Raw genomic sequence first — 72,089 nt, 5'->3', positions numbered from 1 at the left:
CAACACACTTTCAACGACTTTACCTACCACCTCTGAATCATGAGAATCATCAGATTTGGAATAGGTTATGTCAATGTTGTCTGACAATTGGTCTACCATGTTGAAAGCTTTTTCGACCTTTTCCTCATCATAAAATGCAAACTTTTCCGGTGGTGGAACTTGATGAAACTCTGAGCCAATGCCTTTCTTGTTCTGCTCAGACTCACCATCACCCGGTTTTATATTGAAAATTCGTTCAAGCACATATAATGACACGTGGTAACTTTTTAACTTGTTGTTATCCTGTTTTAAATCAGCAATTTGTCGCTTTAACTTAGCAACATCTTCAATATAGGAATTAACAACATCTTGTTTTATAGCATACATTCGTTTAAGCTCTTTGGTTGTTTCAGATAGATAATTCATAATTGATTGAGCATATTTCATTTCATCTTTTACTTTATCATATGACTCTTTCATAACATGATATGATAATTTCATTGAGTCATATTCCTTTTTCATTTCTTGACAAGCAATTTCTTTTTGTTTGCATTCATTTTTCATTTTCAAAACATCTTCTTTCAAAACTTCATTTTCTTTTTCTAACTTTGTACATTTTCCTGAAAGTTTTTCATCATTTTCATTAAAAACCTTTTCTTTTTCTAACATCTCTTTGCATTTTTCTTTGAAAATGTTTTCGATTTTTGTGAATTCAAGATCTCTTATTCTGAATTGCTCATCTTTTTCAGTACAAGCTCTGCACGGTTCCATGCATTTCTTGCACTGTTCAATTGGTTTTAAGACTTCGGAATCAGAATGTACCTCAGTGATTGGCACCTCAGTGTTTTCAGCAGCTTCTGTCTGCTTCATCTCATCAGCATCTAAATTCTCATTCTTTTCTTCTTTTTGCACCTCGTTTTCAATCTGCTGTTCTTCAGTAACAGCTTCTTTCACAACTTCAACCTCTTCAGCAACCTTCTTCAGATTGTTCACCATCTCTTCAACACTCTTCTTCATTCTCTCTTCATCCCTTTTTCTCAGACATGATAACATGGCATATCTGATCTCCTTTTCAAGCCTTTTAGCATATGTATCATCTTTCATCACATTTCGATAATATTCTGCTCTCAACGGAACAACGAGAAGAACATCATCAAAGATTATGTCTTTCTTTGGAACAACTGGTTCACCTTCTCTGTTGTAGTAACATTCTCTCTTCTTATCCCATCTTCTGTTGCTGACAGCACTCTCATATTCTTCCTGCATGTCATCCATTCTGTTGTGGACCACGTTCCATTCTTTGTAAGTCTTCTCACTCAAAATCTCTTCTCGAGTTCTTTCTTTGATCTCAACTTTCTCTTCACGGATTTCAGCAGTGTCTTTGTCTTTGTTTTCATCTTGAATTTCAGCAACAAAAACATAATGCTGGGACTTTGATGCTTTTCTGCCATGAGCTGTTACAGGAGGATCTTTAGGACGATCTTCATCTGGAAGAACTACTGTGCTCCAGTCAAAACCTTCATCCTCGTAAATTACAGCACAAGCTCTTGACTTTTCTTTCGGTTTATCTTCAATCAGCTTTGGCTCTTCTCTGCTTCGATGGTAAATCGCCTTTCGATAATAGTCATCGTTGAAAGGACGTTCATTTCCTTCAGCAACTTCAGAGTTTCTGCATTCTCTTTTGAAATGACCTTTTTGCTTGTGTAACAACCCGCACCTTCGTGCGTTGTTACTACTCGACACACTCGTTACGCCTAGCACCGGAGATTCGGATCATAATGAAATCATACCAGTTATATCGCTAAATCGAAGTATAATTGAATAACTACGCATATTCTATCGCTATTACAAACCTATTTTGCATAACACTCACGATGATGTCGAATATGGGCCTAAACTACCCTTCTCGATGAGCGTGAGGTGTCAAAATGTGAGTAATCAACGCTAACGAGGGTTATCGGGTGAGTACTATGACTCTAACCGTCATGACGATGATGGCAATACGAGTAAGTGGTGCCCCGATAATCATTGTGGCACATCACATCGAAGAACGCACTCGAAGGCACGCGTAACTCGATCACCGCACTGAGAATTGGATACATAAATACGTATATACGGCCCTTTTGTGATTAATTATAATAAATAAATTAATAATTATATAAATATATAAAAACATGGCTTAAACCGTCGAAATCGCACCAAAAACGGGATCAAAAGGCTTCCGAACGGATCAATTCGATCAGACTAGTCCAATTGGTCAGACCGGCCCAATCAGATAGGCCAGTCCGATCGGATGGACCAGTCCGATCGGATGGACCAGCCGATCGGATGGGCCAGCCGATCGACTGGGCCAGCCGATCGACTGGGCCAGCCGATCGACTGGGCCAGCCGATCGAACTGCTGTTTTGCCTCCCTTTCCCCTTCCTTGCCTATAAATACCCCTCCATTCACTCCCAAACACTTGTGTTGCTGCTCCTAACCGACCAAGACGCTCCAGCCCTCAAATCTCTCGATTTCTTCCGATTCTTGTAAGTTTTCAACCCGAATCTTGTACTTTCTTGATCCAAATGCAATCCTTCATCTTTCTATCTTTCAAATCCCAATTTTCAACCGTGAAATCAACGGATTTGGGCTGTTCTAAGGTGATGTCACCATAAAGTTCTTCAAAGGTGATGACATCCCATGAAGAACAACTCAGATTCGGATGATTTACATACGATTCTTCATGAATCTCAACCAAACCAAGGTTTTTCTAATCAAAAGGCCACGGATTTGGGATGTTCGGATAGATTTCATCACAAAGTTCTTATGAACTTCAAGTGTTGACCTCATATCATCAAGAACAACTCAGATCCAGGGCATTTCCTAAGTAAAATCAAGGTTTTTACATCAGATCTAGTGATAAAATGATCGATTTCGGGTTAAACACGGAAAAACCGACAAAAACGACTAGTTCTGACGAACGGGGTGATTCCCGGCCGTTAAAAACAGGTCGGAATTGACGGGATTTCAGTTGCTTAACACCTCATCGTAACGTCCTAACCCAAAACGCCGAAAAACGCTCGAAAAATCATCGAAAACAGCCGAACAGGATGGCCAATCGAGTGGCCCAATCGATCGAACAGCTAGTCGATCGAGCAGCTAGTCGATCGAGCAGCTAGTCGATCGAGCAGCTAGTCGATCGAACAGCTAGTCGATCGAACAGCTAGTCGATCGAACAGCTAGTCGATCGAACAGCTAGTCGATCGAACAGCTAGTCGATCGAACAGCCATTCGATCGATCAGACTGTCCGATCGATCAGGACCAAGTCCAACCGATCGACCAGGCCCACTCGATCGAGTGGCCTGTTCGACTGGGCCAACCCAATTTCACTATTTTGTCCGATTTTAACCCAATTTCGCCCGATTTCACGCAAATCGATACCGTTTAACGCATAGTAATCTATCACTCACATAAATTGTCTGAAATCAGGACATTCTCCGGCACCGATTCCGCAAACCTAACCGAATACGCGCTGTGAGTATACTTGACCCCTTTTATCGAATTTTGGGTGTAACATACGTTCCATAAAAACCAAACTTATCAAACGAATGATTTAATTGGACTATTTATCACTTGCGAATAACTGTTTGCATAGATATACGTAATGCTAGTACATGTATGCTAGGACTTATACTCGTGACGTCCCACCAAGACTAGTATAGTACTATTTCGCCCGACGGGGTCTAGTTATGCCATCAAGAGTCGAGCATCGAGGACTTAGCTGGTAGTATCAGTTTTGTGAGTATATATGTCGTGTATTACGTTTATGCATGTGGAAATTCGCAGCACTTTTAATCTATCACACTATCACATATCAAACCTGTATACTCGCCAATACTTTTGTATTGACAAAGTTTTAACGTATGTTGCAGGTTTAGCCGAAGTTTACATCAAATCAAGCTAGGAAGTCTAGAAACTCATCTAAAATCTAGGTTGTCGGATTTGAATTGTTCGAGAGGACAAGAAATCTGTGATGACTTACGTGATTGTATTGTTTGTTAGTATGGGATGACAAATGTAATAAATATTATCGCAATATAGTTGTTATGGATTCTCTTGAGCAATCTGATTCGCCTAGTGCCGCGCCCCGATGATTCCGCCATCGGTTGGGGTGTGACAGATTGGTATCAGAGCCATAACTATAGGGAATTAGGCAAAGTTTGAGACTCGACCTAGTCCGGGTCGATGTCTTAGAAAAATTGACCTAGTCTATAGTCTAAGTACCTACAGGCCGACTCTTACGAACTCGTTAGGGTTTGTTTGGGCCAACTTGCTACTCTCGATCGAATTTGTTGAAAAGTTACAACTATTGTGTGAACACCGCATACTACAGCTTCACACAAAGAGCCTTTCCTAAGGCTAGAAGGTTACTTAGCCTTTCCTAAGGCTGACACAATACACATGTTTTCAAAACTACTCGCATAACAAAACCGAGTGATCTAGTCGAGACCAGGTGTGAAAACCAATAACTCTCGATAGGATCACTCACTCAGCGTATTTTTCTAGCACGAGAACTCTTTGTTGAGCTAGGAGTGACATCCACATCTCGACAAAAGGTCTCCATTTCGAAATTCTGGTGGAACTCTCGGATTTATTCGATGAGCACAACCACAAATGGGAACGAAGTTGTTAAGCCAGGGGTGAAACCCATACCTTAATCAACTGTTCCACTCCATAAAAATGGTTTACAAAAGCTCTCACCAAGGTCACGACCATAACAACGACTCAGGCTACGCAAAGACTAGAGAGACGAATGTCAGGAGCTGCATCCCAGTGGAAGCATGAGTCCCCTAGGTCAACGCGTATGCCCGAACTTGTTGGGTATAGTCGGGTTACTTGGGTAGTCAACGCCTAAACACCCAAGGCATTCCATCTAAATTTTACGTGTATGGTTTACGTCTATGAGTTTTCAAATTTAAGCTTTACGATTTACCGATTTCTCGATTTATCGAATTTACGAACCTCGATTTACAAAGCGCACAACCTGCACAGCCATCGCAATCAAAAACAAAGACCGAATGACCGCAACAAAACCAACGTCTAAGTACTCGAATTCGCTTACGCCCTTTCTCTCACCGCGTCCTCGCGAATTCTGGATCAATATCTATGTATAACCTACAACTATATCTATATATGTATTAAATACAAAACGAATCAATTATGTGAGAGTTTAGGAATCTAGAATTTTCCTATGTGGCTCCTATGTGTTTAATTAAATTCTATACCAAGTTTTGATCGAATCAAATCGCATCAAAAGTTCAGAAATCATTATGATCGAATCTCATTCCGAATCCTTCTGTCTAGATGCCTTCCAACAACTCGATCTCGAGACGAGTAGCTAGGAGAAGAACCCAACGACGCGCCGATAAGAGGATTGCCTCAATTGTGACTAAGGAAGTGGTCAAGCTCATTCCTCAAATTGTCGCGCAAGTGCACTCTCAAAGCCACTCTCGAGCCCCGGAAGACGTCAAGACGGAATCTGCATTCCTCTACAAACACTTCAAAGCCTGTGATCCGATGCCTTTCACGGGTGAAGGAGATGTTTCTCAATTACTCCAGTGGTTCGATGCCATCGAGGTTACCCTTCGTCAGAGTGGGTGCCCCGAGGACCTTCAAACTACTTGCGCCACCGGAGTATTTCAATCACGAGCACTCGATTGGTGGACCGCCGAACGCAACAAACGTGGGATCTCCGCAGCTTACGCCCTCTCATGGGGTGAGCTGAAGGAACTCATGAAGGAAGAATATTGCCCCCCTCACGTAGTCCAGAAGCTAGAGAACGAATTTTGGAAACTCAAGCAAACCGAAGGTGACAATGCGAGCTATACAGCAAGGTTCAAACAGCTTAGCATAATCTGCCCAAGTCAAGTCGACACTCCAAAGAAAGCTATCGCGAAGTATATTCGTGGCTTACCAGAGGGTGTGGGTGATTTTGTCGAAGCTGCAAAACCTACTACCATCGAAGAAGCCTACCGACTAGCCGCAGAGATCAACAGCAAACGGGTCGTGGACGGATTCTCCTCCAAGAAGCCTGTCACACGAGCTCATCAAGCAATCATCATCAACTCATCCGACGATTCCTTTGGAGAATCGGTCGATGGTTCATCTGACCGCGCCTCGGAGGATTCTTCCAAGAATCGCTCCGACAATGTCTCCGTCGAATCATCAGGCAAATCCGAGGACGACACTGCATCAACTCAAGAAGCCCAACCGAGCCGCAAACGAAGGACCGTGAGCCCAGACTCTTCAACAACTGGACTGCCGCAACCCGAACCTCTCCGATCAGTTCCAGTTCAGTCTAAGCGCGCTTACAATGGATCTCATCCCCTGTGTTTCACATGCACGTATCATCACCCGCTAGAAGCAAAATGTCGCTATTGCGCAAATTGCAACTGGTATGGGCATTATACGTCGCAGTGCCGTACAAGACCGTGACCTGGAAGGAAGTCATCAGCAACCGCCGTCTCCGCAAGTATCCACAACAACGTTATTTTGATCCTAATGTTGTTGTAATAATCCGACTTATCGCTATCATTTCTGGAACTTATTTCATATATCATCGTGTGTGGATTCTATTTCTCTTACAATCGAGCACTATCTAGACGCTAGCACTATGTACTATATCATGTATTTTATCCCTATAACACTCTTAGAACGAGGTACGGTATACGTGCAAGGGACAACTAATCACGGGTGCACACGGGATTATCTTGGTCAGTGCACGGAGATCGTAGTGAAGTTCTAATGGTGCCATAACGTTTAAAAGCACGGTCAAGGCCGTGTCAACAAAGTGTGACACCAAAGCACGGGGCATAAGTAGTAGGGGTGACGCGGGGGTACGCTTTACCATACTACCGAAACTTCGTGAAGAAAGTGCCATGTGGAGTTGGACGTTATTAGACCTATTATACTATTATGGTTAATTTGACACTCTACCATCAATCACAAGGCGTAACAAAACTAAACCGCATCACTGCGAGGCTTCTCGTAAGTCCGCGTACACAAATTGCCACATCGATGAACTTAGGTAAGTTCACCCCGAAGAGCAATTGGAGCAACGCGAGACTGGTCGTAAAGTCTAGAACGCAACTTAATCGCAGTTTTGCCGGATCAATCTCGCAATCAAATCATTCGATAAGTGGCTCGAAATCGCAATCGCATCATGTGTTTGTCTAGAAATCTCTAACGCTAGTTGTTGTCAATTGTGTGAACTTCTATCAGCCGGTGTGGATCGTCTATTGTGGATTCGCTAGACGAGTATCGAGAATCACTCGCCGCCTTCCACTCTTAACGCGCCTCGCACCTAATCCACCAACTCGATACTCTTATCATGGTTCGCTATTACTTATCAATGCACGCATTCTACGTGTCATGTTAGCGCACAAGACCTCGCTTCACGAGACGAAACTAACAAGGTTGAAACATGGTGATGTTTTGACCATATTAGTTGACTTTGTGGAAAAAGGCCGTGTGGGCTAGCCTTAGTACTATTCGTGGTGTAATCAGTTCAATCAATCGTCTATCACTCGCAACGCAACAATCGCCTTTTATCAATCTGTTGAAATCTATTGCCTCTCGATATTCGAATGTTACTTGGAAGTCATCGCAGGACGTGTAATATTAGGAAACATGACACCGCTTCACAAGATGAAACTAATATGGGAAACATGGTGTTTGTCATATTAGCAAGTCTTGTGGAAACGTGCCATGCGAGCTTCGTGTGGAATCAAATCGAAATCTCATTTACTCGAATCAAAATCGTGTCGTTCGTTGCCCAACCAAGCATACCATATCAGCGTTGTGCGACCGGACTACTCGCACCCGCTGCCTACGCTTGGTTTGCATCCAACTTATCTCTATTCAAAAACTCGGTCTAGCACCTCATCGCTAGGATCAAGGGAATCGAAATTCTATCTGTGTCTTATCGGCACGCATGACACTGCCTCATGAAACAGAGTTAATATGGGTAAAGCATGGTGGATACGCCGCTGGTACTTCCTATATATAAGTGTTTTAACCATATTAACGAACTTTTGTGGGAAGGTGCCACGTGGGGCCCGATGTAAATTATTTTTCCATCATAATAAGGAAAACCTATTTTTATAAAATTTTTATTAAAACCGTTGGACAAGTGAAATTCCTTACGACATGGAGAAAACATTGAATCAGTTTGGCTTCGTGCCCAATGAAAATTTCATAAGTCCAATTCTTTTCTTAAAAAAAAAACCTTTGCAATGACCGACAGGAATCTTCCCGAGAACGAGGGTTCGGCAGTCGAGTTCCGCTCGAACCCACGTTGTAGGAAAGTTTTCTTAAAACTTATTTTACCACCTGATTCTTTTAAAATGTAAAACTCAAAACCTGTTATCAAATAACAAAACCCTCCACATAGCGCTGGTGTGGACATCAAAACGGTCGACACCGCGCCATGAGGAGATTTTTCTTAATTAACTTCGGAAATTAATCGAGTATTGGTAAGTTTAAAACGCTATAAAATTGCTTTTTGTATGTGTTATCACTTCTAAGTAATCGAATCGTATGCTCTCTCTATTTTCACTCGCCAAATCGTAATCGATCGCTCGTTATCTAGACGCTATTAATCCCTTCCATCAATCGCATCAACCCTTACGACCCTACTATTGGATTAATTTCGGGACGAAATTTCCTAAAGGAGGGGATACTGTAACAACCCGCACCTTCGTGCGTTGTTACTACTCGACACACTCGTTACGCCTAGCACCGGAGATTCGGATCATAATGAAATCATACCAGTTATATCGCTAAATCGAAGTATAATTGAATAACTACGCATATTCTATCGCTATTACAAACCTATTTTGCATAACACTCACGATGATGTCGAATATGGGCCTAAACTACCCTTCTCGATGAGCGTGAGGTGTCAAAATGTGAGTAATCAACGCTAACGAGGGTTATCGGGTGAGTACTATGACTCTAACCGTCATGACGATGATGGCAATACGAGTAAGTGGTGCCCCGATAATCATTGTGGCACATCACATCGAAGAACGCACTCGAAGGCACGCGTAACTCGATCACCGCACTGAGAATTGGATACATAAATACGTATATACGGCCCTTTTGTGATTAATTATAATAAATAAATTAATAATTATATAAATATATAAAAACATGGCTTAAACCGTCGAAATCGCACCAAAAACGGGATCAAAAGGCTTCCGAACGGATCAATTCGATCAGACTAGTCCAATTGGTCAGACCGGCCCAATCAGATAGGCCAGTCCGATCGGATGGACCAGTCCGATCGGATGGACCAGCCGATCGGATGGGCCAGCCGATCGACTGGGCCAGCCGATCGACTGGGCCAGCCGATCGACTGGGCCAGCCGATCGACTGGGCCAGCCGATCGACTGGGCCAGCCGATCCAACTGCTGTTTTGCCTCCCTTTCCCCTTCCTTGCCTATAAATACCCCTCCATTCACTCCCAAACACTTGTGTTGCTGCTCCTAACCGACCAAGACGCTCCAGCCCTCAAATCTCTCGATTTCTTCCGATTCTTGTAAGTTTTCAACCCGAATCTTGTACTTTCTTGATCCAAATGCAATCCTTCATCTTTCTATCTTTCAAATCCCAATTTTCAACCGTGAAATCAACGGATTTGGGCTGTTCTAAGGTGATGTCACCATAAAGTTCTTCAAAGGTGATGACATCCCATGAAGAACAACTCAGATTCGGATGATTTACATACGATTCTTCATGAATCTCAACCAAACCAAGGTTTTTCTAATCAAAAGGCCACGGATTTGGGATGTTCGGATAGATTTCATCACAAAGTTCTTATGAACTTCAAGTGTTGACCTCATATCATCAAGAACAACTCAGATCCAGGGCATTTCCTAAGTAAAATCAAGGTTTTTACATCAGATCTAGTGATAAAATGATCGATTTCGGGTTAAACACGGAAAAACCGACAAAAACGACCAGTTCTGACGAACGGGGTGATTCCCGGCCGTTAAAAACAGGTCGGAATTGACGGGATTTCAGTTGCTTAACACCTCATCGTAACGTCCTAACCCAAAACGCCGAAAAACGCTCGAAAAATCATCGAAAACAGCCGAACAGGATGGCCAATCGAGTGGCCCAATCGATCGAACAGCTAGTCGATCGAGCAGCTAGTCGATCGAGCAGCTAGTCGATCGAACAGCTAGTCGATCGAACAGCTAGTCGATCGAACAGCTAGTCGATCGAACAGCTAGTCGATCGAACAGCCATTCGATCGATCAGACTGTCCGATCGATCAGGACCAAGTCCAACCGATCGACCAGGCCCACTCGATCGAGTGGCCTGTTCGACTGGGCCAGCCCAATTTCACTATTTTGTCCGATTTTAACCCAATTTCGCCCGATTTCACGCAAATCGATACCGTTTAACGCATAGTAATCTATCACTCACATAAATTGTCTGAAATCAGGACATTCTCCGGCACCGATTCCGCAAACCTAACCGAATACGCGCTGTGAGTATACTTGACCCCTTTTATCGAATTTTGGGTGTAACATACGTTCCATAAAAACCAAACTTATCAAACGAATGATTTAATTGGACTATTTATCACTTGCGAATAACTGTTTGCATAGATATACGTAATGCTAGTACATGTATGCTAGGACTTATACTCGTGACGTCCCACCAAGACTAGTATAGTACTATTTCGCCCGACGGGGTCTAGTTATGCCATCAAGAGTCGAGCATCGAGGACTTAGCTGGTAGTATCAGTTTTGTGAGTATATATGTCGTGTATTACGTTTATGCATGTGGAAATTCGCAGCACTTTTAATCTATCACACTATCACATATCAAACCTGTATACTCGCCAATACTTTTGTATTGACAAAGTTTTAACGTATGTTGCAGGTTTAGCCGAAGTTTACATCAAATCAAGCTAGGAAGTCTAGAAACTCATCTAAAATCTAGGTTGTCGGATTTGAATTGTTCGAGAGGACAAGAAATCTGTGATGACTTACGTGATTGTATTGTTTGTTAGTATGGGATGACAAATGTAATAAATACTATCGCAATATAGTTGTTATGGATTCTCTTGAGCAATCTGATTCGCCTAGTGCCGCGCCCCGATGATTCCGCCATCGGTTGGGGTGTGACAGCTTGCATCTGAAGCAGGTCACTTTGGATTTGTCGAATCCAAGCTTTGTTGACGCACCCCCAAGCGATTGTTTTCCGGTAATCTCCATATACCTCTAAGCTCTCCGAATGCAACTAGCTAAACACCAACGGATGTCAATAAGCTCCATCTCTTCCGGATCAATCTGGTCATAGTCTTCTTTGGTCAACTCAGAGTTTCCAATTTTGCCAGCTACAAGACCTTCATACGACTCCAGAACCGATGCAAGAAAACTCATTTGCTGCTTCGCTGCATTGATGCTCATTACTGGAGAATTCTTCAGTTTAAGAGCAATGTTGCACAGAATTTCTTCAGTTTCATCAGAATTTGTCTTTGAAGATGAATGATATCCAGAATGATGACTTGTTGACGTTGTTGGTGGTTCTTTCATCTTTTCACCACTAAATGTTGTTTTTGGTGAACCAACGCCTTTATCAGAAGATACACTGCCTTTGTAGTACAAGCCCACATTCTGTTGATGTGAAGAACCAGTCATCTTGCTTTGCTTTTGTAACTCCAGATCATGACTTTCAATCTTTTCAAACAAAGAATCAAGAGAAATTTCATCATATGAAGCATCATTTTTTAAGATAAAAACAAACGTTTGCCACTGATCTGCTCGTGGTAACGCTTCAATGACTTTATCGATAAGTTCCTCTCTCGTTTTATCAATTTTAAAACGTTCAAGCTCTATTTTAAGATGACAGAATCTCTCAATCATTTGTCTCACTGTCTCTCCTTTTATATTATCAAACAGATCAAATTCTTTTTTGAGTAAAGCAATTTTATTTTTTCTAATCTGTTTTCCCCCTCCGCTTTAACTCTTAAAGCTTCCCAGACTGATTTTGAGGATCCATCATGAGTAAGCAAAGCAAATATATCATTTCTGATTGCTGTCTGGATCAAAGCAACCATTCTTTGTTCTGCAGCAAACTCAGATCTTTCTTCTCTGGAAAGTTTCTTGAACGGTAGATCTTCGTTTTTGTCATCTTTTGGCCTTTTGTATCCGAACTCTAAGCAGAACCAGCTCTCATGTGCATATGCTTTTGCCCAGTTAATGAATCTTTCTTTCCACCAGGTATAATCCTCAATGCTTTCAAGAGTTGGTGGTTTTGATTGCGTTCCATAAAAGTTATCATGCTTAATGTTCTCGTTGATCGCCTTCGTGATGGTTTTTGGTGTAACATTTGCAACCTCAGACGATTCGGATGTGAACGCGTTGAAAAACGTGTTGTAGAATTCTTCACCCATGATGTGAACTTCTTGAATTACCTTGAATATCTCGAATTACCTGAATTAACAAACAAACAAACACTTATCAGTTCAAACACTTATCAAACAACTAACTCAAAATAATACTCGGACTGGTGAATATTCTATGCTGACTGAAGGTTGACACACTGTGCGGACTGATGTTCAAGTTGTCAAACCGTGTGAACTGCTATGACCCTGATCAAATTCAAATGACCTGATTCACAAAGACACAACCTGGACTACTTCTAACTCACTTCATACGAAATGAATAGAAATTCAAACAACTTGGCCGACTTCCAAACGGACTGGTTCACTTCGTATGGACTGATGAACTTTCCAAACGGATTGAATTACTTTCAAATGACCTTTACCAATTTCAAGCGACCTGACCTTATTTCCACTTGAACTGAACACGCATCAAACAACCTGATGACCTATTTTTCACTTGTTGAATGTCACTTCATGACAAAAAGTCAAGTTGGTCGATTGGGTAGCGATTTGACTATTTGACTTCAACTATGAACTTTAATCACATGCAATCAATTAAACCTTTCTCTTTTATTAAACAATGACCGACATCTTTTCATGCAATACTTTGAATCAATACAATCAATGCAATGAGCTGACAAAATTCTGATGTAATCACGTGAATGGCTGATAAAGAAGACTGACAACAACAACTTTGCATGTAAAATAATTGGGCCGTTTTTAAAATAAACTTTTAATGTAGCCGACAATATTATTTTGGAATCACAACATCATTGGGCCGATATTAATCAGTGGGTCGGTGCACAGATATGCTGATAGGGCCGATTATACCTAGTAAATCGGTGCAATTAACATGATTGGGCCACTCTTTGTATCAATTCGATTAATGGTTATTATCTTTCAAACCAATGTGGCCGACAAAAGTTATAACACTATTATTATCATTGGGCCAACGTTTCTTTTAATCTGATTGAACCTCAACTTTGCCAGTTTACATGTGACCGACAACTTTACTTCATACCACAGTGATGACTAAAAAACGGAACCATTCAGTGACTAATAAGCGGAATCACTGATTTGACTAATAAGTGGAACCATTTAATGACGAAAAAGCGAAACATCAGATGTCTTTCAAGCGAAACTGTTTGGACAAATAAGCGGAACTCTCAATGTATTTGAAGCGAAACCTCACGATCTTTGAAGCGGAACCTCAATGTTCATACAAGCGAAATCATTCATTACTTTCAAGCGAAACCTGGCTGTTAATCACGAAATCGGACCTAAAAAACTCGAATTTCTCCTAAACGACTAGGAGTTTGAATCTAAAATTTGGTAGGGTTGTAAATCTAGTGTTTTCGCACAACATATCAAAAAATCAGACGATTTGGACCGTAAAAACCCGTTCAATTTGACGAATTTCAGCTAAAAACGTGAAAAATATGAAAAAGATGAAGAAATAGATGAAATTCAGATCTGAAATCGATGTAATCCTGTGCGAAATCGTGTGATAGATCACTACAATCGAGCTCCTGCTCTGATACCACTTGTAGGACCGGTTTTGACTCCGAAACGATTGCGTAACCGAACGTGTGACGTGCGGAATCCGTACACAAACGTGACCGAACACACGAGACGTAATATAATCTGTGATTCTATTGATCAAATCTGAAAACGTACAAGAACCTGAATCACGATGTCACTTTCTCTCTCTAGTTTCTCTCTCTAGCTCCTAACTTCTCCAAAGCTCTAAAGTGACCAAAGTTGCAAAAGTCTCTAAACTAAACATAAAGCTCCTATTTATAGGCCTTGGCTTTTAATGAGATTTCTCATTAATTACAATTATGCCACCTTGCCTTTTTGACTAAGTATCACTAATATAACAATATAAATCTCGTTTTCTTCGGTTTCTGCTACGGACTAGATTGACGGAGGCGATAGACAGATAATGCACTAACATTGGATATAAAGTAGTTTAACGAGTCGTATTCATGTTTAAAATTTTTGTTGTTCGCGTCATCAGATACCTGTTAAACCTGCTAAGACACGATTTGCCAGCCCTAGGCGCAAGTGCCAGAGGTATCAAGTATAAACTTAAGGGAAAGAGGAACAAAAATACAAAACCTAGAAAACATAGAAGGGGAGAAAAATGAAAAAGTAGCAAAAAAAAAAAAAAAGTAACTGTCTAGAGGTCCTTTACACACGTGAGAAGACCGAGAATCCAGAAATGTGGCCCAATGACCACACGGCAACTAGCTATTTTGCACTATTCTCCTAATTGATCTTTAAATATACATATACACATAATTATAAAAGTTAACAGGGATATTAGAGATAGATAATGAAATCTTATTTAACTAATCATTTATTTTTTCTTTTGCTATTTGTGTGTTAACATATATATAAGCAAATAATATTAATCCATAGTGCTATAGCAAAAAGCTATAGCTTGAACTTAATGTATACTCACTTTATACATGTATTGTCAACAAGGCTATCTTCACCTTGCCAAAATAAACACCAATCAAGAAAATTAGGGCGCACCTTTTTAATACAAAACCAGTTTCACTAATAAACTGCAGTATAAGCACCAATGAAACCCGGGTCCACCACCAATTCCGAGGAAAACCCGGTAACCCATCGGCCCGTAGGCACGACAGTGAAATTACCGGTAAAACTCGTTTGGCTCAAGGATCCAACCCAGGTTTCCATGTGTCTCCTATCATTGCTCACCAGTGCCTCACTCTGCACCAAGTGAGAGTTGAACCTGCATCTCTCAAGAGAAATATAAGCCCTCCCCCACTTGATCTAGAGATCATTGGCAAGCACCGGTGAAACCCATTATGTAGACAAGATAAGGAAAAGAGAGAGAGAGATCCAGTAAAAAAATATCACATTTAAAACAACAGGTATAAATGTTCTTCACGGGTCTCTACTTTTTAAAACTGATTATGTAGACAAGATAAGGAAAAGGGAAAGACAAGAAGGCCAGACAATAATGAACAAAGATATGTATGATACAACAGTTAAAAGCAAATATTTGAACAAAGTTTTGGAGGTTAAATCATTCCAACTGCACATTGTTTCATCTTTCAAGTGTTAATTTTATACAGACATTTCTAACTGCATATTCAAACTAGTTTTTTTTTTTTCCCCCATTAGTCCATTACACTATGTATAGCAACCTCTGATTTCATCATAATTTGCAGGAATTACTACACCAATCTGATCTTCACCCGACCCAACAAATTGATACGCGCCAGCCAGAAAATCGTCTTCTAATTGATATTTACCTGCAATCAAGAAACACAAGATTATGATAATATTGTTAACACATTAACATACTCTACTTAATCATTGCATTACTCAAACATGTTTATGCTAGAAGAAGGCATAAACTTAAGCGTGTTTAAGTTTTAACAGATCTTTGTTAATCAAATTAGCTTTGGCTGTTACAGATGATTATAAAGACAAACAAGTAGATTGTTTTCGATTCTTTTAGTATCAGAAGTCGTCGTCGTCGTCATCATCATCATCATACTCAGTAAATCCCACGAATAGCAAAGCTAAGGTAGCGTCCGAGGAGGGTAAGATGTAGACAGCCTTACCTCTGGCTCTACCCTGTAGGAATAGAGAGGCTGCTTCCAGTGAGACCCCCGGCTCGATGGTAGTTTTGCATCAATCCTTGGACATAAGGCACATAACACTCGGCAATTAACACAAAGGCCAATTAGTGCATGTACTCCCTTGTCTTTCGGCTATCAACGCCACCACATGATGCATGATTAACCATCCCTCTTATTATTTTCACGAAATTAGTAAAATAACGTTAAAATTAGTGCACTTTCACTTTTGCCCCCCGAGCGCCCACACATATATACATTATATGGGCATACCGCAAGCGGGGCGTACACAAATTTCATATGGCTTTGGATTCTTGGTTGTAAAACAATCAAATGGAATAATGCATAAAACACAAAACATATAGAATAATTTTCAAAGGTGGAATATCACTTCTACTTTGGCTCATTGTAAACAATTCTCTCTCAAATTTCAACCACTGAATCTTTAACCAAATATACTCATACAAAAAGTTCAAGATTTTCAAATCACAATCTCACACTTTAGAACAACCCTACAAAAAAAAAAAAAAAAAAAAAAAAAAATCAAGATTTGTAGAACATAATTTAACCTTTTAAGAACAATCCCTTATTAAAGATCAAGAATTCTACAACATAATTTCACCTTTAAGAACAATCCCTTAAAAAAAATCAAGAATTGTACAACATAAATTCACATTCTAGAAACAATCCCATAAATAAATCAAGAATTGCATAACATAATTCCATATTTTAGAACAATCACATATAAAAATCAAGAATTGTAGAAAATAATTTTACCTTTTAGAACAATCACATATAAAAATCAAGAATTGTAGAAAATAATTTCAAATTTTAGAACAATCACTTAAAAATCACGAATTGTAGAGCATAATCAAATTTTAAACACAATCCCATAAATAAATCCAGAAATGCTGCAGACCATAACTTCATATTTCAGAACAATCCCATAACAAAAATTCAAGAATTGCAGAGCACAATTTCACATTTCAGAACAATCCCAAGAACAAAAACCAAGAATTGTATAACACAATAACAATCACAGTTACTAATCAAGATTTTCAAAAGAACAAATTGTATGAACACATTCAAGAACACAAACATCACCAAGTTACCTCACACAAAAAAGTTCAAATCTTTTCAATCACCCAACTTAAAAAGATAAACATACCCATTGCCATTCATTAACCCATAACAAAAAAGATTCAAATTCCCACCAAAATTTCAAATCTTTTTAACCATCCAACTTAAAACATGATCACAGAACCTACCCATTAACCCCATAACAAAAAAGATTCAAATTTTCCGCGTAAATATAAGATTTTTCTCTCAAAAACAGCAAAAATTAATAGGTAAATTGGATTTAAATAATCCCAACTTTCTCAATTTGGCCGATAATATAACTTGAGTTATTTGTCAATAATAACATGAGTTGGTCCAGTTTTGGCCGATAATAGTCTGCGTTAAAAATAGCTTAACGGAGTTACGTTCTTTTTCGAATTACAAACTGATGTTTTAGGACTTTTGATTAGAACGAGGATGCGAGTTGATTGATGTAAAATTTATCTCGAAATACTGCCCAATGACGAAAATGGTGCTTCGATTCCGGTGTTTAAAGTTCCAATTAACAAAAATCAAGCCGTTTGGAGCACCGTTCTGATCAAAATTGACTCGTATCCTCGTTTTGATCAAAATCCCTAAAACATATGTTTGTAATTCAGAAAAAAACTTAACTTCGTTAAGCTATTTGGCCAAAAGTGAATCAGTTCGGATTATTATATGCAAATAACTGATTTGGAATTAGTATCGGCAAATTGAGAAAGTTGGAATTATTTAATCGAATTTGCCAAATTAATAAAAACCAAAAAAAAAAAAAGACAAACATACCCTTGACCGTCAACACCCCCATACGCCCCATCATCACCAGCCTGCCACACCGACTGCCACGCCTGCGACGGCGGTCCATACATCCCCACCGGATCCACCGCCGGCCGTCCCACCGCCGGCGGATAATAATACGGCACCCCACTAGCCGCACCACCAACCCCATCATCCTTAACACCAACACCAACAACAACCTCTTCACGGGGCACAATATCCACAAGAAAATCGAAAATGTCGGTGCGGGTAATAGCGGCAGCGATGTCGTTCTTCTGCAACGTTCTTCGTTTGTTTTCCTCAGCGTGAAGCCATGAACGGATGGTGAGTTCGAGGATGAAAAGCTCGCAGGCTTTAGCGAATAATATAGGGGCTTCGGCGGAGATCATGCGGACGTCTTCATCGGCTTTCATGATTTTCTTGATCCGGGCTAGTGGGAGCTGGTGGTTCTTGAAATCGTTGACTTGTTGTTCGATTTCTTGACGTTGGTAGTTCCAGAACATTTGGAGTTGTTGGTGTTGTTGTTGGAGGAGGTGGTGGTGGTTGTAGGGGGGTTGGTGGGGGAATGGGGTGGGGGTTGGGGTAGGGGTGGTGGAGGGTGGGTGGTTGTTTGTGGTGGTGGTGGTGTTTTCCATTCTCTCTTTCTAGGGGAAATTGAAAAAGTGATGGTTTGTGAATAGATGGAGAGAGGATAAGGTTCATTGGCTTATCCTACACACCCTTTTCCCACAAGGGTAATATTGTAATTTTGTTTTCTTTATTATTTATAACTTTTAAATATTATTACGTTTTTATATGCTTTAAATGTTTATTACGATAAAGTTAGGGTTGTAAGTGAATGCCGAGTCAGGTTGGGCCCAATCTCAAACGTATACGAGTCAGCTCGGCTAAACTCAAAAAATATTAACGAGCTGAAGATTTTAGCTCAAACTCGACTATAAAAACTCAAGCCAGCTCGTAGCTCATCAACATATCTCAATACCTTAAAAACTGTGAAAAGGTCGACGAATTATCAACACATCTTAGTTGTAAAACGTTAACCTTAAAAAAACTGTGAAAATGTAAAAATGGTATAGATCTAACAAATATTGAACAAATACACAAGATGTAGCGACAAAACTGTGACAAAACCTTTATTGATTATCCAACCCAGAAAATAACCCAACCAAACCCTAGATCTCAAAAGTCTGAGATCTTTAACCAGTGTACAATACAAGTTCAACAGATTGAAGAAATCTGTTGAACATTAACTAGAACAATACAAGAACAAAAAATGAAGGATACAAAACAAAGAGATTAACACAATCTCTAATACAACGATCTCAACACTGAGATCTAAACCAGACAGATGATCAACACAAGATGATCAACTCCAGAAGATGAAGACGGATGATCAACACAAGATGATCTTCAACACCAGATGATTCCAGAATCACCAAGAACATGAGCGAACCAGAGGAACAAGTGAAACCCTAGAAAATATCTCAACACACTGAACTCAGCTTTCTCTCTCTTCTCTTTTATATCTGAATCAAAAGAAAGTTACATTCCAACCCCTTCATGTATCAAGAATAGCATAATCATACCTTGAGCCCAGAAGCCCACAACCATAATCTGTTATAATAACAGAAAAATAACAACAACCCAACAACGGGCCCAATGTAATACACAAGCCCAACATTATGATAATATATACACAAGCCCAATACTGAATATAATAAAACATGAATTAGGATATAAATGATAATACTTTTAACACCCCCCCATAATTCATGCTTTAAACATGTCAAACATACCCAACTTTTCACATAAAGATTCATGTTGAGCAATATTTAAACCCTTTGTAAAAATGTCTGCAATCTGTTGTTCAGATGCAATTTTTTGTGGGTCAATTATGCCACTTGCAATTTTTTCTCTCAAAAAATGCAAGTCCAATTCAAAATGTTTTGTTCTTTCATGAAAAACAGGGTTTTGTGAAATAGATATAGCAGATTTGCTATCACAAAATAATGAAACAGGTAATGCACATTTTATACCTAACTCAGACAACACATTTCTAATCCACATCACTTCACAAGCAGCAGAGCACATTGCCCTGTACTCTGCTTCTGCTGTAGACCTAGAAACAAATCCTTGTTTCTTGCTTTTCCAAGAAACAAGTGTATTCCCAAGAAACACACAATAACCAGTAACTGATTTCCTGGTTGACAGACACTTAGCCCAGTCTGAATCAACATAACCTGAGACACTAAAATCACCTGTTTTCTTGAACAAAACACCTTTCCCAGGACATTGCTTTAAGTACCTTAACAGTCTTAAAGCAATGTCTAAATGTGACTGACATGGCTTGTGCATAAATTGACTCAAGAACTGTACAGCATAGCTTATATCAGGACGGGTCAATGACAAGTAAATCAACTTACCTATCAATTTTTGAAACCCAGTAACATTTTCTAAATAATTTACATCTTTTTCAATCTTGTTGGTTATAACATGTGACAACTCAATAGGTGTCCCAACAGGTTTACTACCAAGATATCCGAACTCATTTAAAAGTTCAAGACAGTATTTTCTCTGGGATAAACACACAGAACCTTCTGAATATAAGACTTCAATGCCAAGAAAATACTTAAGCACACCCAAGTCTTTTATTAGAAAACTTTCACTCAAACACTTTTTAACTCTAGAAACCTCAGCTGAACTATTTCCAGTAACAACTATATCATCAACATAGACTAAAAGAATAACAATAACATCACCTTTGCTCATAATAAACAAAGAGTGATCACACAAACTTTGAGAAAAACCCATTTTAATCAACACAGAACACAATTTCTCATTCCACTGTCTAGGAGCTTGTTTAAGTCCATAAAGAGACTTAACAAGCTTGCACACTTTATTTTTATCCTCATTAAAATAACCTAGAGGCAATGTCATATATACATCTTCAGACAAAGAACCATATAAAAAAGCATTATTTATATCAAGCTGGTACAGAGGCCAACCATTATTCACAGCCAATTTTAAAACAATTCTAACAGTAACCATTTTTACTACTGGAGAAAATGTTTCTCCAAAGTCAATACCTTCTTTTTGGTTGAACCCCTTTGCAACCAACCTGGCCTTATATCTTTCAACCTCCCCATTGGCCTTATATTTTATTTTATAGACCCATTTACACCCAATGGGTTTCCTACCCTTAGGCAGATCAACTACAACCCATGTATTATTTCTATTAAGTGCCTCCATTTCCTGATTCATAGCTTCTATCCACCTAGGGTCTTTAATGGCCTCACTATATGAATTAGGTTCAATCGACTTATTCAAAGAAGACACAAAACACATATTATCAGCAGACAAACTAGCATAGTTAACCACTTTTTCAACACCATATTTAACCCTTCCTTCTACAACAAATTCATCAAACTTTTGAGGAAAAACAACTTTCCTAGAAGACTTCCTAATCAACTGTCCCTCAGATGGGTTGGTCTCATCATGAGAACCTGCAGTGTTACCTACCCCCTCAGTGCTACCTTGCAAACTACTACCTAACTGTTCAACCTGTTGATCACTATCAACATTAGAATCAGTGGCAGATGTAGAGGATAACACTGGTGGCTGATCATCACTGCAATGATCTTGAGCACCAGTTATACCCTCTTCATCATTGGGAACTATAGGAACTTCAGGAGTTAACATTTCAGTATTATCAAAAAAATTTACCTGATTTAAATCATTGTTAGAATTTTGACTTTTATTTAAAACAGACTTAAAAGGGTAAACAGTTTCATAAAACTTCACATCTCTTGAATAAAATACCCTCTTATTATCCAAACACAGTAACTTGTACCCCTTTTTTACATTTGAGTACCCAATTAAAACACACTTATCAGCATGATAAGCCAGTTTATCAGATTCATTTAAGACAGTACTAAAACACAAACACCCAAAGTTCCTTAGATGAACAAGAGAGGGTTTAAAACCATAAACTATTTCATATGGACTCCTACCATTTAACACAGAAGTTGGTAACCTGTTAATCAAGTATACAGCAGTTAAAACACAATCAGACCAATACCTAAGTGGCAAATTACTCTGAAACAACAAAGCTCTAGCTGTGTTAAGTAAATGCCTATGCTTTCTTTCCACCACACCATTCTGCTGTGGTGTATAAGAGCAAGAAGTTTGATGCAATATACCTTTTGTTTTACAAAAAACATTCATTTGGTTATTAACAAATTCTGTTCCATTATCACTTCTTATAATTTTTATTTTTTTCTCAAATTGAGTTTGCATTAACTCATAAAAACTGCATAGATTTTCAAAAACTTCAGTCTTATTAACCAACATGTAACACCAAACAGTCCTAGAGAAATCATCTACTACAGTTAAAAAATATTTAAAGCCCTCATAACTTGTTATTTTATAAGGTCCCCAAACATCTAGATGAATTAACTCTCCAACAGACTTGGTTTTATGTTCACTAAGTGGAAATGGAACCCTAACTTGCTTAGCCCTGTGACAAACCTCACAAGGACCATGTTCAATACTATTAACACCAAACTGATCTCTTAACACAGCTAGGACTTGATCAGATGGGTGGCCTAACCTACTATGCCACATATTTGCCCTAACATAACTATTAAAACAAACATTCACACAATTACCATCCTTTCCCACAAAGTAAAGACCATTGTCCTGACTACCAGTCACCAGGACCCTCTTTGATTTGGAATCCTGTAACACACAACTATTCTCAGTAAACACAACTTTTATACCATTATCTTTAGCAAGTTTATGAACAGATAACAAGTTTACATGATACTCTGGGACATAAAAGACATCTTTTAAAACAACATCATTTGTTAACTTGACATTTCCAATTTTAACAACTTTTACATTGGTTCCATTTGGATGACCTACTTTAATGTCAAACTCAGAAACATCAATTGCATTAAACATATCTTTATCACTGTTTATCATGTGCTGACTAGCCCCAGAGTCAACAATCCAACTAGTTATTCCTTCAAAAAACACAGAACTAGAACAACTTATACCACTAGAAACAAAGCAAGACTCACCTCCTACATTTGTTGACTCCACTCCAGTACTTGACACATTAGCAGACTTATCACCCACTAAATTTAACAATTTAGCAATCTGTTCAGGTGTAAAAGGCAAAACAGAAGCAGATGCACTAGAAGAAGACCCAACAGCAGCATTTGATTTACCACTAACATTAGTTTTACCAGAAGTGTTATTAGTTCTTTTTCTAAAATTAGGAGGGTAACCAATGAGTTCAAAGCATCTATCAACAGTGTGACCTAACATATTACAATGAGTACATTTTAAAGCAGAGTTAGGACCCCTTTGATTAGATGTCTTTCTTCTTGACTCAAAAGACTGGTTTGACTTAGAAGCAAAAGAAACATTCTGTCCTTTTGACCCATTACTAGTTAACCTATGTGATTCCTCCCTAGAAACCACAGAATAAGCAACTTTGACAGATGGAAAGGTTTCTCTGGTTAACAGATTTGTTCTTACTGGTTGATAAACATCATCAAGTCCCATAAGAAACTGCATTAGCTTGATTAACATTGAAAAATCATTATAATCTTTAGCTGCTTTACAAGAACATGTTGGCAGTTGAAGCATAGCATCAAACTGCTTCCACATTGTTGTTAATCTATTATAATAGTCAGCAACTGTTGAACCATTTTGAGAAATATTATTTATCTTTTTGAACAGATCATAAACCACAGAACCATCTATCTTGTCATAAGTTTCTTTCAAATCTTCCCAAACCTCTGAAGCTAAACTAGAAAAAACTTGACCTAAGAAAAGTTCCTCTGACACAGAGTTTAAAAGCCAAGTTAACACCACAGAGTTACATCTATCCCACTGACTAGCAAGTACATCATCCTCAGTGGATTTTTCACACTTTCCATTTACAAACCCAAACTTATTCTTAGCTTCTAAAGCAAGTTTCATAGATGCAGACCACACAGCATAATTTTCAGTACCCTTCAACTTTACACTAACAATAGTAAGGGCACTAGAATCACTAGGGTGTAGGTAAAGTGGATCTCCAATATCCAGTTTACCTATTAAGGTCTGAGATGTACTAGGACCTGGACCAGGTTGATCCACTTGTTCTGGTTGAACCATGATGACACACAATCAAGAAGACAGATAGAACACAATCAAGAAACAACAAATAAACCACAGAAAACAACACAAAATGGCGAAGCTGTATCAGTGTCAAGACTTCAGGTTCATCACTTATAGTGCCTGAACATGTCTTAATACAGGAGCCAAACTCACAGAAACCAAGAAAACCAAAACAATCAAGTAACAAACAAAGTGCCGGTCCTCACTACCCCGACTTCAACTAATCAACCAATAAAGCAGAAAACTAACTACGAGAAGGAAAGATCTCACAGTGGGTGCAAAGTCTTCGCACAAGATGAAGACTGTAACCTTCTAGGGTTACGAGTCAAACACCAAACAACAATGAACAACTACTGGTTGGTTTGCCCTGAACCTTCTAGGGTTTCAGAGACCAACGCAGTCTTCCAAGAAGTGCCAAGATCCACACCAAGTCAATCCCAAGATCAGATGAACAACAACTCCACAGATCTACAAAAAAACAATATCAGAACAGATCTACAACAAACAAACAAGATCTAAACAGCGGAAGACTTAGATCTGTACACAAGAGCTTTAAAGCTCTGATACCATGTAAAAATGGTATAGATCTAACAAATATTGAACAAATACACAAGATGTAGCGACAAAACTGTGACAAAACCTTTATTGATTATCCAACCCAGAAAATAACCCAACCAAACCCTAGATCTCAAAAGTCTGAGATCTTTAACCAGTGTACAATACAAGTTCAACAGATTGAAGAAATCTGTTGAACATTAACTAGAACAATACAAGAACAAAAAATGAAGGATACAAAACAAAGAGATTAACACAATCTCTAATACAACGATCTCAACACTGAGATCTAAACCAGACAGATGATCAACACAAGATGATCAACTCCAGAAGATGAAGACGGATGATCAACACAAGATGATCTTCAACACCAGATGATTCCAGAATCACCAAGAACATGAGCGAACCAGAGGAACAAGTGAAACCCTAGAAAATATCTCAACACACTGAACTCAGCTTTCTCTCTCTTCTCTTTTATATCTGAATCAAAAGAAAGTTACATTCCAACCCCTTCATGTATCAAGAATAGCATAATCATACCTTGAGCCCAGAAGCCCACAACCATAATCTGTTATAATAACAGAAAAATAACAACAACCCAACAACGGGCCCAATGTAATACACAAGCCCAACATTATGATAATATATACACAAGCCCAATACTGAATATAATAAAACATGAATTAGGATATAAATGATAATACTTTTAACAGAAAAAGACCAACTAAAAGAGCAAAATAACCATACCAAAAGGGTTATAACGCCTAGTTGGGTTGTTTCTTGATTAGTTTTTGTTTGTTTTTTAAAGGTATAAAAATAAATGGGCTTATATATATTTAATAAATTGAAATGTGTATATTGTATTGTATAATACAACAATTGCTGAGTCCGTGCTTTAATGTTTAACGAACATTATTGTACAACTTTACAATCTTATGCCGATGTACAAAGTGAGTGTTTTGCAAGTATAGGAAACCAAATGTATGACTATCGACTCATTTTTTTTTCCCTCTTTTCTTACATAGTCTTCGGTTTTGACACCTTTTGACATTGCTTGCCACGTTTTTATTATAAGGATCAATTTCTTGGGCTCAATGTGCAGTTGTTCTACTATAATGATTAATTTTAGTTTCGTCTCTCGTTTTAAGGTTTTGTCATGGTCAATGTCTTCGGTTTTTTTCCATCGAAATTAAAATGAATTTTATTTATATTTAACATGAACCCTTTGTAAACATAATATCATTTAAACCTAATTATTGTTTTAATGTTATAATTGTGTTTGTTGGTTAACTAAATGGAATAGTTATGGTATATGATCACTACTTAGTGATTTTTAACCTATTATCTTAGCTTGAAAGGAAAAATATCATATTATATTTAACTAATTAAGTTTTATAAAGGACTAATATATACTATGAACTAGTAACATGTCTCTGTACATAGTATTGTTGTAAGTTGTGTTTTTTGGGTTGTATAATGCTTTATTGTGTTGTAAGTTGTGCTTTATTGTTATATTATATTAAAAAAAAGAGTTAAATGCTTGGTTGGTCCCTGTGGTTTACAAAAATTGCAGACTTGGTCCTAGTGGTTTACTAATTACACGCGTGGTCCCAAAACTTGTCAAAAATGCACTCGGTTGGTCCCCAGCCCTAACCTCAGTTAAATTTCTCAGTTAACTATGTGTGAAATGACTATATTACCCTTGAACAATTAAAAACCCCACCACAACCTGCATCATCTTCATCACCATGTCCGGCGACCTGTCGGCCGTCCGGTTTCTCCGGCGAATCAGAGACTTCATCTTCACATGACAAAGACCACACTCGAAAATGAACCCGAATCGACTAGCCCAAAACCGTACCGTCACCCGAGCCGAAACAGAAGCTGAAACTTGAGCCAAAACTAACTCCCCGTTTTCTCTCTCCGGCTCTCTGATTATGTCGTCGTCGTCGCCTCCACTACCAGAAATCAGAAAACCTCACCGGCTAGTCGCCGGCCGTCGAGCCACTTGTCGGCTTGTCGCTTCCCTGTTCCGATCGGAGCACCCATCCGCCGCCACCATCACGCGCTGCTACCAACTGTGGTGGCCGGTCACTGTAGAAAGGGAGGAAGAAGGAGAGAGGGTGACCGAGAGGGTGTTTGGCTTGGGTTATGTATGTGTGTTTGAGTTGTAGTTAAGGTTCTATGTGTGTATGTATAGGATATAGGGTTTCTTCATGGAGAAGATGATAAGGATCTGGTTATGTGTGGCTGGAATTTTTCAAAAGTGTTAGGGTTTTCTTGTGTGGGTGTTTAGATAGAGTTGCTGAGAAATGGAAATTGAGGGGATAAGGTGTTCTTTAGGTTGAAGATGAAATCAGAGACTTCTTCTTCACACACCCACAAAAATGATGATGGTGATGCAGATGATGAAGGTTGTGGGAGGTTTTAATTTTTTAATTCTTAGTTTTAGGTTTTTAATTGTTCAAGGGTAATATAGTCATTTCACACATAGTTAACTAAGAAATCTAACTGAGGTTAGGGCTGGGGACCAACCGAGTGTATTTTTGAAAAGTTTTGGGACCACGCGTGTAATTAGTAAATCACTAGGACCAAATCAGTAATTTTTGCAAACCACAGGGACCAACCAAGCATTTAACTCTTAAAAAAATAATAAACAATAATTAAAATTATATTAATGGCTCATTTTTACCCAACACCATTATACCAATCTCACACCCGTTTACATGCATCAAAACCAAACATGTTTATATGTCATATTATATTTAAAAAATTAATAAACAATAATTGAAATTGTTATCAACATCATCATTAAAAATGTACTTTGGTATTTAATTATTCAAAGAACATTTGGGTAAGTTAAAAAATTGGGTTTCGAGTGTTGGAAGCCTTAACCGGTACTTTTTAACCACATAAGTTTATTAATATACAACTTTGAGAAAACCTATGAATCCAACAATGACAGTGAGTCATATGTAGTTGATGGGTATTAGTCTAGGTATGGAATACGTATTACAATCGGTATGTGAACGGAAGGGTATAAAGTTATTACATAAAATGATAAGCCTAACACAATATTTGCATGTTCAGTTTTAGTCTAAATGGATATGGGCCAGTTTTGGTTTAAACTCATGAACACATTTAGCTAAACGGGTTGTGTTTAGGTGGCCAGACAAGTTAGCATATTGGCCCATTTAATCAAATTATCTTTTAAAAAACTTAAAAGATGTGTTACGTCACAACTTAAACAAAATGTTTTATTACAACACGGATCGTTTAACACCTCTAGACACATACCCAACCCATTAGCATTTGCAACTCAAGAACTAATAAGTTAGTTTTGTAATACCGACAGCAAAGCAAAGACAATTAGATTCATCAAAACTCAAATTCAAGTGGTTTAAAGAAAATGAATTTCCATCTTACCAGATTTCTCAATAAGTTCGGTCCTTACCCATGTACAAAAAAGAAAACCTGTAGTAATATAGTCCTTAGTATATACATATTTTATAACTTAATATATATTCACAACTAAAATTAGTACTTTTTTAACGGCAAATTTAGATCACTGACAGACCACCAGAGTATCATTGTGCCACCAGCGGAACCACCCGATCAAATCCATCTCCACTCGGCAATAATGCCAATACACCAATTTAGGAGGAAACCGAATAAATTTGGGAAAACCCTCTCTAGGCAATAATACCAATACACCAATTCAGAAGGAAACACAATAAATCTGAGAAAAAACTCTGTTGTGGAAATCGAACCCAGGAGGTCCCTAAGCCTTATCTCACCCCTACGAATCCAACAATGACAGTGAGTCATCTGTATACAAGAGCGCATATCAGATCACACGGGCCGTACGGTGTATACGGGTCGTATGATGTCAAATCAAGTCTGCACACCATAGTCTGTCACATCATAGAGGCCATATGATAGGGTGAAAATGGTTGCCAATGGTAATGCCAGTAATTTTTGAGTCAGTCAAACACATCATACACTTCATGTAATTTGGAGAACACCAACTCATACGGGCCGTCATACGACCATGTTTCGCTTATCATATGACCCAAGTGACCATTTTTCCGTATGTCAAATGACCGCATGACCATTTTTCTCATGTCACCTGCATGACCGTTTTTCACATATCATACGACCTACATGACCATGTTAATTTAGTTGCCTCAAGCTATGAGGCAGAAATTGAAGCTATAGTATTTGCCTCGACATTTTCCTTCTTTCTTTTTAGCATTTTGCTTGGGTTGACTTGTTAATTTAGTTGTTTCTCATGGTCCCTTCCACATTTATAACTCAAATTATGTAACGGTAGTTTGAAACACCTACCACCCACCTGTTGTCATCTGTTATTTCAAAATTGTGTTCCTCTTGCTTAAGGATGTAAACGAGCCAAGTTGAATTTGTTTAATATAGGAGCTCGGCCCAAGCTTCACACATCAAGCTTGATTAGGCTCACGAGCCTATTATAATATAAGTAGAATAATAAACAAGCCACGCCCAAACCAAGCCTGAGCTTGTAATTTTACTCACAATTTGAGCTCTACCTTTAGAGACAGTTCACAGCGAGCTAAACTTGAGCTCCTCTCAAGTTAAACGAACCAAGCTCGAGTTAATTAATCGGTCTTAGCTCAACTTATTTACAAGTTCAAATGATATCAATATCATTCAACATGGCATACAGATATGTCAAAGCAACAAAAAGTTGGCATTTAGACAAAAAAGATGATCTTTAACAAAAGTATCATTTTCATGTATGTAACATGTTCCACTAAGCAAAAACGAAAAGTTTTTACAGAAAGTAAAAGGTTTAGATAAACCTTACCAAAGCTAAACTGCCTCAAAATCTATCAGCTGCTATCATTTTCTATCACTTACTGAAGTTTCCCATTTTTTCCTTTTTTTCTAGAATACGTAATCATCTCGTTAGCCTCGGTTTTCTTACAACTTCCATCCTCCACTGTTTTTACTTCTGGTTCAATCGTTGTTTGAAGGAGCTCCAACGGCAATGCTGCAGGATCAAGCTCCAAACAACCTTCTGGAACACCAACAGCTTCTTCACCAGTGAGCAAATAAAACGGCACTTGATGAGATAATCGAAAGATTTCATCCCTCGGAATTGTACGCCCTTCAGCAACGTCAGCATGCTGACGAAACACAGATTTGAACCCCGAAACTTTGACCAAAGGAGCTACAACCACCCCTTTTTCCTCGTTAAAATCTTCAAGAACCGTAACCATATCGTATTTATGAATCACTTCGTCTGGAGTGAACTCGTTCCAACTCGGAGACCAGTTTGTATAAACAGCCCACACGTTGCCTTTTTTCGGGTAAACTTGGATAACCCCTTTTTTCCCTTTCGCCCATTGAACTTTGTGTGAGAAAGAATTAAGCGATGTGTTTATCACATGTTTACCGATTCTAAACTCGCCACTGGTTTTAGGAAATCCTGATGAAACCCAATTGATCGGGCCTAATTCAGCGTTGGTTTTGGAATTCAGCCAACTTATTTGCATCTTGAATGGTTTTTTCGATATGACATTATGAATCATTGCGTAATAACGAGGCATGCCGTCATCTTCATCGTAAGCAGCCCAAACCTCGTTTTCACCAAACGATCTTTCGGTTCTGTCCATGTCGAAATCGTGAAAATCGGGATCCGGTACACTCATTAGCGTTGCTTTTGCTTCTGCCACATCAGAATCCATGTCATCATTGTACTCATCTTTGCACGTAGTATCGATTAATGGCGTTTTTACTTCTTTAACCTTGTTTGTACCGTTTACAATGATTTCTTCACCGTACTTTTTACCACTGCTTTCTTTCTTTGACGCACTTTCTGAATCCCATTCGTTCATTTTCTTAAGAATTTCTTTCCGAGCTTTTGTCATCAACATGATACGCGTTTCCGCCAGTGATAATTCCCTTCTACTATTATCAATATTGACCTTTTGACCTCCTGAATTGATTTTCGCATTCGCATTTCCGACATTTACCGTAGCAGACTGTTCGGCTACACGTTTCCGTTTCAAAATTCCATCATTTGCAGCTACTTTCGCCTGATGTCGGTTTTTAAATCTGTTCACAGCTGACGTGTTCAACGACGGGCCCTTTTGGACATTCACATTACTGACATTAGATGTGTTTAACGACGGGCCCTGCTGACTGTTCACATTATGATTCGTTTTGGGATTTTGCCTTTGAGGATACATCGTTGTTGAATGATGGTTCATGGGTGGGGCCGGCGACTCTATAGCCCAAAACGGGCCATGACAGCTAGGACACACAATCTTCTGGTTTAAGTAAACTCTCGAATATTCGAACCGCATGGAGCATCTTAGACATGAAGTCCAAAATGTAGCCGTGTTTGGCGGCCTAGGAATTGTTTGAACGGGCTTAGTAGTAGAGGCTGACGTCTTCTGAGTGACACTAACCGGTTTGTAAACGGGCTTAGTAGTAGAGGCTGACGTTTTCTGAGTGACACTAACCGGTTCGTAAACGGGCTTCGGGTTTCTGCTTTGGTCATAGACTTTTTTTTGAACTTTATCAGAGAGTAAAGTCCACGCCTGAGACACGAGCTTAAACGCACCTTCAGCTCCGACTGATTTGTTCTTGTCAGGATGAAGATAGAGTGCGAGTTTCTTATAATTCTTCCTAATAGTTTCATCGTCACTTGTGGGTCCCACACCAAGAACACCGTACCAATCTGGTTCTCCGTTGATCTTCTTCTCTGAGGAAATGTAAACATCGAGGATTACTAATAGATGTGACACACCTTCAAGCCCGTGAAATAGCTTATCGGCTTTTTGTGCAAACTTTTTCGCTCCCACGAAATCTTTTTCTACCAGCTTTGCCTCGGATATCTCTTTGGCCCGTAGAGCTTCGTCTTTATTGCATTCCATATCAACAATGTTTCATATCCAACTCCACTAGTTAAATGCTCTTGCATGCAAAGTAACACGCCTGCCTCTGATCGAAGAAGCCCCAATCTCTGATACAACAAAATAATAGTAAAAGTTAACGTAAGAAGGATGTTGTGATCGAAAACGACAATGATCGATAACGACAAGAATGATTACGAACATTCGAACACAAGTTATATATACAAACTGACATCCTATTTATAGGCTTCATTTGATTGCCTAATAAGAAGATACACACTATCGACCAATGGAACTATCAAAAGGGATTACTGTAAAAAATTATATTGAAAACAGGAGTTTTTTTTTTTTTTTTGCAGAAATAGTGCCACTTTGAAAATAATTATCACAACTAATGCCATGCTCAAAAAAAAATTCACAAGTAACGCTAATTCCATTTCAAATGGCGATTTCAAATGAATATTCAGGGAATGTAACACAAAGGAAACAAATCAACGTAATGCGTTATACAGTTTCTATGAGTCGGTGAAGCATATCGACAAATCAGAATAACCCTTGCAAAATAACTACCCAATTCATTTGATGGTAGAATTAAACCAATGACAAGAACTACAACAACAACAACAACCATACCCAGCATAGTCTCGCGCATAGCCAACCTATTGGCCATAACCACACATAAGAGTCAAATAAAACGAGTAACATATCAAGCGGACACACAACCAAGCGATAACATGCAAAGCTACTAAACCAATGAAAAGGACTAAATATTGAAAAGAATATCATGAATGAAACCGATTATCCTCAGAGACTCGAAACATCAATGCGCCGTACGAAAAAACTTTATTAAACAAGATAATAGCAGATTCAAAGAGCCAAAAGAAGCTTCCACAACATCTCAATATCAGATCATGACATGAGTCAAACAATCTCAATCTATTCAACATTAAACACTTGTATCCTGTATAATCATGAAAATCATCCCCAAAACGCAATAAAACACACTAAAAATACAATCAGAATCACTAGATTTATGTCTTAAACCCTAGAATGCACCAATAACATAAACAAATCATTCAAAAAACAACAACAAACCAACAGCATTCCGAATCAAGCAATAATGAAACACAGTAGGCTTATATAGAAACATATCTTGATGAAATCAATACGAATAACTAACGAAGAATATACCTAAATTACTCGAACAATCTAACCGAAGAGGCGCCACTGAAATCAATACGTATAGCCGGTTTTGTTGTGCGATTGTTATTATTTACTCATCAATGATGATGATGATTTATGGTGATTTTAGGTTGAAATTGTTTGTGAAAAACCTAGATGAATGCATATGAAGAAACACAAATGATTATTATTATTATTATTATTAATATTCATATGTGATGTGAATTTTAATTGTTGTATGTATAGGAGATGAAACAAAAACCATAAGGTGTGTGTTTTTGTGTGTGTTCTCTATGGTTTTGAAATTTTATTTCCTTTATATATTTATGATTTATGATTATATTATTTTGTTACAACACACACGTGTTTAATGTTTCAAGGTATATACATTTATTTCTTCTACCTCATGTGTTTGGTGGGAAGAAAATATTTAGTTGAGTTAAATGTTTATTTTAGTACCACTCGTTTGGACCATTTTAGCAGTTTAGTCTAAAGGTTCTATTCTTCGTCTGTAGGTTGAAAAACGTTTCACCGTTGACAGTTTAGTCAATTGAGTTAACTTCATCAATTATTTCCGTTAACGAAAAGGGCAATTCGGTCATTTTATATGGTCGAATTACTCTTCTAGTTAACATAATTACATATAAAATGACCGAATTGTCCTTCTCGTTAACAAAAATAATGGATGAAGTTAAATCAGTGGACTAAAATGGTAACGGTGAAACCTTTTTGGACCCATAGGTGAAAAATGAAACCTTTACACTAAATTGGCAAAATAACCCAAATCACATGACTAAAATGACATTTAACTCTATTTACTTTTTGTTGATTTTACCATTTATTGGATTAGAGAACTAGGAAAAAAAATAATGCTAAACTAAAATATACATGCACACATTTTTATTTCACAAGCAATAATGTATTTATATAGTGCATATAAAATAATTAGAGAAGTGAGAAAGAGAGAGGATGTGAGGGTTACGTAACCGTCTTATGTATAAAACTGAAAGCACTGTGTTAATGCGGTCTTTGTAAAAAAGAGAATGAGACAGACGTTTCCATAGTTGACATGTGTGTCATGGTTAGAGCATAATGTAAAAACGAATTTATGCACTTGTTGAATTAATATTGGTTTGTATTGAACATACATATATGTACTTTTAAGTTATATATAAAATAAGTAATGGTGACTAGGAAACGAGATGATATGGTCAAAAGGTGTATATCTAGGAATAGGATTACTTGGTGTATGAATCAACTGTTCTATGCCTTTCCAGTGTTATGAATGTTTAAATTTTTAAATTATTAATCTTCTTTTAATATACACACACTACATGCAGTGTTCTTTTAAGATATGTTGTCAATACATGCTTCTAGCCCGGGACCGAAGAGAAGGAAGATTATCCATGCAGTAGTTTTGGTGGCTTTTTGGAGCATATGGAAGACGGGAAACGAAGTGGTTTTCAGGCAAGCGGTTCCTAATTTTATTAAAATTTTAGATGAGATAAAGTCTATGGCGTTTTTGTGGATTAAAAATCGATCAAAAGTGGCCTCGCTATCATGGGAGGAGTGGAGTCGATTTAATTTAGGTGCTATGTAATGTTGTAATTGTGATATAATCTGGTGTAATCGGTGTACATTTGGGTTGTAGCATCTTCCTACTATGAATAAAATCTTTTGTCGGCCGTTCATTTAGGAAGTTTATTATTCTCCTCGTAGTTACACTCTTAGTTTACATTAATTGTACATTTCAAAATTATAGGGGTAATATTGCAATTTGATAAATTAAATGTAAAAGATTAAAACTAAAAATGAATAAGGTGTATAATTTTATCAGTTATATCAGAAAGATATGGTTTTAGATAAGGATAAATCATAAATATCAAGTATGATAGCATTTATAATTCTAACTGACCCGTGTATTACACGGATTTAAAGATAACATAAATTTACATAACTAATTTTTTTTTTTTACGTTGGACAATGCCATATATAATTGGTCAGGTACGACAAGAGGAATTTGTCTCCATTTTAATATAAACATAATTATTTGTCTGATAGTATTAATTGAAATATAGAGATAAGCCTTTGAGCGCCAGTTTTACTTCCAAATAAGATTTGTGCCTCAATAACCCGATCGCCATTGATAGGACCTATAGTTGAGTTCCATTATATAAACCATATCTTTTAATCACGTATATTTCTCAATGATGTTGTTTGAACATCCACCTTTAGCAATGATCTGTGGTTTAGCAAGCCTAAAAGTTTAAATCCATTAAGGACATCCGATGAGTGTATATTTGCATCGAAATTATCATCAAGATACGCTTACTCTTAGTTATTCTTTTTCTTCGCTAGGAAATACCGAAAGCAATTGATTATTAACTTTCTGTACAACATTATTTGTAGATGTCAGTATGGCTCTATCTTTAAAATATTCAAATTGTTTATAGTTTTGAAGAATGCTCGTATGCATAGAGTCAATAAAAGAGAAAATAGGATCAAACGGATTAGTAATGAGGAGATCCTCTGATATATATCACTTTTATTTAGAATTCTTTTTTGCTTCTCAAACCCAAAAAAATATTATCAAATCTTAATGATATGTTATATTAATTATTATAAAGTTATTATAATAATTTATAACAATAATTGTTTTATAATATTTAAATAATGATTAAAAAACTTTTGATTTTGATATATTCATTTTATTAATCAATTGATTTAATATTAACATATTAAAAAAAAACAAAAAACAAAATGACCGCTCGCTTAAGAAAAAAAATTAAAACAATATGAATCAAATGATAAGCATGCTCGCTTAAGAAAAAATTTAAAACAAAATGAATCAAAAGGATAAGCATCGAATTAAAGTTGTTCTTTATTATTTTCATTATTTTGATATGAATATACAATTTAATAAATACTTGATCATATAGTAAGCAATGTTTGAGGAATAAGGAGGAATTTTCATTTGGCATTATTTGAAGTCTTTTATTAGAATTTAGATTTTAATTTATATTTCGTCCATGTTTTTAAATAATTAATAGTGGCAAAGTGTAATATTATTTCGCGTTTTTACAAAGGCCGTCCATTTTTTTTTAAATAATTAATAGTGGTAAAGTGTCATATTATTTCGCTTTTTTACAAAGGGTATGTGTTAATATGAAACAACAAATTAAACAAGGGTTGTTCATCAACTTGGCTCGAATTTGAAACCGAACTGAAAATTTAAGTTCAAACTCGGCTTAGAACCAAGTTGGCTCGGCTTTGCTTGGTTAAGCTCGCATTTAAATAGAAAGCTAGCTTAATATATAGCTTTCAAAATTCAATAATCTAAAATGTTATTCAATAAAAAAAGAAGACATCCAAAATAAGTTCAACCTAACACATTAGATGCCAAAATTAGTTTCAACCAAATATAAATAAGTTTCAAATTACAACGAAATACAATTTAAGTTTATTAGAATCCAAACAAACTCCTAAATATGTCATATATTAACAATTGTTAACATTAGGAATTGAGATTTCAGAAAATAAGCTAGTGGAGGAGTGGTAAAAAAGAAACCTGGTGTTCTGAGTGACTCAGGTTTGATTTATGCCCTCTCAGATAGTTTATGCGGCGCCTAGTGATGATGGGAGACTAGGCAGAGAACGCTAATTCGATTCTTGAACTGGGCGGGGTTTACCTCACTTCGGGCGAGTGTTCACGGGCTTTGGCCCTAGGTGAGGGTTTTCCCCGATTCGAAGGTGAGTGTATTCCAATGTGGTGAATTTCGCCAGTAACCCATTTGAAGGATTCGTCTACCATTTAAAAAAAGGAATTGGGATTTGGCTGGCATACGAGATTTGGGTTGTATTTGATCTTAATCCATAGAACATATAACATGTTTCCCCCCTTTTTTAACATTTTTTATAATATATTCAGTGGCGTCTTTGAGAATTCATGTACCCTGTTTGAACTCGAAAAATGTGCCCTTATGCCTTAACGATAAACAATGCAATTGGGTTTACTATTTAAAAAAAAATAACGTATATATATCGGATTTTTTTAAAACCATATGCCCTGCGAAATCAGGGCCCTGTGCGGAAGTCCTCCTCGCACACCATCTAAGCCTCCCCTGAATATACATGCAAATAAAAAATAAATATATTGAAATTAATAAATCCGAGCAAAAACCGAGCCAGTCTGGCTCATTACGAGCCGAGTCGGCTTGGCTCAGTTTTAACTGAGTCATATTAAACAAGTTTTTTACGAGTGAGCTTTGAAATGCGGACTTTTTGAAGAACCCCATAATGATTTAAAAAGTTAATTAACTCTTGCATATTTTGTGTTCAAATCTCACATTTGTTAGATAATAACCTTGGTTGATCAAATTTATTTTCTACGTATGATATGGGGTATTTTTTGTATTCATTATGGTTAGTATCATTTTGATTTAATAAATCATTAGTTTAAGTTTTCATGTGTTACACGGATTGTATAAAGAAAATACTTCTTATAATTGGAATCACATTTCATAATCTTAAAGGACTATGACCATGGGTCATGCAATATCACATGTTCATATAAGAGATGTGGCCGTCGAGTTAGTTTTTGACGAAAACATCCTTACAGAGCTGCGTGATAAAGACATACATTTCTAGCTTCCGTATGATCTTGTGAAAGATCTACCCTACCTTAAGAAGTATCGGATTAGTTTATTTATGTTTTTATTATTTTTTTATATATAACAAACGACATATATTAACTTGTTAAATAAAACAAAACAATAATATATTTACATGCATAAAACAAAATAATATAATTACGTCGAATTATTATTTTTTAAATCAAGAAAAGTCATTTTTTAGTTACAATTAATTAATGATAACCTTAATTTACCTTAAATAGCAAAACTATCTACCAAATATACATTTACCATATTACCAAAATTCACTCGCAATTTTTAGAAAATAATAAACGTAGCCAAAATTAATGGAATTTGAAATTTGAATGCCAACAATTTCTTTTGAATGTTAACAAACGTTGACCACAATTATTTGAATGTTAACAAACATGTAATTGGATTTAAGGTTTTGAAGAGGTATGGTCCCAATTTCATGCACACATGGCAGGGACCACACCAGTTTCCTCGTCCTACATGGCGCTTACATCAGCAAACAAATCCAGAAGCTTCTAGAAGCTTCTGGAAGACGTCAAGGTGGCACCGAAGATGCTCCCCCAGACAAAAAGGACAACACGTGTCACCGTTGACCGGACGCCATGTAGACCTGCGGCACAACCTGGGGGCAGACCGACAGCTGCGGTACGAATTCTCCAACATGGACAAATGACGACGCGCCACGTGGATCACTATTCTGACCATGGCAAAGGGGACCAAGAGGATATTCTCCTTGGTCGGACAGCTGGCGCCCGATAGCAGCTGGCAAGGTCTCTCCTCCCTCCTTCACCCTCCGGCTATAAATAGGACCCTTCATCGTTCAGGTTAAACATTCTGTTCTCCTTACATTTCACCTACAACACACACTATTTTCTCCTCAGGGCAGTACTTATTCTCATGCCGGAGCCCGGTTAAGAGGGAAACCCCCACATTCCCCTCTTAACGAGCTAACGCTGTTGCTGTTTTGCAGGATCTCAGTCTTAGGCGAGTAGAGAAGGAGATTGAACCCACATAAGAGACGACCCAGCTAGTTAACCTTCGGTGTTAACCAGTGTTTCATCAGGTTTAAAAGGAGAAAAAAATATTGAAAGGAAATGAATTAGTAATTTTGGAAACTCGAATTTGATTAAGAGAATAGATGACACGAGATTGAATAGCAGGGGAGAGAAAAGGTCTTGAACACCCTTATTTCTTACTGTTCAAATTCAGTCAACGTGTCACAATACATTGCCATGTGACAGTTAGATGTCTAAAAGAAAGTAATGGACTAAAATGGTTTTTATTTATTATAATTTATAAATATTTACGTACAAACACATCAGCACCATATTAATGGAGTAAATATAAAAGCAAAGAAAGGGGTATACAATACACGTGGACCCTTATTTCGGTGTTCTTATAACTTTTTAAGATTTTAGAAAACGTGTCTTTTATTTCTTTTTTTTTTGACGGTGACGAAACTATATGTGTAAAAAGATAGATGAGTTGTCATTACATGACAGAACGCATGTAGATAGATAGATAGATGAGCTGTCATTATATGACGGAACATACAAAAATAAAGAGATGAGCTGAGGATAGATAGATGAGTTGTCATTGTATGACGGAACATACAAAAATAAAGAGATGAGATGAGGATAGATAGATGAGTTGTTATTAGAAGGAAAATATGAAAATGTATAAATGAGTTGAGGATAGATAGATGAGTTGTTATTAGAAGGAAAATATGAAAATATATAAATGAGTTGTTATTACAAAACAGGATATATGAATATGACATTCGAGTAACTTAATGATTCGAAATGGTGATGTATGAAAGGTTAATTATACATTCATGCAAGAGATGAAATGATGTTTTTCATGTCTGAGTTTGTTATTTTATTTCCTAAAGATTTATAACTTTTTATTAAGTAAACAAACAATACAATTTCGTAAGTTTATTTTTTTACAAAACTGTGTGAATGACGTTTGATAACTATTTATATTATTCATACCTCCGTCAAATTTAAGGACAACAGGCGTTTGATAACTATTTATATTATTCATACCTCCATCAAAACTTGGTATAATAATATCACATTTACTTAACAAAATCATAATATCACATACAACTAATTTTAAATTCATGACATTTATATCATCCCCTTAAAATTTATGAAGTGTAAGAAGAAAGAGAAGAGTATATGTTACATTATATATCATATTTAATTAATGAAATGAATATATATGAGATTTAAAGTAATATGTTAGTGTATTTACTCTATAACTTTATAACCAAAACTAGTTTATAAGATACTTTTTAAACATAAAAGGCATTGAGAAATGTGAAGTCAACCCATTATGCCCGAAACTTCAAACCCATTTTGACATGTTACCTAGCTGCGAGTATCAGACGTCGTCGTCATCATCATACTCAGTAAATCCCTACAATAGCAAAGCTAAGATAGGGTCTGAGGAGGGTAAGATGTAGACAGCCTTACCTCTACCCCGTAGGAATAGAGAGGCTGCTTCCAGTGAGACCCCCGGCTCGATAGTAGTTTTGCATCAGGCCTTGGACATAAGGCACATAACACTCAGCAATTGGGACAAAAGCCGATTAGCGCATGTATCCTTTGTCTTTTGGCTATCAACGCCACCACATGGATGCATGATTAACCGTCCCTCGCTTTTTAACGTTATTTTCACGAAATTAGTAAAATAACTTAGAAATTAGTGCACTTTCACTTTTGCCCCCCCCCCCCCCCCCGGAGGGCTCACACTATACACATTATATGCGCATACCGCAAGCGGGGCGTAAAGCTGGAAGTATCATACATCTATGTTAAAACAGAACAAAGCCCCAAATGAACACAAGTTGGTAAAAAAGAGCCTCAAAGAATTTAAATTTTTGTTTACTCTTTTTTTCTTGTATATATATACATGTTGATCCACAAAGTTGGACAATAAACAAAATTACTAAATTGTCCCTTCAACCAACTTCATTTTGACCCATCTCAAAAATCATAATAATCTTCACAACAGTTTAAAGCATTAGTGATTACCCAAAACTAATCTCAATTACCGGACCGTCTTAGGAAGACTAGCATGCCTATTCCAGCTACTATGGCAGCTCCGGCTGCAGCAGCACCGTATGCAGAACCCCATGCATCGGCTTGACGAACCTCCATAGCACGTGCCGATGATCTTGACACATGTTGACTATGAATCGTCCCAGAATCATCCAAATGCAACTTTAGTACCTGTCATATTCACCATCAAAATGTCAAAAAGTATGCCATTGCTATATGATAATCAAATAGTTTGCATATAATAATTATCTTGTTTAAAATTTGGTATAAAATATCGTATTTATCTAACAAAACATACCTTCCAACCAGCTAATCGTGCATGTTCCACAGCTGCAGTAAGATCATTGTCTGATGAAATTACGACTTTATCCTGGTCTTCGTCTTCATACTACAACATGATATCATCGGTAAGTAAATGTGAAGAATTGTATAAATATTTGACATCAAATGAATGCGGTCAGATGTACCAGAATTTGTGGGAGGTGGTAGCGGTTGATCTCACCCCCTAGTCTCTGAATTATTGCCGTTGTAAGATCCGCCAAACTATGAGAATCTAGCAGGGCAAGCGCACAAGACGTTTAAGGTTTCCGAAAGTCGAAAAACTAAATATTTGAAACAGAATAAAGAGCATACCACTGATAAATCTATGCATACGACCCCTCTTATCTTGAATTTTGAAAGCAAATGAATTAGGATTCTCGTTTGAAGGATTCGCAAGAGATTTTCCGGTTTCGCCACTTTCATAAGCCAGTTTCAAGGAACACTCACTGCACTTCACAACCTCTATTTAGACAAACCAAACCAAACAAAAAATTAAAACGATATAATAACCTTCTCGTTTCATCTTCATCTTCTATAGGATTTAACGCCATTGCAGAGTCCCAAAACGCCTGCATCATTGAACTCCCCCCCTCGTTGTTACCACCCGTAGCATTTCCCACCTAATTTGCAGTACATAAATTTCATAAAATTTCGAATTTCGTAAATTAAATCGTATATAAGTTGTTTACTTACGGTGGCTATTGCAGCATTGGTGATGTGGAGTACATCAACAATGGAAACAATAAAACCATCTGCATCAAACCATCTGCCATTTAGATATACAAAATTCGTATTAAATAACTAATGAGTAAAATGGCGTTTTTGTCCCCGAGGTTTGGCAAGTTTTGCGACTTTTGTCCAAAGGTTTGTTTTTCCGTATCTGGATCCAGAAGGTTTGAACTCTTGCCATTATCATCCGGCTCGTTAACTCCATCCATTTTTCTCCGTTAAGGTAGGGTTATTTTCGTCTTTTTTGTTAACTTAAAGGGCAATTCGGTCTTTTTCACTTTTTGTACAAGAATTTAGCATAATGTACAAGTATTCAAAAAAGACGAAAATACCCTTAAGTTAACAAAAAGGATGAAAATACCCCTGTCTTAACGGAGAAAAATTGATGGAGTTAACGAGCCGGATGAAAATGGCAAGATTTTAAACGTTTTGGATCTAGATGCGGAAAAACAAACCTTTGGACGAAAGTCGCAAAACTGGCCAAACCTCATGGATGAAAATGGCATTTTACTCTAACTAAATATATAAACCGAAACATATAATGTTGTCTTTACCTCTATCAACAACCGGAAGATGTAAAAATTTTCCGTCATGCATAGTATGCAGGGCATCAACGATAGGTGTATCGGTAGTGGCACATTCGGGATTTGGAGTCAATATCTACATAATCCATCGTGCAGAATTTATAAGTAAGTTGAAAAGATAATACAATGAAGCATATATATATATGTGTGTGTGTGTGTGTGTGCAAGCAAGAAAAGGGAACCAATTAAGAACCAATCACCTTCTCTACCAAGGTTGATTCAGCAGGAAGATCTTGTGCGATCACCCTTGTTAAGATATCATTTGAGCTATAATATTGAACAAAGCACATTTAGCGGAACATTTCAACCTGTTTGACCCATCTAGGAGTGCAAACGAGCCGAGCCTCGAGATCAGCTTGAGAAAAAGCTCAAAACGAGCCAAGCCTTATCGAGCCTGAGCCGAGCTTGAGCCTAAGATAAAGCTTGTTTATTTATCGAGCCCGAGCTCGAGCCTGACATGTGAAGCCCGTAAGGCCCGTCGAGCCTTATCGACCCTTAGTGTAAGATTAGTTTTTTATTAATATTTAATAACATTTACCCGTTATTTAAAGTTGTCTAGTAAACGAGACGAGCCGAGCTTATTTAAACTTGTTTACAAGCCAAGCCCGAACCTAAATAAGCTTGTTTAGTAAACGCCGAGCTTCACTTATCGAGCTCGCGAGCCTAAACGAGTCTATTATATATATTATTTTATTTAATTTATTAACTAAATAGATAATAAACATGCCAAGCCACCAACGAGCCGAGCTCTCATAAGTTAATTGAGCTCGAGCTCGGGCTCGGCTCGTTTGCACCCCTAGACCCATCTAACCTATTTTCATATTTAGCGGACTTTTTTTATTTGACCCGTTTAACCCAAGTTGACTTAACCATAAGTAAACTGGTCTACAATGCCACCTGTATAATACACGGTCGAGAGAAACTCACGTTAGAATCCCTCGTGGCTTGTTATCAACTGTTACAATGGCAGAGCTACTACGAAACTCGAGCATCTTTTTTGTTGCCATAACAACCGTGTCGAATGGGGAAACAGTCACAATCCTGAATAAAAAAAATAAAACGTCTAAAATTATATTGGAAGTTGTCGACATAATGTCGTATGAAACTTCTAAAGGTATTACCTACTTTGAATTCTCCGGTATAATGGTAGACAAGGTAGGCTTAAACATCCGCTCTCTAAGCGTTTCGATGAACGTATTGGGACCTGTATAACAATGACCAATAGAAAATGCATCTGACTAAAATCATTATTCTTTATTTATTTAAGAGTAAAATGCCATTTTCGTCCTTGAGGTTTGGCTAATCGTCCAAAGGTTTGTTTTTTTGGCACCTGGATTCGAAAGGTTTGAAATCTTGCCATTTTCACCGGCTCGTTACTCCCATCCATTTTTATCCGTTAAGTCAGGGGTATTTTCGTCTTTTTTTGAATACTTGTACATTATGCTAAATGCTTGTACATAAAGTGAAAAAAGACCGAATTGCCTTCAAGGTAACAAAAAAGACGAAAATGCCCCTGACTTAACGGAGAAAAATGGATGGAGTTAACGAGCCGGATGAAAATGGCAAGATTTCAAACCTTTTGGATCCAGATGTGAAAAAAAAAACCTTTGAACGAAAGTCGCAAAACTGGTCAAACCTTAGGGACGAAAATGGCGTTTTACTCTATATTTAACAAAGAAGTTTCTAAGTGCTTTTCAACACCTTCAACAGCAGCTGCTATGGAATTTCCCTTTTCAGCTGTCCGTTCCATACGCGCAATTGCTTCATGTATACACTTTGCTATATCAAGTAAAGCAATAACCTCACCGTTCTCTACCACAGGCAAGTGTCTAAATTGTCCTGTACATGTAATTCACGAGATCAGAAAGTTCTAGAAGGACGAGAGGTCGCAAAATGGGCGGGCCGGGTCAGAGCGGGTGATTTTAGTATGGGTCGGGTGGGCTGATCCAGAAACACTTTTTGTCCCTTTTTTCATGAACTCTATACATGACCCGTATTGGGCCCCTTTCAACCCATTTGATCGGTTTCATCTTAGAAAAGTTTTTTAAATTTTACAAACCTTGCACCATCTTTTGCAGGGCTTCCACAGCAAGAGTATCCGACTGCACGTAAATCGGGTTCTTCGTCATTACCTTTGATGCAGGCGTGTTCATAAAATCAATCTCGTGAGCAATAACTCGTGCTGCAATATCCTTCAATCACAAAAAAGCTAGTTAGCAGTTAACGAAACGTTATCCTTATGCGATGGCACAATCAAACTTAACACAACCCATTTATAAGCAAACGGGTAAAAACTGCCACCTTTAAAGTGTCGGGATTTAATACAAACCTTGTCTGTCAATATACCGCTAAGATGTGCATTTGAGTCGATTAGTAAAACAGCGTCAACTCTTTTAGCAGCCATCCGACAGCAGGCTTCATAAATAGTTGTGGTTTCAGGTACAGTCACAGCCCTCGATAGGTGCAACCGCTTCACTGTACGTTCTCCTGTTACGCCCCTGCTCAAACCAACGTTAATAAGTAAACTTTCACTACCTGCTTGATACGTTAAATGATGGTTTGCAGATAGTTAATTGATTAACTCTACAACAACAGCATGATTAGCATGAAGTATTCATTTTATTGATGGAAGGATATTCATGAGGCAATGTTTTATTTATCATCATTGATTGCAATTTGCATAATTAACTAGAGGTGTCAATCGTGTCGGGTTGCAGGTTGAATTGTGCAAGCGGACACGACCCATGTTTCTATATGTGTTAAAGATTTCAACCCTAACCTGGACAAACATAAATTCTAGTCAACCCGAATACAACCCTTTTAGTTTTAACTCAGCTCTAAACTTTTTAACCCAACTTAAGATAATTAATTACCCTGCTATTTTTTTAAATATTAATAAATGATAATTTCATTTTTATCAAAGAAAACAAGCAAAAACTACAATGATCTAGAGACACATTCTTTTTAGAACCAGTATTATGTTAAGAACTACGAGAACCGTATAAAAAAACACTTGTAGATAGTGCATTGATGATTTAACAAGAGAGAGAGAAAGATGGTGGGGTACATACCTATGCCAACGCCACATATAGACATTGCGAGTTTAACCAAACCAAACTTTCACAAGAGTGTAAAAGTTTTAACTAAAACACAATTAATTTTTAATCTTTTTTTATAAAAATGGAAAACAATATTTTATTGGTTAGATCTTGATTTGGGCCCACGGGCAGTCATGCCCGTTAACCGTTAACCGGTCAACGAAAGGGAGGGCATGGGGCCCGTTGACGCACCACAAGGGTTCTTGCAATTCTCAACATAATTATTATTATTTATTTATTAATGTTTAAATGAATGTCCCCTAACAGATTTTATCAATGTATATATGTATATGCAATAAAAGGAAGAATAGATATATCAATGTGTATGTATATGTATACAGAAACATACACGGTGGAACGAGATTTGGTGAAGAGTTTCTTCTTCCTGGGAGATGAAGTCGAGGATGGAGATGACGATGGCATACTTCTCCGTGATGAACTTCCATGACGAGAACTCATCTTCACCGGTGGTAATCAATCAAAATTCAAAACTCGTATCCCCTTTCCCTTCCTAAAATCAATCAACATTATCAATAGAATCCATTGGGAGTTTCAGGTATGATTGGATTGGATTGAATTGAATTGAATTTCTGATCGGAATAAAATATTTCTCAGGAGAATGCGATCAGCGAAACGTGTTTGGTTTTAGGAATTATTATTGAAGACAAGAAGATTTAACGAATGAAGGAAGAAGAATTTGGTTCTGAATTCATTCAAATTTCTTAAGGATGAAATTAGAGGCGTTTAACGTTTCACTTGGTTTTTTTTTTTTTTTTTCATTATATATATATATATATATATTTTTTAAGGAATATTGGATTTTAATAATAATTATTCGTTGTTGGTCGTGAAACAGTCTCAACTTAAAAAATAACCACCGAAAGTCTCAACTATTAACAGATTGACCTCTAATGGACCATGACTAAAAGAACTATAACGTCGTTATTCTTTGGAAAAACGTTTTTGCTAGAAAAAGGTTCAAACATGTTCGATTTAAGGTTACAAAGAGGTTTGGGACAAAAATATTGAGTTTTCCGGCCAAAAAGAAGTTTTCCGACGAAAAAGGAGTTTTCCGGCAACCTCAATAATCGGGGCTTTTACTAGAAACGGTTCCTAAAGATCCGTAATAAGGTTACAAAGAGGTTTGGGACGAAAACGTTGAGTTTTCCGGCCAAAAAGGAATTTTCCAGCCAAAAACGTTTTTCCGGCGGCCGGATACTAACGGTATTAGGGTTTTGTTAGTCAAAGTCTATTAGAGGCCAAAATGTTAATAGTCGGTACTACCAGTGGTTATTTTTGAAGTTGAGACTGTTAACGGCTAACGACGAATAGTTGGAATTATTAAAATTAAATATTCCTATTTTTAAAGATTCGCAGTTCACCAATCTCCACAACACAACTAATAATTAGAATTTTTGGTCAATTAGGTCAAGTCAAGGAACATAACTACATAAAAAATTATAAAAACATTAGAAAATACACAATAAAATTATATGTCATTTAAAAAGGGTTCTACTAATCTACCCCTTCTCTCACATCTTATCGGTGAGGCGGTCTCTTTTTCTATCATAAAGGGGTACAACAAACAAGAATAAAGTACATTTAGATCAAGCCAAAAAAACATTACAAGTTACTCTACGATTTATAATGTCAAATACATGGAAAAAATGAAACAAATTATTGACCATCCAAGTACTTGATTAATATTTGCAGCTCTTAGATATGTCAACAAAACCAACTTATCATGTTTATTATTTTGCCTATATATTTGATTATGCAAACGGTATGAAAGCCAACTTTTTAACTACATACACCCATGTAAAAAATGTGTGTGTGGCTTAGTGACTCCGCATATTAACTACTAAATGTGTGAGCTTTTCAGCAGCTTGCTGACTCTATATATATTCAAATATATAGTAGTTTTGTCGTTAAAAAAAAATGTGTGCGAGCAACCTTCAAGGAAGAAGAACTTAACGTAAACTTTAGTGGAAGCTAATGCTAGAATTCATCCTTGTTATTAGGCTTTGAACCCAAATCCATCCTTGTCAAACCATGTGGACTCTTTGTGTAATAACTCTATAAATTATTAGTTTATTACAACCAATGCCCTTTAAAATGAAAATATATTTATGAATTATGAGTGACAAAAGTAACAATTCAAGCTGCATTTATTTTATAAGAATCAAATTCTATATTTCGTGATTATTCTAATCCAAAAATTAAAACCGATAGGATAGACCTAAAAGACCAAATGAACACATAAATTGATAATAAAAATATTCGCGAGGTTTTATAATCAAGCGAAAATCAAATCAAGTAACAAAATATCAAAATTGAAACTTAAGAAGAAGAAATTTGGACCATGGAACAGGAAAACAACATATGGCCATTTGTGTAAGTGTTCAATTTGTTGGAATTTTTTTCCATACATTGAACACTTGGACATATGGCCATCTGTTGTTTTTGGCTCATATATATACCGTATGCTTTTTAAGGATCAAACTTGTGACAAAGTGTCAAATCTTTAAGAACAAAAGTGAATGTCATATCCAAAATCTAGACGATCCAAGTAGATATGATACGAATGCTTCAAAAATCCAAACGAGTTGAAAGTCACTGAAAGGTACATATCTAACGCGTGGTGGAATGATTGTGTAAAACATATCTGGCATCAATTATGCATATAAAATTTTCGAACAAAAAATGTTTTGAATCAACCAAGTGTCAAACGCTCATTTTCGAACATCTCGTCGCGTACTTGCATATCTAATCCACTCCCATTTCATCCAAACACAATAAACAACCACATAGAAAATAATAATGACAACATAATAATAACATCCATCCAATACAACAATACATAACACAAGGGGAGTAAAACATAAATCAACAGAAAACACAAGGGGTACAACTGTAAAAGTAAACATAACAATAATTAACCGGCGTAAACATGAACACCAATGGCGATAAGGAAAATGGTAATAACGGCGAAATAGATAACGGCGTGAACAATCACGGCAGCGCCGCTAGTGCGCATGCTGCCGAACTCCACCACACGGTTGTGTCCCGGCAACTGAAACAGCAGCCCCGGCGTTAGCAGCACGAACAGCACAACTGCTACCAGCACCGGTCCCCAATCCGCCATTGCCGGTGATGAAATTGATCGCTTGTTTTACAGATCTGTGAAGGATTGATATGAGAGTGTAATCGATGAGGGTTTTGAAATTAGGGTTTTTTTAATTTGGGGATTTAGATTTTGAGTTTGTAAGTAAACAACAGGTGGAGACATTAGTTTGTGGGTGTGTGCAGATCCGTGATTTGGTCACGTGATATTTTGGGAACGTTGATTGGGTGGTGATTTTGATTTGATTTTTTTTTTATTTTTTTTTATTTTTTGTATTTTTCGTTACATTTAAGCTTGACTATGTAATTCTATATTCATTAAAAAGAATTTAAATATAATAATTTGAATCTTGGGAAACATTTTCCAACGTAATTTCACATTGTGGCTAGTAGGAGGGTTGGATTTTTGGTTTTTAGTGGAGATTTAAGTTTGATCGTAATTTGTGTCATTTTTGTTGGATTAAGGTAATGAAGGGTTTGAGGTAGGCCTTGTGCAAGGTTGTCAGTTTAAATCCTGTGCACACTCGGGTTTTCTCTCATCGTGTGTTACGCCAGAGAGTTACGCTACTGTGGTGACACGACTGTCAAGTGGCAGCCAATGGTATAATTTTCTGGGGGAACGTCCAAGCCAAACTCCGAAGCCAGCGTGGGCCCAATTAAGATAACATAGTCTGGCCGGAGTGAGTCAATGGGACTCTCCAATTTAGAGAGTGCGGTGGCCAAACACAAGTAAGTCGTCGTTCCAAAAAGAATTGACAAATAAATAAGACTCTTGATAAGTGTCAAGAAAATAACAATGAAGAATATGTCAATGCATAAACATGTTCGTGGTTCGAAAAAATGGAAGAAGGTAATATATACGGTGATTCAAACGGATACATGGTGTATTTGGAAAAGCAGAAACGATATGGATTTCAACAAAAAAAAAATAAGCGAGACTAGGCCAGATCATGGAGGATATAAGACGTTTGGGTTCTTATGGGTAAAAAGTGGATCCATATCGCAAGTGCTTATGTGGGAACAATGGTGTTATTTCGATTTGATTTGAATTGGAGTTTAAGTTTGTTTGGTGTGTTTTGTGTTTATTTGTATGGTGATGTACTTTGGCTTGGGCTAATTTATTGTCAGTCTGATTGTGGTAATATAGTTTTGCTTGTTGGCCGTTCAAAAAAGATAAATAAATTGTCAATACAAATACATATTTTTTTTTGAACGGTGTCAATACAAATACATAAGGCTGTAAATGAACCAAACGTTTAGCAAACGGTTCGTGAACCGTTCGGGGGGAACTTCGTTTGTGTTCATTCGTTTATTTAACAAACAAACATGAACAAACCCCGCGCTCGTTAATCTATGTCCGTGAATGTTCGTTCGTTGGTGTTCAATAGTTTATTAGTGTTTTTAATTTTTATATTTTATTTAAATACTTCGAAATTCCGAGAATTTAGTGTCAGTGTATTATATGTTCTGTTCATGAACGTTTGTTTGTGTTTGTTTGTTTCATTTGTGTTCATGAACATTAGTTTTTGCTCATTGTGTTCATCAACATTCATTTTTGTTCGTTGCCTAAAATTAACATACGAACACAAACAAGTTCATTTTCTTAACAAACGAACACGAACATAAAATCTCGTTCGGTAAGTGTTCATGAACAGTTCGTGAATACATATATTTCTTAACAAACAAACACGAACAAGACCTTGTTTGTGTTCGTTCGGGCCGTTCGGCTCGTTTGGAACCCTGCAAATACATGATATGACATACTCTAACTGTAATATCCCAATATGCATGTTTTCGTAATGAAGTGAATACATAAATAACACTTATTATTGTCACTAGAAAATAAAAAAGAAGTAAGAATCGGGTTCTATTAAAACTATCAACAACCAATCGGAATAAAATGATTATGTAAATACACATACATGATATGATATAGACTCTCATCATGATCTCCCATTACAAATGTTTCTACAGTGAATTGAATATATAAACAAACACTCTTGAAAACTGTCAAATAAAATAAAATTATAAACAACAAAGAAGAACCAAGAATCAGGTTCTATTAAAATTATCAACAATCAATAAGAATAAAACAAATGTGCCAATACAAATATATGATATGATATAAAAAGATATCATGATCTCCCCGTGAAGATATGTATCCCGGTAGCCAAAATGAGTATAGTAAATGCGCCGAAGAAAAGAAATGTGTGGACGATTATCGCTCTTCCATTAGTGTGGAAGTTGCCGAATTCAATGGTACGTGTGTTCCCGGGAAGTTGGAAAATAAGACCCGGAGACAAAAGTATGAAGAGTAATAACCCGACCAATATGGGTGCCCAATCTAACATTTTTAGTCTTGTTAGTTGGATGCTACTAAGTGTTGTGCTTTATATTTATAGCATGCTTTGGTTACCCTACATACAAGCAAGAATGATCTTTGTTTCTTCCTTTTTCCCTTTTATCCCCAACACTCCATTCCTTTCTTGTGTTAGAAAAATAAAAGGTGTGAATTAAATGGATTATGTATTTTTATATTGTATATGCACAATTACTTTGAAAATAATATCAGCTTACTTTATAATTTAATTCAAATTCAAATTCTACTAATAAGCTAGCACCATTAGGACTCCATTGCTATCATACCACTATTGTGAGTATTGTCTAATTCTCTCATATGTATTTTAGTTTAATTCAAATATTTTCCGCGCTTATACTTGAGAAAACTGGAAAAAAAGGGATGAAATCCGAAAAGTGACTAGTATAATATGGTTGAAACCACATTATACTCGACTAGAAGACTTTATAGTATGACGCTAACTTGAGATGACGTGGAATAGGGCTGATAATTTATAACACAACATGAGTCAACATGAAGTAAAACTTGTTAATGTTTGGGGTAAGTGGGTTCCGATCATAAATGGGTCGACATGTTAATAACACGATTAAAACGTGTTTAAATAGGCACAACCCGGTTATTACATGCATAGCACGTTTAACTTACCACGTTAAATAGCTTAATAGGTTGGAATGACACGTTTATGAGCTGTTTAATTAAATGACATATTTTTATAATTTGATAAATAATTAATTAAATATGAATCACAATATTTGGTAACTTTTATTTTATCATGTTAGTTGTGTCTTGTTATTTTTTAATCAATTTTAGTAATCGTGTTGTGTCATACGTGCTATAGAACTAGTTACCCGTAATCGTGTTGAACGTGTCGTGTCGTGTTGTGCCAGTTGTGATTTTGTTATTGAACTGGTTATCTTTAATCGTATTAAACATAACGTGTTGTGTAACTCGCTTATTCAACATGTCCGTGTTAGTGTTTAACGAAAATAACATGCTTAGTTATATGTGTCATGTTCGGATTCTGTTAAATGTTTTGTGTCGCGTTTGACTCATTTAACAGATCACGACAAACGACTCAAGTATTATTTTGGAGACCAACTTGGAATATTTATGATGCCTATGAAAAGGTAATCTCCAAAAAATTCAAAAAAAAAAAAAAAAAAAAAATCAAAGAAGACGTTTAACCAATCACTCATATAAAGTTTAAATACGTCTATGTTAAAAGGCAAAAACAAGGCTCCCTCAGTACTTGGGCTTGTACAGTTCTTCTAGTTCTTATCTCATTCAATTCAGTACTTTGGGCCTTCCCATACAATTCAGAACGGAAATTTTAAACTTACAAAAATAAATAAATATTATAGAAATGTGTATTTTAATGGGTAACTCCTATACCTCTAAACTTACTTCTAAATCTACACTAATGTTTACTACCTTTCCAACACACCTTGGTGCCCTCAGCTACAAGCCCTTCGCTTCGGTCCGGAAGCCAGAACTCACCGCATGCTCGTTGTTGACGTTCTTCAAGTCGTGAATACTGTCTGGCAAGAGAATCGTCTTATTTTTATTTACATAAATCATAATGTACAAGTCATTCAATATATAATTATTGAAAACTTTATCTGACATTACATTGATCTGATCAATTCATCAACTGTAACCAGATGAATGCATAGTAGAGATAAGAAATTAATTGCTTAAACATCCCAATTAATCATTTATGCGGTTTTGGACATTGCCTTAAGGTGTACGACGATTTGCTTCTTCCCGGAGCTGGTAAAGAATCTGGCTTTCTATGGTGCCCAAAAGCCATTAGGTTTCATACAAATCTACATTATTTTCATAATCATCTTACTTTGTTGTTAGAACAACTAGAACCATGTTTATTATGTTAAATCATTTCCAAAACTATGTGTGTGTATATTCCTAACTTAATAAAAACTAGTATTTAGGACTGGCGCTTTGCGACGGAAACGTTAAATCAAGCAAAGTAGAAACGTTGAACTATGCACATTCGTTGCGGCGTGTTAACTCGTAAAAATTAGACTAAAACATAAAACATAGAAAATAATAACAAAGTCGACTTAGGATCCGCACGTTGTGATGATGTCGCTAAACAACAAACAACAGACGTAAAAACTTTGAACCACACATGCGCGCTGCAGCGCGTTAACTCGCAAAATTTGGACAGAAACATAAAACATTAACGTAAAAAACTAAAAAAAAACTTTAAGTCAAAAAACTAAAAAAAACTTTAGGTCAAATAATCATAAGACTAAAATATACGGATGGTCCTTTGGTTGACAAAAAATATGGATTTAGTCCTTAGCTTTTAAAAGTACACGGACGGTTCATGTGGTCTACACGTTGTAACGTATTTAACCCCAACTTTTACCAAGTATATGGATGGTCCCTGTGGTTTGCAGTTTTGCACTTTGTAACGCCTTTAGTCCCCAATGTTTAGGGACTAAATGTGTTACAAAGTACATACCACAAGGACCATCCATGTACTTTTGGCAAAAGATGTTCACTAAATTCGCTACAACGTGCAAACTAGAAGGACCATCCTTGTAGTTTAAAAAAGCTGGGGAGTAAATCCCAAATTTTGGTTAACCACAGGGCACATCCATATACTTTACTCTAATAATAACAATAATAGTTAAATAAACTTATAAAGTTTGAGGTTTATTAAAATTCAAAATCCACCACCACCCACCGTCCACATCCACCACCATGGTCCACCACCACACACCACCGTCCATCACCAACACCATCGTCCACACACCACCACCAGTTTATTTTAGAAGTCTACATACGTTAAAAAACAAACAATCTTCCTTTTGTATTTTGAAGAGGTTTATTCCACCCATTTTTCTACAGATATGGTCCGTAGAGATCTACCGCCATTTTACCTCTTAAAAAACTAACAACACCTAACAAATAAACTCTCATTTTAGTTTCTATAGTTTCACATAAATATTCATTTCAGTCCAAAAAATAATTTTGTTTCTTTTAGTTCAAAAGTTTGGTTTTTAAACAAATATGTAAACACAGTTTATCAATAGAAATTCAATAACTTTTCATTACTAATAATTTAATTTAAATAAAAACCAATACAATCAGGTTACATAATTCTTACTTTTTTAAGTTATTCTAGACGACTAAGTGGTAAAGCCTCTTATCTCTTAAAAAGAATACCATTGTTCAATTCCTGACATGAAATGATATTAGGATTAGGAATATTAGGATTTAGGGTTGAGTTCATTTCAGAACTCTAAATAACTACAGAACTTTCAAAACTCCTAATAAACAATCATTTTATATATAAGTTTTTGTATTTAGAATATTTTTATCACTCCTATATATTAATTCTTCAATGTTTTGAACAGTAACAAAAAAAAAATTGCATTATCCTAATAAAAACAGTAAAACAAAAATAGCATTATCCTATTATCATAATAATTCTCCTATATATTAATTCTACAATGTTTTGAACAGTAACAAAATAGTAGAAGCGTCTGAACAGTAGAAGCAATGAAACCACATGGCAGGGAATAGTATCACCCTGCCATTGGTTCAAATGGGCGGCCGCCCCTCCCCCATTAGATCAACCAGTTTATTATTTTATACACACTTTAAAATTACGTTTTTGCCCTGGAATATTGTTTCTCTGTCATTGGTTCAAATGGGCGGCGAGCAATACCCATTGGACCAACCAGTTTATTATTTTATATTGAACAGTAAACTAAAGTTTACTGTTCAAAGCGTTTGTTTTTTAATATAAAGGATAATAGCAGTTGAGTCCACTAATCCCACACGATAAAACATGTATTTTTTATCAACAAATCATAAAAATTATGTATTTATATACATATGCATTAGGGTGTTCAAAAAACTCGCGGCTCGCAGCTCGCTCGAAACTCGCTCAAAAATGTTCGAAAAAAGCTCGGCTCGAAGTTGGCTCGGTTGTAAACGAGTCAGCTCGGCTCGACTCGGTTTATAAACGAGCCGAGCTCGAGCTTGGCCTGGCTCGGCTCGTGAGCTGGCTCGATAAGGTTTACATTTTTCATTTTTTGTCCCACATCGCTCAAAAGACGAAAACTAAAGGAGTATCTCCCCTTGATGAAACAATGGTTAACCGAGGTGGTTAACTCACTGGTCTCGTCAAGTAGGGTTAATCCCTTCTTTCTGAAGATCGCTGGCTGGATCGTCCGCTGGTTGATCTCCTGCACAAGGAAACAAGCCGTGACTCGTAACAAGGAGAATGGGGTGGGGGTGTTCCTTGTTACCACTCTCCGGCGTGAGAATCAGTAATTCGCTTGGGAAGCAAAGTGTGATAGTAGTAGTAGTAAGAGAGTTGTGAAGAGATACCTCAAACCTAGTTTGGGGTTGGTATTTATAGCCGAGGAGTGAAGGAGGGGACAGACTGACGACGTGCCGCCCTTATGCAGGTGTGTCAGGCTTGTTGGTTATGGAGGTGAAGCCACGTCCTACTGCAGTGTCAGTCTATTGCTTACGTATGGGCTGACAGACGACTGTCATTGGTGCCACTTGCTCTGTGATGTCAGTCCCACTTGCCTCGTGGGCAGGATGCGGTGACAGGCCGCATCGCCACTTGTGGTGACTGTTGCTGTTGTCCAGATTTCTTGTATTGATGAAAACGTTCACATGATGCAGTGGGAGGCCGCATCGCTATGCGTACACCCATTTTCATACACCAGGTAAGGAGATATTCATAGGATGCGGTGCCAGGCCGCATCGCTTATGCCTATCTTTATTTTCCCATCTTTTGTTAGATTGGATTCGACATCTGTGTTCGCGCATGCCCGCACGGACACAGATAAGTTCTTGCTGGTGGGGGTTTTTGATAAGGGTAATGGTCACTCGTGGTCATGCTGACGCGAGATCTGGGACCATACCCCTTCAAGTCCCCCCAGTCTAGTGTTGCTCCCTTATGCAAGTTGCATGTGGGGGGTGTACTGGACTATGGTGTCTAGAAGGTAGTTCGTAGTTTGGAGAAGATTCTAGGCCATGTAGATGGCTCCTGATTCTAGAAAATCAAGCCGAGGATCCGGTAGAGTCATGTGACGTCTCTTCCGTACCGGTGAGCAAGTTTCATCTTATGCGAAATTCTCGGCCTAGGGTTTTGATCTGGTAGTATGGTCTACCTTTTGCTGATGTCATCAGGGTTGGTTGCCACCCGTTGGTGTGTCGAACCAACCTCTGAGATCGTGACTGAAGATGTCAGCAGGCTTCGAACCAACCTTTGTGACGGTGACGGAAGACGTCCGCGGTCGCAAATCTAGTTGTAACCTCTACGGTAGCTGATGCAATGCTGTGAGTGCCTTTGCTCAAGCTCTATGTTCAGCAATTGGACATGTAATGATGATCCCTATTTTGTGAGGTATTCATGTTCTTCCAATTAGCTCTCAAGTAACCGCACGTCCTTTGCGGTTACCTCGTTCCTTTACATTGCTGGCCATGTTTGGCCGAACAATGTGAGGTACTTGCGTCATTGTTGGCCGTGTTTGGTCGAACAATGTGCATCTGGATAATGGTTAAATAAACATGGTCGTAGGCATGTTTATGTCCACCATTGTTTATTCTATCCACCTCATAAGTGGGCAAACAAAGTCATAAGCAGACTTGTCAGCACTGCTCCTTGGCTTGTTGCTCAAGGAGATCCCCTTAGCTGATTGGGAATCTCGTCCGCACTTGTTCTGTAGCCACTTTCCTTCACGCTTCAATGGGAAGCAGTTCAGTTTTCCTGGAAGTAGCTTTGTTCATCTGTGTGATGACTTAGTCGTGGCTCTTCCGTAGCTACCGATCACGGAGCTGGAGGTGCAACCGCAATGACTCATGAGTGTCTGTGGCCTTCTAACAAAAGACTCGCTTTAAAAGAGTGTTTTGCTTGGATGCGGCTCTTGAAGGATCAGGAGTCAGGGTTGTTGATGTGCGGTCGCGCATCATACTTTTCCTTTTCCCTAACGAGAAGCTATTTACGCACCGTCTGTGGTTGTGAACCGGACACGAGGGATTTGAAGCTTGAAGACGTTTGAAGGAGTGCGGTTGGCTTCATCCTGAGAAGCGGTTTTCGCAGTCCAAAGAGCAACGCTGGTTCTGAGCATCTGACACACCTGTGCGGGCTCGTGTGTGTCATCTCCGCATATTCCACGTGTGCTCGTGGGTATATGAGGATATTAGTTATACCCCTTTACATAATGTAGAGATATATATTTTTGCGTTTTTTGAGGGGTATGTAAAAAACGACATGCGGTATGGGTTATGGTGCAGTATACCAGAGAAACCGCATGCCGCTTATTTTTGGATAATGTTGTCACTTTTTTGTTGCATACGTGGCTGAACGCACGTGTGAGTTGGTGAAAGTTGGTAGGATTTCCTGGTATGTGCTGAAACGAAAGGACGTTTGCACTGCCCAAGGTCATAAATGCACTGTAGCAGGAGTGTAAAAGTCTCTTTTGTCAGGCGCGTGGGCGCCACTCGCGCGTGGTAACCGTCAGTGGAACCGTCGCTAAATACATGGCGTCGCATAACTCGCTCTTTTCAAACGTGATGATTCGGTTACTGCCTCGCATTAATTGCGATGGGTATATAAGGGGAAACCGTTTGTGGTTTCTCCTCACTTGCTCGAAATTTCAAAAATTTTCCGGTGAAAGAAAGAGAGAACTCCTTCGACTTCTCTGATCATTCGTTTGATTTTTCGGTGAGGTGTTTGAGTTTTTTAACTCATCTTTTAGATTTTGTCTTCGTTATTTCAATGGCTGAACCATCAAATCCTCATAATGCTGAGGGTGAAAACCCAGATCCTTCTTCGCCGGCGGCGGCGGAAGAGGAAGAAGAAGGTGGTGCTGCCCCCGACGGGGGCTTACCAGTGTTGAAGTGGTCGAAGGGTCAGTTTGATACCCTGATGACCAATATTCAGATACCCCAAGAGTATGGGTTTATCTATCCCCAGGAGGGTGACACCGGTGCTGATGCACCGACGGGATACGTCACCATGTGGGCTGACTTCTTTCTTGATGGCAACCTCCGACTGCCGCTGACGGTGTTTGTTGCCGAAGTCTTGGAGTGGTATAAACTCCATATTTCCTAAATGAGCCCATTTGGGATGATTCGGGTTCGTAATTTTGAGTACACCTTTCGTGCTCTTGGTATGGAACCCAAGGTTGAAGACTTCCGGCGTTTTTACCAGGTGACAGTGAACACTGGGTTTTTTTCTTTTGGCCAACAGTATAGGAGCCCTAAGCTGATGACCCCACCCAAGGGTATCACGAAGTGGAACACAAAGTTCTTCTACATTAAAGCCGCCGCAGTTGTTGCCAAAATGACCCTGCGGAATGTGGCTGAGACCATCCTTGCGGAGGATATTGCTGTTCCCAGGGCTGACACGGTGGAGTGGTTCCCAAAGTTGAAGACCATTGAGTTTAAGAAGCTGGACAACTCGCAATTGTGGGTGCTGCGGATGATGTTGACCAGGCCTGATAGGAAAGCAAGGCCCGTTGTGCGGGAGAAGAGTGGTGGTAAGTATTTTTACTCTTATGCAGTTTCCTTACTTTCTTGTGTGTTATTGATCTGTAAGTGTATTATCAGAGGACGCTGCCCTGTGGAGGATATTTGATCCGAACTTCAAGGGCAAGGTTGAGATACTTCGGTGTGCGGAAGGTGAAGAAGGTTTTAACTTGACCATTCGCGACAACTTACGCATTCCTGATCGGAAGGGGCTGAAGGCACCCCTGCCGCAAGGCAAAGGTATAGTCTATAATCTTCTTACTCGCTTTGTAAAGAAGTTCACCTTCTGACTTGCTTGTTTGATAATTCAAACGCAGGTAATCTTGGGGCTTTGTGAGAGTTTGACGCGAAGGCCGCTCCCAAGAAGCATGTGGAGAAAACTGTGTGGGGTCGCCAGAGGAAAAAGCCTGAACCCGCAGTTGTTCCTCCTTTGGTGCCGCACGCGGCAGGTATATCTTGTTCTCGTTTCCGCAGATACATCGAGTACGTGGTAGTATCTGACACCCTTGAGGGTTTGGGTGTTCCAGGTGGTGGTGCGGCTGTAGGTGGATCCTCCGCGGGTTCCAAGCCTGCTGATGAAAAGAGGAAAAGGAAAAAAGAGGATAAGGCTGCTGGTGCCGGCGAGAAGAAGCGTTCGAGGTTACAGATAAAACGGACAACTGGTGTCTCGCAGACAAAACCTGCGGTTGAGGCTGGTAAGTGACCTATAACTTTACAAGTGTTTGTCATTGGACTTGTAATTGATAGTTATTTTTGCTTTGTTCGCAGAACCGCAAGATGAAGGTTTCTCCTTGTTTGATACTCCTCCTTCCCCCACGCATGACGCGGCTGCGGATGCGGGGGTAGACAAAGGGTTTACAATAAACCACTCTGCTAAAGTGGTTACTGAGCCCTCTGTGCAGGCATGGGATACTGGGAAGAAAACCGCGGCTCAGATCTTTGATACGATGGATTCCCATGATAATCTGATCTCCTCGCAGGATACTGATGATCTGAACCCGAAGTTTGCTGATGTTGAAAAGAAAAAATCTCCTGCTGCCGAGAAGGCTTCCGGTTCCGCTTCTGGGGGGGTACGGGTTTTGAAGGACCTCCTATTCAGCCTAAAGAGTCTGAATTGGAGTTCTACTACCGTACTTATACGGAAGATCGGGCTGTGAACTATCATCGTCCCCCTTGGAGCATTATGCAAGGGGATGATATTTCAAGTGATCCTTCTGCTTGTAAGGAGATTTTGGGTGGTTTGGGCACCCCGTTTGAAGTTAATCGGGCCCGCGCTTTGCCCCATGAGCTCCGGATCAACCAACTCTCCTCCATGCTTGTTGGGAGTTCCATAATGGCGAATGACATTATGGAAGACTACAAGGTGCTGGGGCGCAAGGAGGAGGAAAATGCTCGCTTGCAGGCTGAGGCTGAAGCGTTGGTGAAAGCTGCTCGGGAGGGTGCGGAGCAGCTTAAAAGGGAGAAGGCTGCTTTTGAGCAGTATAAACAGATTGAGGAGTGGGCTGCAACTGATGGCCTTAAACAGGTTCGTACTCTTGCCAAGTTGCTTTTTGATGAGCGCAAGAGTTGGAAAGAATCACTTTCTAATGAGCGCAAGAGCTGGAAAGAATCTTTGGCAAAACAGAATGAAAAGTTGTTTCGTGTTCGCCAGGAGGTCACTAATCTCAAAAGCAGCGAGCGCTGCTTTGACGAAGGAGAAGGCGACAGCTGAGGGGGTTGCCAAAGAGGCCAAGGAGGCGGAGGTCCCCGCTGCCAAGGCTCTTGAAGAGGCAAATGCTGACCGCACCAACTTAAACAGGACTGTTGAGGGCCTCCATGTATGAGTTGCTTTTGCTCTTGAATTTGTATATTTGTTCCACAAGTATGATTGATTATCTTTGTATACTTGTGTTTTCCTTGTTGAAAGGTTGAAGTGCAGAGCCGGGTGACCATTATTGAGGAGGTCACTGCCCGCGCTGCTGAAGCTGAAGTGTGGGCAAGGGAGGCTGCTGAGGCTAGAGACAGCCTGACTTCTTCCTTTGAGCTGTTGAAGGCTGATCGTGATTGGATGCGTTATCACGGTATCGGACATGTAAGTACCTGTTGCCTTTGCTATCTTTTTAGGTTTGCCTTTGCTAACCTTATTGTTTGTACTTTGCAGATTGTTAGTGCGATCCTCGACGCACCTGAGAACGCAGCTGCTGTAGAGGAGATTAGGCTGCGCGCGCGGGAGGCTGGTTTTAAAGCTGGCTACAACCGATGCATCAGTCATATGAACCTTTTATCCCAAGGCAAATTTACCGATGAAAGGTCTGGGTTCCATGGCGTGGATACTGAAGCGCGTCTTGCTGCCGCTCTTGCAGCGTACAACGACATGTCCATTTCCACCCTTGAGTAAGTTGATAAATGCTTGAACGTGGAAGACTATGTGGACTGCTTGTGGTTGTTGTATGGTGATGAAGGAGTAAGAGGAGGAAGAGACCGCTGGTGATGGCAAGGGTGGTGCGGGTCCCAGCGGTACAAGGAAGGACTAGGTTGGCCTGCGTGCCCTTTTCTGTTTCCTCGATGTAAATGTTAGAAACTTTATGTAAATCTCTTGTGCACCGCGTAGGTGTAGAAATTTTTTGAATACAAAGTTTTAACCGTTATGTTCAAGTTGTACAAGTGTTTTTACTACTTGCATGTTTGAACTTGTATTAGTTAATGTTATTGTGAATAGCACTAAGTCTGAATTTGCCTTTTGCATATCTAGGTGATATGCAAGTATGAAGAATTCTACCGGCTGTAAAGCGTGGTTGAGTATACTCTATACCTTTAGGGTTTGGGAATTAGTCAATTCCTGTTTTTATCCCGTTAGGGTTTGGGAATTGTGTAGGCTTTGTGAAAACCGTATGTGGATATCCAGCCGGATAGACATTTAACGTTTTGCCTTTGCTGGCCTATTACAATATTTGTGTGTGGTTACCACTTTGTGTGGGTATCGCGAATGAAGATTTTGCCAATCTGTTTTTGCAGATACCGCAAAGTGGAACACGCATTTGTAATAGAAGGAAATAAACAATATTGCATTGAATCGTTCATTTATTTATTTTCAAATGGCCTGCGGGCCGATAGGTTACATGGTAAATGTAAAAACATGGCTTACATGTAACAACGTCGAAGCTGTTGTGCATTCCATGGGCGTGCGATAGTTTCGTGACGTGTGCGTGACTACACATATTTTTACAATGAAATTACACACAATTTGGTTTTAAATTTATAAAAGTGATTATTACTTTTACATCAAAACACACACGAAAGGGCAAGTTTACCCCGTCATATACGTAGTAAAGTATCGGTAAGAACCAAGTATCGATCCACGGAAATGGGCGGAGAAATAATACTAGACCTTTGTCACTAAATTACCGGTAGAAACATAAGTTGTTTGGTTTTAATTAAACTAAAGTAAGCACAAACAAATACTTATAAAACATAGTATATTTCAAATACTAAAATAGATAAATAGCCTTGCTTAATACACAACCAAAGCATGTCAACTAAGTCGGTTTTGGCACTAGAAGCATTCGGTCAATTTTCCAATTTAAGACAGTTAGTATCCCTTTCGGGAATCCTAACGTGACAATCATTCGGAAAGTTAAAACGATAAACACACTTTAACCACCTAAAATTGTTCTTTAATGTGCAATTGATAAATGTCTACAAAAATCTCCTAAAAATAAGTTAGTCATCCGTTAGGAGTTTTCTAACCTCACTTAATCAAGGAAAGCGACACCGATAAACACAATGCAACCACCGAGACAAGCATAAACTAGATTAAATCACAACCAAGTTCATTTTACAAATCTTGCACATAAATTCACTAAGATAGCAATTTTGGCCGAAACTACTAACTAAGCTAACAAATCATGGCAAGAATTCATAACAACACCATCTAACCCGTTAGGGTCCTTCCGTGAGGGCAAGCTTTCTTGATTAACAATAATTACATTTTATTAAACCACTAACCATTTCTAGTATCATGGTGCCCACATTTTAACCAAGTTAAACTAGTTAACCAAATTAAAAGTTTACTAATACATGATTAATTAAGCTTCATTTTTCAACTATCTTAACTAACCAAGTACCAATCATCCAATACAATTACTTATAATCAAGAAATCAATATCAATAACAAGGTTGCAAACTAATCATCAAAGATAATCATAGAAAATACTTCAAAATGTCATTACAAACAAAGATTAACATACTAATGGCTATAATCAAGCAAGGGATTGTTGTGTTTTTGCCCAAAGGCTTACATTAATACATAATAATCAATCTAAATGCTTGAAACATAACAAAATTATGGAAAGATTTGAGAAACCAAACCATAAACAAGCATAAGAATGAGAATCCGGATAGTAACCGAGCTAAACCGGGCAATGTGGCTTGAATCCGGGTCAAAAGCAAAGCCTCTGGAGCCTGTAAAATCGCCTGTGAAGCTCCCAAAATTCCAGAATTATGAACAAAATGTTTCTGTTCTGTTTTTATATTTTTTTGATGTCGCACGGTCGTTCTTCCTGTGGCACGACCGTGCACTTTAAGCAATTATTGGGGATGGTCCACCATACTGCATGACGTCATCAGATCGTTAACCAGATTCGATATCGCACGACCGTTCTTCATGTGGCACGGTCGTTCATTACCGGGTTCTTGTTGCACGCCTGGTCGCACTGGTCGTTCAGTTCCGAGGTTGGCTGGATCATCGGATACGCACGGGGTGCAAGATCTGGAACGACCGTGCATTTCCGGGTTGGCCTTCAATGCCCTGCACGCGGAGTTGCACCCTCGTTCACTGCCGGGCCTTTCATGATTTATCGGAGATGCACGGTCATGCATCAGGTCGCACGACCGTTCCACACGCCCAGGTCAGTTTTCTAACAGAAGGTTCGCAGCTTTGTTGTTTTGTCCGGAAAGTCCTCGTTTTCGCTATCATCTTGTCTGGTATGCTGTTTTAGACCTGTAAACAAAAGTGTAGATAATTAAGTATCCGAACGACGGTTTTACGGCCGAAAACGCATAAAATAGGGGTAAAACGGGGGACTAAAATATGTGTAAATTAGCGAATATCAAATCTCCCCACACTTGAACCTTGCTTGTCCTCAAGCAAGCTGAACTAAAAAGCAATAAAAGACAGAAACAAACAAGAACGATAATTTACACACTATTTTATTGAAAACTACTATAAACGGTTAGCCGGTTTGTCGAAAGACAACATCAAAAGACTCAAACCCAACAAGCATATGCAATTATAAAGCGACAACCAAAAAGCCGTGACTTCACATTTAATTGACTCAACATGTTAATCTTCACACGATTCACAATGTTCACACACACTCGGTTTTATTTATGAAACATACATAAAATGTGTATGTGCAAACACTCAATGCCTCGTCAATGAAATATGCAATATCATAAGCTTGTCATAAGATCTCGTCTCCACCAACTAACATGCAAACAAGTGTAAATCAAGAGGTCTTTACGGGTTGTAACGTTAGGCTTGGGCGAAGGGTATGGAAGTGGACATATAAAGTGGCGAAAATGGTTAAAACTCGGTAGTAGCGTTTAACTAGCAACAAAATATACAACTATACATACAAATGCCTTAAAAAGGCGACTATTGCGCAATCGAGCTTATCAACGAAATTTTAACATTTAAGCATTCAAAATTGCTCGATTTTTATCAACTTCACCCTATTTTAGGGTGTTTTTTTTTTCTGTTTTTTTTAACAAACTAATTATAGAATAAACTGAAACAAACGCTAGTTAAACGATTATTTTGTCCGAGTTTCAACACTAAAAAGGTTTAAAACATAGAAAGGCTAAATTTGGCTAAGTGGGCGATAATGTGGGTAAACAAAGGTAAACGGGAAGGCTCGACATGGTTAATCCTAAAGGGTAATATAAGGTGAACGGGGAGCACAACACAAAGAACAAGGTTTACAACAAAGGGGTAATCTAAGTGCCTCTATCACTTTTACACAAATCCACAAGTTCATGGTCTTAACAAGCATACTAGTGACAAGTTCTAAATTACACATAACATCCGGCTCACTCCTATATCCGAAATGAACAAATATATAACAATAGGCTCAAACATGCTCACGTAACGGATGGAATGGGTAAAAGTGTAAAAACTATCATGTAAGTCTTTCTTTGTTTGTCACGCTTTCCGGTTTCCTTTTTCAAAAATATTTTGCTTGTCGAGTTTTTATCAAGTCCGATGCTTTCTAAAACACAATCAACCGGTTTATTTACTAAAATATATACAAAATACAGGTATTTTTGAATGATTTTTCTGATTTGCTGATTTTTTTTACATAAGAGGACAAACAAAGTTAACAAAGTTAACCCCCTCCCTACACTTGAACTTCGCATTGTCCCCAATGCGAGACCCGAAATATAGAGAAAAGAATAACAATACTCCCCTCAAGATGATGTTGATACAACGAGACTTCCGAAGCTGTATCTGTCACGTGCTCCGGTCCAAAATCCAATAGCCCAAAACCTGCAAGTATGTCATATGTGCACCAAAATAGAACAGAAACAGAAAAATCACAAATCAACCATAATATACATAAATATAAATACTAGCAATCCCAACAAAGACATAACATAAAAACTGAAGTAAAGAGTCTGAAAGATAAAGCATACATAACCGGGGTGTTTGAAATAACAGTAAAAAATAAACACCCAAAACAAAGTACTGAAATACTAAAAACAACCACCAACTATCACTCCACCGCTCCTAAGCATCATCACCATCATCGTCTCTAGTAAAGGACGGACCCGCATCGCCATAACCAGGGGGGTTCCACGGTGGGAACCGTGGAGGGTGCTGAAAATAATCGGGGTATGCATGATGCATCTCCCCGAAAAGATATGAAAATCCCGCACTCAGCCCCTGGTATAGAGTATCCTGGCTCTGCCGAAGCTGATCCTGACTGGCCCGAATCTCGTCCTGGCTCGATCTAATCTGGGCAATGTAAGTACCATGCTGCTCCTACGTCAGTCGCATCTGCTGGAACTGCTGGTAGAACTCTTGCCACTCCTGATGCTGGTAGAATGCATGGTGCTACAGTGAATGTGGTGGCGTCTGTGGCTGGTGCTGCTGCTCCGGATTCTCCTGATCGTGCATCTCCTCATCCTCATGTTCCTCCACATCTGGAGGCAATGGGTCCCATACCTCGTTGTTCAACCCTTTCAACCTATCCCCCCCTATCTAGCTCTACAATCAACCCCATGGCCTTTAGTGACCTAATGTCGACATGAACCCCCTTGGTTATCAGAGTGAGACCTTGAAGCACCTCCTCAGTCATATAGCGTTCGTTGTACGCTATTTCGGTCACATACTGACCGCCATGTATCTGACTGTTCGGAGTCCGCCCCGAGCACTTGACGAAGTATTCAGCCATTCGTGCGGCTAGGTTGATATGGGCTTTCTCAACCAATGCATATAGAAAGATCAAATCTGGTGTTGGACAGTTACCAAGACTGTCCATGCGACCGCATATCGTATGGCTAAATACATGGTGCATCACTCGCACCAAAGGGTCTCTGAGTCGCGAGGCCTTCGACATCCTCGGGTTGTAGGGGTCCCCAACGGCATTTTCAGCCCAAAATGCATCCCGTGCTGCATCAGAAGGGAAGGTGAACTGATCTGTGAAGACATTGGTATCATCCATGTCTTCCCAAGTATAAATCCCGAGCCTTCTACCCAAACGACCAACCGACCACGTATGCCATCGACCACATAACCTGAAAGCTACCCGTTCCTGGTGGCGGAATTTGGGTCTTCGATGAGCAACCGGCTTTTCATAGGCATAAGATGCGAAGAACTCTATGGTCAGCTCCCGGTAAACGGGTCGGTTGCAACCGACCAGATTTGTAAGCGGGCGACTCATCATGTCGTCTAGTCTGTCATACTGATTGAGTTCCCGCATCACTTCCCAATCCAACCATCGGGGGACTCCGATCTGCCCCCGTCGTGCCCATAATGCGTCTCGTTTCGGGATGCACAAAGCCTCTCGCTCATCGTTGGGGTCGAATTGAAGGAAAGGATGGTCCATCTGTATGAGAAATAACATTAGAGAGATGGAAACAGGAAAAATTTTAATCAAAAACAGCCGAGCAGCCAATTATGAAGAAGCTGTGAATTCTGATCTGGGCATATGGCACGGTCGTGCGACGAGACGCACGGTCGTGCGTCGCCGATGACAAGCACCATCTGCCCAACTCTGTCGGAACTGCACGGCGTGCGACCAACGGCACGACCGTGCAACACCGACCAACAAACAAATCATCGTGAATCAACGGCGAAGCACGACCGTTCCATACAATGAACGTCCGTGCGACTGCATTATCTGCAGATTCTGACCCAGGCTCTAAGTAGCCCGATTTTTTTTCACAAATCATCAAGTCTTTACACAAACTGGGGTCAGAAAATGCATCGGATGTTCACGATATGCAAGATTCAAACAAGGGTTAGGGTTTCGATTTGTTTATGAAGAGAACCCTAAAAATTCCTTGAAGAATCGGAGGAAATCTAACCTAGAAAGCAAAGAAACGATAATCTACAACTAGGAACGTACCGTGCGAAGTAGGGTGTGAGATCGTGCGAAGAACCGCGCGATTTGAAGTAAAAACGGTCTGGAACTGCCTGGTGCGACTAGGGTTTCGCGAATTGTGAATGGGGGCTGCAGATGAGGGTATTTATAGTACCAAATGACAAAAATGCCCTCAGCCTGACGCACGGTCGTTCGACCTTTCGCACGGTCGTGCGTCACCGACATCACTCAATCCCAGTCAACTGTTCTCGGAGATGTACCGGGGGTGCGATCCAACGTGCCGGCCCTCGTAAACGCACGGTCGTGCGACCCGAGGAACGACCGTGCAACAGCTGCAGATCAGAATTTTTCGCAGAAGCCATTTCCAGCAACTGTTTTGGCCGTTTTTCGCCATTTTTTAACACGCCAACTGTTCTAACAATATTGCAACACAGAACCTTCGCTCGGCACGTACGAAACTAAAACAAACTAACGGAAACTACCTAACTAACCTAAATTACGCTAAAACTACAAAAACATAAAAGCGGACAATTTTACCCTTATAGCGCCAAAGACGCTCCTGCTACATTTTTGTCGACGAGTCAGTAGCATAGACTCATGCTAAATTTTTGTCGACGAGTCGATAGCAAGACTCCAAGCTAAAACTAGAAAAATTCCTAAACAGACGATACTACCCCTAAAGCGCAAAATACGCTCTTGCTACATTTTTGATCCGTGAGTCAGTAGTGTAGACTCTCTCCTCCCCACACTTATGATGTGTGCGGGGTTTGGAGCTCAATTACCTCCACCGCCGAGTCTATCGGCCCGGTAACGTACAACTTCAAGCGATGCCCATTTACTTTGAAAATAACGCCGTCCGCGTTCTCTATTACAACAGTCCCATACAGAAATACCTCTTTAACTGTGTATGGGCCTGTCCAACGTGAATGAAGCTTTCCGGGAAATAAGCGCAACCGCGAGTTGTAAAGAAGAACAAGATCGCCCGCTTGGAATTCTTTGTGGTCCTTCAAGCGTTTATCGTGCAATCTCTTCGTGCGCTCCTTGTACAACACGGAGCTCTCATAAGCGCGTTGTCGCAACTCTTCCAATTCATGAATCTGGAGAAACCGGGCTTCACCTCCGGCTTTTAGGTCCAGATTTGCGGTTTTTAGAGCCCACATCGCTTTATGCTCCAACTCAACCGGTAAATGGCATGCCTTTCCGTACACAAGCCTAAAGGGAGTAGTCCCAATAGGCATCTTGTAAGACGTACGGAAAGCCCACATCAAGCTTATCCGACCAATCCTTGCGGTTTGCACCTACTGACCGCTCAAGGATTCTTTTCAGCCCCCGGTTCGTGACTTCCACCTGCCTGCTTGTCTGTGGATGATAGGGCGTGGATAGACGGTGATGCACACTGTAACGGGACAAAGCTCTCTCGAGCTGAGTATTGCAAAAATGCGTCCCTCTGTCACTGATAAGAGCTTTCGGAGCGCCAAACCGGGCAAATAAGCTTTTTAAAAATCTCACGACCACCCTGGCATCATTGGTGGGTAAGGCCTGTGCCTCCGCCCACTTCGATACATAGTCAACTGCGACCAGGATGTACTTATTACCTCGTGAGGGGGGAAATGGTCCCATGAAGTCTATCCCCCAGATATCAAAGACTTCACAAACCTGAATCCAGTTCTGAGGCATTTCATCACGTGCCGATATATTTGTTGCCCTCTGGAAAGCATCGCACGCTCTAACCCAACTTTGTGCATCACGAAATATAGTCGGCCAATAAAACCCGGAATCCAACACCTTCTTGGCGGTAAAGTTGGCTCCATGGTGGCCTCCGGTAGGTCCCTCGTGACGGTGGCGCAGAATATCGGTCGCCTCCTTCCCTGAAACACATCTCCTAATCACCTGATCAGCACCAACCCGAAACAAGTAAGGGTCATCCCAAATGTAGTGCTTGACATCTGAAAAGAATTTCCTCTTTTGCTGGTGAGTCAACCCTTTAATCAGAATCCCGCAAGCAAGGTAGTTCGCAAGGTCGGCGAACCATGGCGACTCATCGCATATCTCAACACTCATCAAAGACTCGTGTGGGAAGTTGTCATTTATGGAATCCCAACGCGCGTCCACGATGTCTCCATGCTCTAACCGAGATAGATGGTCAGCCGCTACATTCAACGCACCCTTTTTATCTTGAATTTCAATATCGAAATCCTGCAGCAACAAGATCCACCTGATCAGACGCGGTTTAGCGTCCTGTTTGCTGAAGAGATATCTGATGGCAGCGTGATCAGTATATACAATGGTTTTCGAAAGCACCAAGTACGATCTAAATTCGTCAAATGCGAAAACGACCGCCAAGAGCTCTTTTTCTGTCGTGGTATAATGCTCCTGAGCGTCGTGAAGAGTTTTGCTCGCATAATAGATCGGGTGAAAGTGCTTTTCTCTTTTTTGGCCAAGAACGGCCCCTATAGCGTAATCACTCGCGTCGCACATAATCTCAAACGGCAGACTCCAGTCTGTTGCAACTAAAATAGGGGCCTCAATCAACTTTTGCTTGAGAAGGTCAAAGGCTCTCAAGCAATCATCTCCAAATATGAACAGAGCGTCTTTCTCCAACAAACGGGTCATGGGCCTAGCGATCTTTGAAAAATCCTTGATGAATCGCCTATAGAACCCCGCATGACCAAGAAAGCTCCTTATCGCTCGCACAGAGGTGGGAGGTGGAAGTCGTGAAATGATATCCACTTTGGCTGGATCGACCTCCATACCAGCATGCGAAATCTTGTGTCCCAAAACTATGCCCTCCTTCACCATGAAATGGCACTTTTCCCAGTTTAGGACAAGATTCGTCTCCTCACACCTCTTCAACATCCTTTTCAAATTTTCCAAACAATGATCGAAAGAATCCCCAAATACCGAAAAGTCATCCATAAAAACCTCCATAGAATCCTCGATCATATCATGAAAAATCGCAACCATGCACCTCTGGAAGGTCGCTGGTGCATTACACAGCCCAAAAGGCATCCATCGGTAGGCGAACGTGCCGAATGGACAGGTAAAGGTAGTCTTCTCCTGATCCTCAGGAGCGATAGGAATCTGAAAGTACCCAGATAACCTGTCCAAGAAACAGTAATACAACTTCCCCGATAGACGTTCCAACATCTGGTCGATGAATGGAAGCGGGAAGTGATCCTTGCGAGTAGCATCATTGAGCTTGCGGTAGTCAATGCAAACTCGCCACCCAGTGACGGTACGGGTAGGAATTAGCTCATTCTTATCATTTGAAACTATAGTCATACCACCTTTCTTAGGTACAACCTGCACCGGACTCACCCACACAGAGTCCGAAATAGGATATATCATCCCGGCATCCAACAACTTAATCACCTCCTTCTTCAGCACGTCCTGCATATTTGGATTTAAACGCCTCTGATGCTGTGCACACGGTTTGTACTCGTCTTCCATCAGAATCTTGTGAGTACAGAAAGAAGGATTGATGCCTTTGATATCCATGATTTTCCATGCAATGGCTTTCTTATGAAGTGTCAGAACCTCAAGAAGCTGATTTTTCTCAACCTTTTCCAATGACGCCGAAATTATTACCGGTAAGCGATGCTCCTCGTCAAGAAATGCATACTCGAGATGTGGCGGGAGTTCTTTCAACTCCAAAGGCGTCGGATCTTCAACCGAAGGCTTTACTTCCTCCTCATTTACATGGCCAATTTCTGGAAACCTCTCCGGACTCTGGGAACCATCGTCACCAATCTGATAGACTAGCTGCTCGAAATCGTGGCCCTCCTTCGTAATGCCAATCAGGTCCCCACACGACAGACGTGTGTCCGAATCAATCTCGTCAACAGTGCTTTGAAAATGAGAGCACACACATGCGTCGACAATGTTGACATAGTAAAGCATGTCATCGTGACTTTGCGGATGCTGCATTGATCTTTTAATATCAAATGTCACGTGCTCGTCATTTACTCGGAGCGTGATTTGGCCAGCTGCCACATCAACAATCGTCCTCACTGTGTTGAGGAACGGGCGTCCAAGTATTAAAGGCACTCTCGAATCTTCGTCCATGTCAAGGATAACAAAGTCCATGGGGAAAACAAATTTATCGATTTTTACAAGCATGTTTTCCACAAATCCGCACGGATACTTTATTGAGCGGTCTGCCAACCGAATGCTCATCCTAGTGGGTGACGGCTCACCCAGATCCAGCTTAGTAAAAACCTTATACGGCATAAGGTTGATACTCGCTCCCAAGTCAGCCAATGCATGGCTAACAGACATGTTTCCAATCAAACACGGGAGCGTAAAACTACCAGGATCTCCCATTTTCGTGGGCAGACGGTTTTGCAGAACGGTGGAACAAGTTTCATTCATCACCACACATGATATATTCTCGAGCTTCTGTTTATTCGAGAGGATATCCTTTAGGAATTTCGCATACTTTGGCATCTGGGCCAAGGCTTCAACAAACGGTATATTAATGTGTAGTTGCTTAAACAACTCAAGGAACTTACCGTATTGCTCTTCGTTCTTCTGTTTCTTCAGCCTGCCTGGATAAGGTACTGGTGGAGTGTAATCTTTGACCGGCTCCTGGACTTGTGCTGTACTTGCTGGGCGTAGCCTGGCTTACACCTCGTCCGGTGTGGCAGTCGGGACCGCTTCAGTGATCGGTGCTGAGTCCGATATGACGGGTCCGGTAGTTTTTCCACTCCTGGTCATGACAGCATTCACATCCCTGTGTCCGCCCGGGTTTGGTTCTGTATTACCCTGAAGACCGCCTGGGGGCCTTTTGGACATCATCTGCGCTAGCTGACCAACCTGATTCTCGATATTCTGAATCGAGGCTTTCTGACTCCTCATTTCTCCCTCGTTAGCTAGAAAACGATCTTCGCTTTGTTGGTATCGTTTTTCGGAGCTAGAGAGAAGCTGAGCCATCATATCCTCCAACTTGGAACTAGACTGAGGGGCCTGCTGCTGGGAGCTACTCCCAGTGCCCTGATTCTGGTACGAATATGGACGCTGCTGGTAAGGTTGGTTATACTGCTGGTACTGCTGACCCTACTGAGGCGCTGGAGCATGTTGAGTGAACCCCAATGGGTTCTGATTTCTTGTGTTCGCTCGCCACCCAAAATTTAGGTGATTTCTCCAACCGGGATTATAGGTGTTACTGTACGGGTTGTTCTGCGGCCTCACTTGATTACTCACGAAATCTACTTCTTCGTGGCCCTCATATACGGCTCCCTGAAAAAACATGCCCCAGGCTCGTGTGACACTCCGCACTGGTCACATCCCGAGCCAGCATGCGCA

At 39.0% G+C, this 72,089-nt stretch overlaps 4 protein-coding genes across 5 annotated transcripts; all 4 read right to left on the bottom strand.

Annotated features, from left to right (window-relative positions):
• Positions 1-15,418: 15,418 nt before the first annotated feature.
• Positions 15,419-18,651, bottom strand: LOC110941722 (nuclear transcription factor Y subunit C-1). 2 transcript variants are annotated; one of them, XM_022183383.2, is made up of 2 exons: positions 17,930-18,651; positions 15,419-15,715 (listed from the first exon to the last, which is right to left on the bottom strand). In XM_022183383.2, exons 1-2 carry the CDS (start codon positions 18,553-18,555, stop codon positions 15,712-15,714), a joined length of 630 nt encoding a protein of 209 aa, XP_022039075.1. In that variant the 5' UTR covers positions 18,556-18,651; the 3' UTR covers positions 15,419-15,711. The 2 variants fall into 2 exon arrangements, with proteins under 2 accessions (XP_022039075.1, XP_022039073.1); XM_022183381.2 differs by lacking the exon at positions 15,419-15,715 and adding an exon at positions 15,775-16,557 and having other exon boundaries at positions 17,930-18,639.
• Positions 18,652-29,353: 10,702 nt separating this feature from the next.
• LOC110941721 lies at positions 29,354-32,912 on the bottom strand. Its single transcript, XM_022183380.2, has 2 exons — positions 32,737-32,912; positions 29,354-31,655 (listed from the first exon to the last, which is right to left on the bottom strand). The coding sequence occupies exon 2, from the start codon at positions 31,564-31,566 to the stop codon at positions 29,539-29,541; it is 2,028 nt and encodes a 675-aa protein (XP_022039072.1). The 5' UTR covers positions 31,567-31,655; positions 32,737-32,912; the 3' UTR covers positions 29,354-29,538.
• Positions 32,913-40,246: 7,334 nt separating this feature from the next.
• On the bottom strand, positions 40,247-45,954 carry LOC110941720 (CBS domain-containing protein CBSCBSPB1). Its single transcript, XM_022183379.2, has 14 exons — positions 45,541-45,954; positions 44,423-44,591; positions 44,153-44,285; positions 43,795-43,932; positions 43,219-43,297; positions 43,021-43,134; positions 42,294-42,360; positions 42,064-42,169; positions 41,474-41,532; positions 41,291-41,400; positions 41,093-41,226; positions 40,927-41,012; positions 40,758-40,847; positions 40,247-40,630 (listed from the first exon to the last, which is right to left on the bottom strand). The coding sequence occupies exons 1-14, from the start codon at positions 45,648-45,650 to the stop codon at positions 40,445-40,447; spliced, it is 1,581 nt and encodes a 526-aa protein (XP_022039071.1). The 5' UTR covers positions 45,651-45,954; the 3' UTR covers positions 40,247-40,444.
• Positions 45,955-47,971: 2,017 nt separating this feature from the next.
• LOC110941718 lies at positions 47,972-48,514 on the bottom strand. The gene has a single exon (XM_022183378.2). The coding sequence runs from the start codon at positions 48,334-48,336 to the stop codon at positions 48,127-48,129; it is 210 nt and encodes a 69-aa protein (XP_022039070.1). The 5' UTR covers positions 48,337-48,514; the 3' UTR covers positions 47,972-48,126.
• Positions 48,515-72,089: the final 23,575 nt, after the last annotated feature.

Source organism: Helianthus annuus, chromosome 5 (genome assembly GCF_002127325.2).
Source record: "Helianthus annuus cultivar XRQ/B chromosome 5, HanXRQr2.0-SUNRISE, whole genome shotgun sequence".
Classification (NCBI taxonomy): domain Eukaryota; kingdom Viridiplantae; phylum Streptophyta; class Magnoliopsida; order Asterales; family Asteraceae; genus Helianthus; species Helianthus annuus.
The sequence above is the reverse complement of the archived record's forward strand: the minus strand, read 5'-3'. Positions and strand labels throughout refer to the sequence as shown.

Excerpts from the sequence above, each read along its gene's own strand:
- LOC110941721 (XM_022183380.2), bottom strand. The coding sequence starts at position 31,566 with ATGGAATGCAATAAAGACGAAGCTCTACGGGCCAAAGAGATATCCGAG.
- LOC110941722 (XM_022183381.2), bottom strand. The coding sequence starts at position 18,555 with ATGGAAAACACCACCACCACCACAAACAACCACCCACCCTCCACCACC. Across the intron at positions 16,558-17,929 it reads GGGGGTGTTGACGGTCAAGG|GGTTGTTCTAAAGTGTGAGA; the intron begins GTATGTTTGTCT and ends TTTTTTTTGTAG.
- LOC110941720 (XM_022183379.2), bottom strand. The coding sequence starts at position 45,650 with ATGAGTTCTCGTCATGGAAGTTCATCACGGAGAAGTATGCCATCGTCA. Across the intron at positions 42,170-42,293 it reads AATCAACCTTGGTAGAGAAG|ATATTGACTCCAAATCCCGA; the intron begins GTGATTGGTTCT and ends TGGATTATGTAG. Across the intron at positions 41,013-41,092 it reads TATGCATAGATTTATCAGTG|ATTCTCATAGTTTGGCGGAT; the intron begins GTATGCTCTTTA and ends TTGCCCTGCTAG.
- LOC110941718 (XM_022183378.2), bottom strand. The coding sequence starts at position 48,336 with ATGGCGGATTGGGGACCGGTGCTGGTAGCAGTTGTGCTGTTCGTGCTG.